The 72,089-nt window shown below is 32.0% G+C and overlaps 4 protein-coding genes, 2 long non-coding RNA genes and 1 pseudogene across 8 annotated transcripts; 6 read left to right on the top strand and 1 right to left on the bottom strand.

Annotated features, from left to right (window-relative positions):
- Positions 1-7,513: 7,513 nt before the first annotated feature.
- LOC120115829 (adenylate isopentenyltransferase-like) lies at positions 7,514-8,595 on the top strand. The gene has a single exon (XM_039136430.1). It carries the CDS (start codon positions 7,514-7,516, stop codon positions 8,537-8,539), a length of 1,026 nt encoding a protein of 341 aa, XP_038992361.1. The 3' UTR covers positions 8,540-8,595.
- A 16,846-nt stretch (positions 8,596-25,441) lies between these two features.
- LOC120115934 lies at positions 25,442-26,951 on the top strand. Of its 2 annotated transcripts, none has more exons than XM_039136546.1 (4): positions 25,442-25,585; positions 25,952-26,185; positions 26,291-26,354; positions 26,645-26,951. In XM_039136546.1, the coding sequence occupies exons 2-4, from the start codon at positions 25,995-25,997 to the stop codon at positions 26,948-26,950; spliced, it is 561 nt and encodes a 186-aa protein (XP_038992477.1). In that variant the 5' UTR covers positions 25,442-25,585; positions 25,952-25,994; the 3' UTR covers position 26,951. The 2 variants fall into 2 exon arrangements, with proteins under 2 accessions (XP_038992477.1, XP_038992478.1); XM_039136547.1 differs by having other exon boundaries at positions 25,444-25,585; positions 26,648-26,951.
- A 7,324-nt stretch (positions 26,952-34,275) lies between these two features.
- Positions 34,276-35,481, bottom strand: LOC120115952. 2 transcript variants are annotated; one of them, XR_005515520.1, is made up of 3 exons: positions 34,999-35,481; positions 34,800-34,893; positions 34,276-34,726 (listed from the first exon to the last, which is right to left on the bottom strand). It is a non-coding gene; the product is annotated as an uncharacterized LOC120115952 (long non-coding RNA). The 2 variants fall into 2 exon arrangements; XR_005515521.1 differs by having other exon boundaries at positions 35,380-35,481.
- Positions 35,482-37,044: 1,563 nt separating this feature from the next.
- LOC120115943 (chaperone protein dnaJ 16-like) lies at positions 37,045-41,828 on the top strand. Its single transcript, XM_039136555.1, has 6 exons — positions 37,045-37,456; positions 40,933-41,056; positions 41,134-41,216; positions 41,312-41,423; positions 41,505-41,609; positions 41,705-41,828. The coding sequence occupies exons 1-6, from the start codon at positions 37,317-37,319 to the stop codon at positions 41,786-41,788; spliced, it is 648 nt and encodes a 215-aa protein (XP_038992486.1). The 5' UTR covers positions 37,045-37,316; the 3' UTR covers positions 41,789-41,828.
- Positions 41,829-42,467: 639 nt separating this feature from the next.
- On the top strand, positions 42,468-43,154 carry LOC120115945. Its single transcript, XR_005515519.1, has 3 exons — positions 42,468-42,505; positions 42,597-42,820; positions 42,920-43,154. It is a non-coding gene; the product is annotated as an uncharacterized LOC120115945 (long non-coding RNA).
- A 3,454-nt stretch (positions 43,155-46,608) lies between these two features.
- LOC120115947 lies at positions 46,609-48,952 on the top strand (annotated as a pseudogene).
- A 12,177-nt stretch (positions 48,953-61,129) lies between these two features.
- On the top strand, positions 61,130-62,263 carry LOC120115942 (two-component response regulator ARR6-like). The gene is made up of 4 exons (XM_039136554.1): positions 61,130-61,407; positions 61,490-61,566; positions 61,664-61,741; positions 61,822-62,263. Exons 1-4 carry the CDS (start codon positions 61,245-61,247, stop codon positions 62,197-62,199), a joined length of 696 nt encoding a protein of 231 aa, XP_038992485.1. The 5' UTR covers positions 61,130-61,244; the 3' UTR covers positions 62,200-62,263.
- The last annotated feature ends 9,826 nt before the right edge of the window (positions 62,264-72,089 follow it).

Genomic DNA, 72,089 nt, shown 5'->3' with positions numbered 1-72,089 from the left:
TCAAGTAGGATGATGGTGTGTTTGGATCAAACATCTATATTAGACCTGTGAATGGGGTGGATCAGGTCATGTTCGGGTCATATTTGTTTCGAGTATGGTTTAATTCGGATTGAGTTGATTTCAAGTTCAAGTCTATTTTAGTTGGGTTAGGTCAATTCAATTTTTTTATCGGTTATTTGATTGTTCTTTTAGTTTAATTTTTTCATGATAGATTTGATGTCGTCCCGATTGATCAGGTGACGCTTATTTTTTATCCTATTGATTTTTCATGCTTTGGACCCTCAGATTGGTTTAGATATGCAGCTTACATTTGGAAATGGTTTTCTCACGATGGTCGACTCAGATTGGTTTACGTTCGGATTGTAATTTTTAATAAAATTAACTACTTTTATTTAAACAAAATAATAATAATAAATCTAATCACAATAATACATTAGAAAAGAAAATTTTCCACGTATTGATGCTTCATTAAATATAAATACATATATTTTAATATGTTGATGAAATTAGATTGAATAATATTCAAATTACATGAGTCAAATTTAATACGTCATTTTAATCAAAGTCAAATTTAACCTGCTTTGGTATTTTTCGCTTTCGCTATCTAAGTACTTCAAATGTTTTTTTTATCAAAATAAATACATAAAGTTATTTTTTATTAAAATAGGTACATAAATTATTTAAATTTTTTCATCTAAGTTTTAAAAAATTTGACGTATTAATTAAAGAATACTTTAGATACTTAGATAAAAAAAAATTGAATATTTCAAGAACATATTTTGACCAAAAAATGCTTTAGGTGCTTATTTTAAAAAACAACTTTTGATATTTATTTTGATCAAAATATACTTTAGGTACTTAAATGGAAACGATGATATACTTTATATACTTTTTGTTATATAAACCAAAAAATTTATTTGTATATTTTAATAATATAATTTTAATATATTTATATATTTTTGTATATAGTTTTAAAACAATATGTACGTTCATGCAAAAAAGAAGATTTATTTGTATTATAGTTGTTTTTTAGTAATAATTTTTTTATTATAATAATTATAAAGTATAAACATTTTAAACTTACGACCCATTATGTAGCTTTAAACAAAATAAAAGTAAAAGTAAATTTGTTTATTTAATTATTCTAATAATTTAGATAATTTTTATAAGAATAATATTCTTTTAATAATTAATTATGAAAATACTATAAAATATTTAGAGAAATAACATATATTTTAATTACGTTGGGTAAATGTATATTTAACTAAAAGTGTTTTATTAAAGATACTCTTAATTGGAAGCGTTTTTGTCCTACGTGGCATAACGTGTCAAATAAGACAAAAACTTCTTCAACTAAGGGGCTGTTTGTTTACTTCAGAATGATTAAACGCTGAATGATTCAAATGCTAAATGATTCAGAGGCTCTGTATAAATTAACTCTGAATGTGACATGTTGTTTAATAATGGTTCTGAATCATTCAGAATGTACTTCTATGCTGAATCATTCAGCATTGTTTTGCTGAATCAGTCAGCACTGAATCATTCGGAGGTACGAAACAAACGCGCTGAATGTTGAACGGTTCAACATTCAGCGTTGAATGGTTCTATTAAGAGACAAACAAACAGCCCCTAAGAGTGTGTTTAATAAAACGTTATTAATTAAATATTTCTTTCCTTTAAATAATTAAAATATATATTATTTCTTTAAATAATTTTTTTAAGTACTACTCTTATGGTTAATTACTAAAAAGATATTATTTCATAACATTACCAATAACTATAATTTAAAATACATTTACAATTCCATACTCGTTATCTAATTTTCAAAAAAAAAAAAAGTTAATTACATCATTCCTCATTGAACTTTACTTTCTATCCTATTTTACTCATTGTACTTTTAATTTTTCTAATTTATTAACTGAACTTTCGAATTGCTCATCTTTTGGTCAATCTAAGTTATTTTATTATTCTTTTGATATGATATGATATTTTTATTATTGATTAATATAAAATAATTTAAAATATAAAAATTAAAACAGTTGGTACTCGTCCATTGTTCGTCGTTATTGAATGCCACCGTCGACAGCCGTAGATGGTGGTCATTTGATCCCAAATTTCATCGGGCGATTCGTCTCGACCCTTTAAGTTTTAATCCGATCCTCATTTTGTTGGATTATGCTCCAGATCTGATCAAAAGTGAGAAAGTCAAAATGTTGATCGTCGTAGATGGGGATGTTCAATTTCAAATTTCATGGGTCGCTTAGCCTTAACACGTTGAGTTTGAATACGACCTCCATTTTATCGGAATATGCTCCAAATTCTTTGAATAGGAGATCGAATGTGAAATAGGATGATTACAGAAGAGGACTCTCTCTCTCTCTCTCTCTTCTCTAGGATGATTGTTCATGATATTCTTTAGATTCGTATATTTTCTTTTTCTTTTTTACACAACAATTATATTGTATTGAGGGGAGTCTAAATTCTCCCCAATGGTTTGTGGACAGAAATGTATATGTGAAGCATGCGCGGGGTGTGATTGAGATTTGACAAAATCCTACCATTATTTTCTCACTTAACCATAACAAAATTGATTTGACAAAAAGCTTTAGAACAAACCCAGGTTGAGCCCTACCGGCCATAAGTTCTTCCATTGTACAACATCATTCAAAGATGAGACCCCACAATTGCTTTTTCGGGTTTAATCGTATTATACACCCGAGGTTATCCATTATTATCATTTTACCCCTTAATGAATTTTGAATTTCTCAAAGTAAAGTGTGGAATTTTAATTAAATTCACGTGAAATATTTTGATTGAACAATTCATTTTTAATGGATTTAGACATTGAATTAACTACGTTAAAAATTTGAAACTACATGAACGAAATTCATAAAACAATTATTTAAGGGATAAAATGATAAAAATGGACAACTACAAGGGTATAACGTGGGTTTAACCATTTTTTAATGACTATGATAACTTTCTTTCCCTTAAATTGCTTTTCCTAAATTTCTAAATTTGATCGGGTCAGATAAGTTGCTGTCACCAATCTGATCCATCAATCACATCTATAAGCACAAATAAGGTAGTTTTATTATACGACAATTTTAATATACAGTTAATTAAAAGTTAATATTTTTTTAATATTTTCAGTAAAATGGTATTTAAAATATTATTTTTTTATTGAAAATGTTAATTTCATTAAATAATTTCCTGTATAATCCAATATTAATATTTTCGGAAGAAAAAATATAATGTTTTAGGTAACTTTTTATCGGGAATGTTAAATATTTTAGATAACGCCCAATATTAACATTTTCAGTAACGTATTTCTTTAGCCGTATATTAAGACTGTTGTACTGACATCCACATTTCTCTCTATTTTTACTCCTTATTTCTCCTTAAAAATATTACTTTTAATATTTAAAAATGGGGTAAATTCTATCATAAGTCTCTTAATTATTAGTAAGATTATAAATGGACCATCACATTTGAAAAGCTATAAATGGGTCACTCTATTTATCGATTGTAACAAAAAGGTCACTCCCTCGTTAAATTGTTGAAAAATAATACTTCATTGAACTAATTAATTCAAAAATACAACTACTTATATACAAGTGTACTGAACTAACTGCCTTCTAACTAAACTGCAACTTGCCTAACAGAATAACTATTCTTCTAATTTTTACATAAATGTATAACATACATGTACTTTTTAGTTAGAATCGAGCGACCTAATTGTTATAATTGACAAGTAAACTGATTTGATTGTTATAATTGATAAATAGAATAACCTAAATATAACAAAAAAATCATGCTCGTTACACATTTAACTGTAGAGTGACATGTTTGTTATAATCGATAAATGTGACCCACTTGTATTTTTTAAAAATTTAGTGACTCATTTATAATTTTACTAATAAGTGGGTAGCATATGTAATTTACCCATAATATAGGGTAAACTACACAATTAGTTGTTAACCTTTAGGGGTTATCTCGTTTTGGCCACTGAACTATAAAAAGTCTTAATTTCGCCACTAAATTTTTTGAATTGTTTTTTTCACTAGATAGTTAAAACATTAATGATGTAATGACATGACCATTATCTTTGTTGAACCATGTTTTATAATATTTTGATATAACAAATTAAGGCAAAACGTTTTTGGACTTGATTAAATTTGTTCAAAGTTTTCAAAAAAAATTCAAAGTCCATTAAACTAGAATTTGAGCACAAAACAGTTTTCTGAGCACTTAGTACCGATATTGTTTATATAGTATCGATATTATATGAACAATACCGATATTGTTCATGTGGTACCGATATCAAAGGTAAGAGAAGTATCAATACTCTCTAGGTAGTATCGATACTACCAGTTGTTTTCCAAATTGCTCAAATTCCAAAATGCAAAATAGGTACCGATACTCAATGGGGTACCGATACTACTTTACAAAGTGGTATCGATACCATGAAGCATAGTATCGATACTAGTCAAGCCCAACAATCTTCAATGGCTAGTTTATTTAAATATTACAAAGGTGGTATCGATACTCATTAAAGGAGTGTCGATACTCCCTGTTATGGGCAGTTTTATTTTGTAGAAAATTAATCCCCAATGGCTCAAAATCATCGCCAACGACTAGAAACAACCACAAACACAAACACATTCCAACATATAAAAACAAGTTGAGGACACTTGAAGGAGGGTTAGAACACCTATCTAAGAAATCAAACACAAGAGAAGAACTTTTTATTCCTATTTTCCTTTCTCTTGTAAATATTAGTGCTTAGTGAGCCTAATCTTTGTAAACACATACCTTAGAGAGATTTTCTTGTTTTCATCCTTTTCCTTTTTGTAAAAGGGGTTTTGGTTCTATCTCCGCCATTTGAAAAGATAGGGAGTTGTAAATGTTACTCTTGATCCTTGAAAAAGAAAGAACAAATTAGTGAATTTTTGTTGGAAAATCCTAAGTGGGGAGCTTAGGTAGTGGATGTAGACTTGGTTGATCAGTTGAACCATTATAAATCATTGTGCAAATTTATTTATCTTTATACTCCTTACTCCCTAAACTTTAAATTGTCAATTCATCCCCTCTTGACACATTTTCGGTTGTTCAATCTAACTTCATCAATCCTAACAATCTTCCTAATTTTTTTCTTAAAATTTTCAACTCATCTGATTATCATCACTAGTCAATCATCGTCTATCATCAATTATCGTTCCTAACAAGATTAATTATCAATCAAGTTGTAAATTTACACTTTCTCAAATTTATATTTTTAAATATTCAATGATGATATTTAGATTAATTGAGTATTAGTTTAATGATATTACCATTCATGAAACAATTTAAAGTTGATGAATTCAAACGTATTGGACGCATATCACCCATCACATTACATATCACGTATTGGACGCATATCACCCATCACATTTCCTTAACCGTATATTAAGGCTGCAACACGGTAAAAGTTCCCAATTTGCACAAATTAAGCAATGGCCGGAAAGAGGGGGAAGTTTGTGTTCCTCATAGAATTCTCAAAGTTAATTATATGCTTTCATGGAGATGAAAGAAAGCTCATTATTAGAGTGCTCATTTTTTTTTACACTTTCTTCTTCCATTTCAACTTTAATTCTCTTTCAGAGTGTACGATGAAAGAAAGCTTCAAATGCAAGCAAATAAACCACTCCCATTTTCCTTTTTTGTTTGCTATATTTTTATAGCTTATATTAATTGTTATGTGTTCATAAATGAAAATATATTCAAAATTTAAATATATTAACAAACGAGTGATCGTTTTAAGGTCCAATGGTGCTGCCCCCCACGCCGTCCCTGCACCTCAATTAGTTGCATGAAAGCATTGCAAATATCATTATAGTTACCTATGCGATAATATTTTGTGGCCTAAATAATATAATATGACTGGTTTTATTTTTAGGATAAATTATAAATTTCATTGCTCAACTTTCTTATCATCTCTATCTTAGTTATTAAAATTTTAAAAAATTTAATTTACTCGTTGTTTCGATTTGCTCGAATTTTGATCACTTCATCGTTGAATATTTAACGGCAAAAAACTTTCTTCATTTTTCTGCGAAAAACTATAGTTTTGAATCCTCTTTTATTTCTCATTGATGAAACATTTTTTTCCAAATCTCAACGGTGGAGAGGTGGAGAAGACGAAGAAAACTATATATATTCATTTTATGATGAACGGATGATGGATATTACGGTTAATAATGGTTTAGAGTTTCATGAGTTTTGGTTTTATGGTTGTGTTCTATGAATTTTAAAGTGATTTAGATTAAATATAACTTGATAGAGTGGTAAGAGATAATGAGAGGAAGATTCTAATACATTGAGTGGTCGAAGAAGATAACAAAGAATGATAATTGCAACACCAACGTGACACAAAGGTGAAACCATAAAACTTTCATATTTGGAGGAGAAGATAAAATTAAAAAAAGAAGGGAAAATGATGTAAATGATACATGAATGCATGCTAATAATAATCATTCCACATCAGTGCATGTAGCTACCATGTCATTTTCCATTTAGACTTAACACTCAAGTGACCAAAATAGGATCAAATCAAAAAAATTAAGTGAATAAATTGAAAACTTTTAGTTTTAGTGACTAAAATAGAAGTGTGAAGAAAGTTAAATGGTGAAATTTGCAATTGACCTTTAATTTTATTAGATGCGTATAAATTAATACACAATTATTATTAGTATTAGTATTATTAAAATCGAAAGACAAAATATGTTTGTTCCCACCTGAAAGCGAAGCATTAGCACATTAAAAATCCTCACTTTCCTCCATAATGGCAAAGCATAATACTATATTTTGCAGCTCCTGGGCTTAATTTACTTTATAAACCATTTTATTTGATTACGATTGAGATTTGATTTGCTCTTAGCTTAATCACATTCTTAACTAACCAAAAAGGTTCATTTTGACATATTCTCTTACATTAATTCTATTTTCTTACGAGGAACTATTATAAATAGAGAGATAGATTTGGGTATCTCAACCACAACCACCTCAAACTTATACAGTAATTTGAAAACGGCCATTGATTAAGCACTTGAACAACTCAAATCTCTCTCTTTTTTATATATATACAAACACCTGATATATATATATATATATATATATTATACTTCTCTTGTGGTGTTTTCACATTGTTTTCTTCTTCTTGTTCTGGTTTTTGTTTGCTGTTGGATTGTGAAAAGTTGATGATTTGATCAACTGAAGGTGCAGTAATGTAGGAATAGTGAAGACGATGAAACCCAGAACGCATAAGCAGTGATGATTTGTATGTAGGCCAAAAAATATCATCGCTGTGTGTGTGTGTGTGTGTGTTTTTTTCCTCTTTCTGTTTCTGTTTCAGTTTCTCTGTTTTTTGTGTTATTTGCGGTACACGCATAAGGGTTTTTTTTCTTCTTCCGTATTATATGTCCTTCCACAGCTCATAAAAATTCATAACCAGCCTGTCTCCTTGTTCGTCCTCATGAAACCTATTTTCTCTTCTTTTCATTCTCTCCATTCTCCGCTCTTTCACCCTCTTCTTCCCCCGAACTGCCGTCCACGGTGGGCTCGCATGGAGTCCTCGCCACCCCACGACAGCCGCTCCAATCAGAACAAGACGAAACTTATCGTTATTATGGGCGCCACCGGCACCGGGAAGAGTCGTCTCTCCATCGACTTATCCACCCATTTCCCTCACTCTGAAATCATAAACTCCGACAAAATGCAACGCTACAAAGGCCTGGACATAACCACCAACAAAATCCCTCTCCACGAAAGGAAGGGCGTCCCCCACCATCTGCTCGGAGACGTCGAATCCATCGACGCCGACGTTTCTCCGTCGCAGTTCCGTTCGGAGGCGGGTTTAACCATTGCCAACATTGCTTCGACTGGAAACTTGCCGCTCCTCGTCGGTGGGTCCAACTCTTTCATCCATGCTCTCCTCGTGGAAACCTTAGACCCTCGAGGGGACGACGTATTCGCTGCGCCGCACTCAGTGAGTCATTTGTTGAGGTACGACTGTTGTTTCCTTTGGGTCGACGTGGCCTGGTCGGTACTCTCCGACTACTTATGTGAACGCGTCGACGACATGCTCGACTCGGGCATGCTGGAAGAGCTGGCTCAGTTCTACGACCCAACAAAAGATGATAGCCGGGTCGGGTTAAGAAAAGCAATCGGAGTACCCGAATTCGACAAATATTTTAAAAAGTACCCACCGTGGGAGAGCAAAGAAAACGGCACCGTACCACCACCAAAGGAGGGGTGTAATAATCAGGCGCGGAGGGCCGCATACGAGGAAGCCGTGAGGGAGATCAAATACAACACGTGTCGATTAGCGAAGCGGCAGATATGGAAGATCAAGCAGCTCAGACAATCCGGGTGGGAGCTAAACAGATTGGACGGAACGGCGTCGTTTGAAGAGATAATGAAGAAGAAAGAGTGGAGGAGTATTTGGGAAAAGGAAGTATTGGAGCCAAGCGTGAAGGCCGTGAACCGGTTTTTGGAGTAGGTTGTTGTTCCAGCCTTATTCCAGCTAATTTATTCTTTCTTCCTTCTTAAAACAAAACCTCTCTCTCTCTCTCTCTCTCTCTCTCTCTCTCTCTCGCTTTGATGCACACATAAAATGTAATAATGTTTTTGGTAGATGAGGCGACCAAATTTTGTAGGAAAGACAAGTTTTTGTTGTGTTTTCTGTTTCCGTACTATAATTACAGAATCATGTTTTTTTAAGGTTTTAAATGGAATGACAGGTGGGGATTCAAAAGTCCAATTTGGTCCTTGGAACTATATTACAAGTCAATTAGGTCCTTCATACCTTTTAGTTTAGGCCGCTTTACCCTATAACGTAAAGAACAGGGCTAGTTGGGAAAGAAAAACAAAAGCTAGACCTAGGTTGCCCTGGATTCTTGGAACAGCCGGGCAAAGGTCCTAATGCTCTGTTATCTATTTTTAGAATGAGAATTCCTTAGTCTTACTTGTTTCTCTCGTCATCATGAGCTAAGCTTTCATTAACTGCACCCATAAACTTTTGGAATGTCAATTCCGATTATTAAATGGATTATAAGGTATTACATGTTTAGATTTTTTAATGTATTAATAACGTATAAACATTTTACGGATATATTCGTTTAACTTCGTATATTTTATAAAAAACAATGTTTATTTTTACTATTAAGATCATTTGATGAGTCTACAGAACTTCGTTTTTGTTTTCATGCGCCTAGAAATGAGAAATAAATAAATAAATTATGCATCAGCTTGGATTAGGATAATCGTTGCTATCATCAACTCATAATTGCCTTGATTGTATTTTATCCCCTCCAATGCCTGACCACCAAATGTTCCATCAAGCTATTATCCGTAAGCATGGTCCGCACGTAGAAAGCTACACCTGAAAAAAAAATACACTCGGTTGCTGTCTGTAATTTTGGTTCAACCATTTGCAGTCATTACCCTAAAACTAAACTATAAAACTTCCTGCATATCGATCCGATCCTAATCACGGGCCGAAGTTAGAATCTGGGGGAAGAAGATGGAGATGAAGTCGGAACGCGGTGTGGCGAGTAGTTGAGATCACCCACCGGCCACCGCATGAAGCTTTGTGAGAAGTGCTCACTGTTTGATGAAATGGATATTTGTTTACATCAACAAATGAATCACAAAAAAGATTAAACTATTAGAAGACTACCGAGAATAGTAAATCCAATTAGATGTTTGAACTTATTTTTTTTAAAAATAATGAGGCCGGAGCCAGTTTATGCATTTAAGCGCACATAAAGAGGACCGTTAAGATCAAGAAATAGAAGCATCGAAAGAACTGGAGGAGGCTGTTCAAAGACTTGCAGAGACTCGATAGGCATAGGCTTCATCTTGGCCGTGTAATCAACCACCGTATTTGCTTCGCAATGTACCCAGGTGAATTCAACATACCAAGCTCTCTTACAAAGACCATCAATGTCACGTACAAGAGAGAAGGGTTATCAGATAGTGGTGCGGATAACAGTTCGTAATCGTCCGTGTTGTCAGTTTGGACAATGACGTATTCGTAGCCTTGACTCCAAGCCAATAAGAAACCTTCATATATGGCCAAGAACTCTGCATGGAGTATTGAAGAGCTCCAATGCTTTCATAATAGGACAAAAGGAAGTACAATGGTGGTCTCAGAATGTTCCTCCAATCGAGTAACAATTAGTTGATAACGAGACAGTTGCATCGGAGTTGAGACAAATTCAGCCAACTTGAGGGGGCTGCCATTTTAACAAAGCAGCCGACTGGTTAGCTGACGCTGCATGGTTTGGTAGAGGGTAGCAGTCAATTTAGCCCAAGAAATCGATATGTGGAGGATAGTCTGAGAAGATAAGTGTGAGCCTTGGAACACAGTCAAGTTCCGATTTTTCCATAATTGCCAAATAATTGATGCAAAAAAAAAAAAGTTCCAGGGAACATCAACTGGATTGAAGCAGGAGGAATATACTAAATTATGCAGCAACCAATCGTCGAAGGCTATCGAAAAAATGAGCTGCAATTTGATCTTGCAATTCAGCTTGGGCAGGTGTCAAGTAATTTGTATTTCTCGCGAAGAACTCGGATCCAGAACTTGTTAGGTGAACGAACCAAAGCATGACAGATTTTCATTAAGAGAGCTGTGTGTGTAAATGAGAGTTGTGGATGCTCAATCCTCCACAAGCGAGAGGTTGGCAGAGGGTGTCTCAATTAATTAAAGCAGGCTTGGTAGAGGAAGAAGAAGCTCCCTATAGAAATCTACATGTCATGGCTTCGAGCTTGTTATAGAAACTTTTCGGTAACCGACCTGATTGCATAACATTGGTCGGAATACCGAGTAAGGAAGACTTGAGGAGGGTAAGACGCCCAGCGAATGATAAATAGCGAGCAGACCATCCCTCAAATTTCTTTTGAACTTTGTCAAGAATAAATTAAGGATTCTCTTTTCTCCATGGCTCCTCTTAAAGCACCAGGAGTAGATGGCATGCACACCCATTTTTACTAAAAATGTTGGAATACAGTCAGTTTTTCAGTATGTGCTGTCATTACATCGGTTTTCTTTGGTGCCCCTCTTAATCCTATCTTTAATAGAACGGTGCTTGCTCTCATTCCTAAAGATTTTCGGTCAATATCTCTCTGTTCAGTTCTCTATAGCTCTCCATGCTTATTGTTTGACGTCTCCAGTCGGCTCTTGCAATTCTTATTGGCCCTCACCAAACAAGCTTTTTAAAGGGTCGTAACATCACGGAGAACGTCATCTTAAATCAAGAAATCATCCACACGATGCACTCAAAAAAAGAACAAATTGGGTGGATAGCCATTAAGGTGGACCTTCAAAAGGTGTTCGATCGTCTTCGATGGGATTTTATCGAAGCTTCCTTAAAAGAAGCAGGTATCCCCATGAAGTTAATCAACTTAATCATGCATTATATTTCAACTATGATAATGCGAGTTCTTCTTAACGGTGAACTTAGCTTTTTGCCTTTTCGCCTGAGATGGGGATTCGACAAGGCGACCTTCTATCACCATACCTTTTCAATATCACTACGGAGTGATCGAGCCATTTGATATCGGCCTCTGTCGAAAACGGTGATTGAGCACCTTGCAAACTTTCTCGTGGAGGAACTCCCATTTCACACCTTTTCTCGCAGACAACCTAATACTCTATGCTAAAGATGTTTGAACTTATTTAATTGGTTCAAATAAATACATGAACTTAGATTTTTAGTACCTCGTTCAAAATTTAATGTTAAATTTTGAAAAAAATTAAAAGTTCAGGTACTAAAACGGCGTTAAGTTTTTAACCATGGGTACTAAAATAAAATTAAAATTAAAATTTAGGTATGGTTTTAAAAAAATTAAAAACTTAAGTATTAAAACAAACCAAAATTAGTAGTTTGGATGCTAAATGCATAGTTTACCCATTTTTATAATGCTTAATAAAACTCTCGGGGTTCTTCCATTTTTTTACAAGCACGATGAGCAACAATTGGTTTCTACCATTTGCATGCCTCATTAAACTTTATTTAATTACTTGATGCTAGTTACCACCTACAGCACGTGTAATGGACATTTTTTCCCTTTATTAAATGCATACCCACTAATTATTGGTGCTCAAATTAGGGTTTTAGATTGTCGATGCCACCTAATGGTACCATACTTGTATCATTTTTAATTTTTGATTTAAATATTAATCGATTTTTTATTATTGAGACAAGTTAGGATGATTTTCTTAGTCATTGACAACACGTATATATTTTACGAACGTATTTAAGTTGATCTAACGTGCATATGGGAAGAAAGAAATAGAAGATTATACCGAGGAAACAAAAGAAGTGTCGAAGAAATTCTGAATTCAATTAAAGAGATTGTAGTTATTCAATTAAGATGAAGGAATATAGATAGAATAGATAGTATCAATATTTACCTTTGTAATTGTTGGGGTGTTGACCACCCATCTCTGTTGTAAGTAGACTGTCCTTATCCTATTAATGAGATTTTGTTGTAATAGAACACTCCATTCTTGGATAATAAAAATAAAATTATCAAAAAAAAAATAACGTGCACGTCCAGCAGACGCAACTGATCAAATTAAAACTTCTAGAAATAAAACACTCTCTTCCACCAATAATAACACTCAATGAATCGATCTAATTCAGAAAAATAAATTGAGGAAATTATTTTATTTTTAATTTCGCATTAATATTTTATTTATTTTAAGATGGGTTGGTCCAATCCATAAAGTTTTAACACATTGGGCTAAAAGAAGCCCCTATATGCCTAAGGGTCCAATGTCTAAATTAAAGCCCAATATTAATGATCCAATAAATTCAAAGGCCGAATAATAGTGATGAAACGGTAAATTATACTTTTAGTACTTAAACTATTAGTTTTTATTTGGTTTAGTATCTAAACTTTTAATTATTTTAAAACTATACTTAACATTTAGTTTTTGTTTCATTTTAGTACATAGTTGTTAAATTTAACGGCACTGTATTTTTTATGGGTAACCATCCATCACTCAACTATATTCTGAATCCTGTTTTGGTCACTAAAGTTTAAAAAATTTCAATTTAACTACTAAACTTTCAAATTACTCCTATTTTAGTCACTCTATTTTATTTTATTAATAATTTTTGTGACATGACATTTTTATTATTGTTTTATTAATATATAATTAAAAATAAAAAAAATTGAAAGTCGGAGTGATTAAATTAGGAGTAAGTTGAGAGTTATGTCATTAAATTTTAAAAAATTAAATGTTAGTGACCAAAATAGGAATGAGAATATAGTTGAGTGATTAAAAATGCAATTTCTCTATAGAAAAAGTGTCACGTGTAAATCACCCTTTAAATTTTTAACGGCGAGGTAGTAAAAAGAAATAATAACTAAATGCTAGGTTAGTTTTGAAAATTTAAGTATTAAATGGATAAAAATGATAATTTTGATATTAAATTAGTAATTTACCTTAAAAATTATTGGTTTAATACTTAATATCATTGGATTTTTCTTGATTTAAAAAAATCTATGATTATGTAAACACATGCAACGAATAATAATTTTCAGAAAAATATATAAAAATAGTTTTTTTCTTTTATTATACACAAAATTATCATATAAAAAGGAGAAGGGGCAGAGACCGGCGAATGACGTTTGATTTATTTGAGGAGGAGACTATTCATTTCATACAGGGATGGCAACTCAACCCGAATCCGACGGGTTTCGACCCGACTCGACTCGATCGGGTCGGATTTTTTTAAAAAAATTTCGGGTTCGGGTCGGGTCGAGTTTTTTTTAAATGTACTGTTCGGGTCGGGCCGGGTCGGGTTTAGGGTAAAAAAATCCTACCCGACCCGACCCGAAAAATATATATAATTTTATCCTATATATTTAGGGATAATTACAATAATGTCCCTCCATATATAATTTTTTTCAATTAAGTCACTGTTTTCATTGAATAAAATTTTTTTTATTATTATTTCGGGTCGAGTCGGGTCGGGTCGGGTTTCTAAGTCATATATTCGGGTCGGATCGGATGAAACCTTAATTTCGTCGGGTCGGGTCGGGTCACGGGTGAAAAACCCTTTCTTCTCGGGTCGGGTCGGTGGCCCAAAAACCCGACCCGACCCGACCTATTGCCATCCCTATACATCCAATCCAAACCCAAAAGGAAAAGGCATGACGGGGGCATAAATGAATCAATAATGCTCCAATAATTTCTCCTGAGCAGATGCACCACAACACTAGTGGCCAAACTTTCCCCACTCATCACAGAAACAGAACATACCTAACGAATTTATCCATTGTTTCATCAAATATAAGCAGTAGTGCATTTAAAAATATTTTTGAAAGCCGATATATATTAAATATTAAAATTTTAATATAAAATAAATATAAAAAATGGATGTCTATAATAAAAATAGATAATTAATATAAAAAAATTAAATTTTAAAATGGACACATACGCATTCTAAATGTATTTTATGAGAGACTTTGCGACCCGTAAAACTCGATAATCTTTCAAATTGAAATTAATAACAAATAAATATAATAAATAAGTATAATAAATAATTAATAATATTAAGTATTAAATATAATAAATAATTAAAATATAATAATAAATAAATATAGTAATTAAAATAAATATTTTATAAACAATAATTATAATATATTTTGTAAAATTTGAAATAATGAAAAATTATATGTATAATATATTAACTAAAATAAATAATTAATAATATTATGATTATAATATTATGCCTTGCAAACCGCGAGGTAATAACGAAAAAAATATATATTTTGAATTTTTTAAAAATTTTAATTATAAACACGTAGTGTTGTAATTTATCTTTAAGGTGATTATAATATCATCATATGTGAAACATTTTAAGCCGGGTAAAAATGACGTTAAAATGATTAAAAATCATGGTTTTGTGAAGGAATAACAAAAAAATAGTTAGATAGACGTATTGAATTGTTATTTCTAGCTTATAAATAAGAGTAATTTCATAATTTATATGCTTAGAAGAATAATATTGTAACTTATATTTATATTGATGCTAATTTGGCCACATATGAGATATTTTAATGGGGGTAAAAATTATGTTGGAAAATGTTATAATACATGATTTGGTACATGAAGAAATCAAAAGAAATTTAAAACTAAGTAATATTTGTTGTTAATTAAAAAATAATGGTACAAAAAGGCCATTTAATGATACGTGGGTCTGAACGATTGAGACATTTGTTTTTCGTGTGTTTGGGATTCTTACATGTAGAACATAATTTCGGTTGTTCGATTCTTTCTTGATGTTCGACCAAATCCTCATCACAAAAAATTTGGGTTGATCGAGGACAACCGGGTTTTTTCGTCGTAATGCATAATATGGTCGTATTGTAGGTTCATCATCAGCTTCATCTAGATCTCATTCATTTACAATGGGAGGGAGCTCATATTCATAAACATTTAATATAGTTTCAAGTAAGTAAACTCAATCAACGAATCTCATGTAGGGTACCGAACAGAAGAAGCAACAGCAATGATGTGCGCACACATATATTTGAAAGTTTAGAAGAATTCACACTCGTATGTTTTTATCATAAATTAACCACAAATGTGTTGTGTGTATACCTTCCAATGGCCTCGCAAATTCTGATACAAATAATAATGACATTTCGCGAGAGAATTATATAGCACTCATCGCGTTAGAATGAAGCTGGAATGTTTACAATTTTCTGAGGAGATCTAGGTAGATTTGGTAGCCACCTACCATCCAGTCAACTGCTTGCCTTCCCAAGTTGTGAAACGGGTTGCCAATCGATAATATGTTGCTTTGACAACGGATGTGATAGGAAAATGACGCACTCCCTTTAGTGATGAATTTATTGCCTCAACCAAATTTGTTGTCATGTGACCATACAGTATACCCTTATCAAATGATCGAAGTCATTTCTCCTTTAGGATTATAGCAAGGTACTTGTAGCCATCATAATTCATGTGTCTCAGTTCATGTAGCATGTTATCAAACTCACATACAGACTGTGTATGACTTTTCAATAAAAAATGAAACAATTAATTGGAAATAATTTTTGTAATATATGGTAAACCAAAAATAGTGAAAGATGTACCCATTCAAAGCACCATTAGGCGCTCATCTTCACTCTTGAACTTCTTCAAATCGTTTGCGGTAATATATTGTAAACAATACATGTGATAAATATTGGGGGGTTACCAAGAAGGGCTCATACACTTGAGTGAATATTTGATACCAGTACCTCTATCATAAATAAGACAAATTCCATCATCTCTATCATGCATCACATGTGATAGAACATATGTTTGTAAGTTCGTAAGGAATAATTCCAAGAGTCGATATATTCTTTTTCGACAATTGCAAAGGGGATGAGAATAGTTTTTCTGTTGTCGTCTTCTATAACCGCCAATAACATTATTTGAGTGTATCAACCATATAACTAAATGTCGTCAATTTGAACCATCAGCTTGCACTGTCATAATGCATTAATACATTACAGAAAAGTCCAAAATAGTTGGTATAATTAACATATACCTTGTGCGACATGATCATTTTCATACGTCGGGACTGTTTCCAATTTCACAACTGTTCCAGGAATGTGTTTCTTTATCAGTTTAAGCCATGACCCCAATTCATTATATGTATCATCCTATTGGTCGAACAATTTTGGATGGGCCAGATGCTTTGCATACCATGCTTTGTGGTAGTCAACTGTGTACCTGTATAATGAAGTAACTGAAGCAATATAGGTCACAACCGTAACACATGGATTTGCTTTGAGCAGCTGAATGAAGGCTTCAGAAAGCACATTCACATCCAAGTTACGATGATCTTGATTTAGAATGTTGGCGGTGCATGTATGTGGTTGGATGTATTTTTTGAGTTTCCAATAGTTGTTCACCGTCTTCAACCATGATATACGAACCCTCCAATTACATCTCTTCTTCTTGTTGAGACATTCAGCGGTGTACTTATCTACATCAGCTTTTTCACAGTTGACGTGACAGAGCGACATATGTTATAGTTCTTGATTACAGCCACAACTTGTTCTTTTGTCTTAAAACTCATTCATAAAAAGAGTAAATCAAATTGCAAACTTACCAATAAACAAATCAAAAAAATAATAAAAAATTAAAACATTATATTAACCTGAAAAATCATTCCAACATAAAGATTATCATCATTACATTGATTGTATTGCTCAATGTGAATGAATTGGAAAATTCTGGAGTGTTGATTGCTTCCATATCAATTGTTGTAAAGCGTGATAGTGGCTGGTAATAAGAAATAGGTGTGGCAGCATGTGGAACTGTTGTAGTTATGCCATATTCTTCGTTGTCTTATGCTTCTAGTGGAATGTCAAGGTCTTCTGGTTCTTCACCTAACTCATCACCATCAGTGTCGGGCTCCCTTACCGATTATTCGTCAGAATGATCCCCCTCAAAGTATAATAGTTCAGTATCGTTTAAATCAAAGTTTGTTGTTGTTATTTTTCTTCGATCACGAGACCACTCATGAATCGGTTCCCCAAGATCAAAGTAACATACACCATTAAAAGAATGTATCCCCATATATGTTGAGACGTTATCCGCATAAAAGATATACATTGGATATCGTCTAAATGAGAAATCATCGAACGGGTTAAATATTTCATGGTATGACCACCAATTGGTATGTTAAAAAAATGACACAGTCTCATCCGTACTGTATAGATTGTACGTGGATTGTTGCGTTGGTGCCATGTTCAAGCCAAACTCGAATATAGAAATGCAAAAATACCTTGGCATCGAAGATGATGATGCACCCAAATCGTTTTATGTACCGTGTGTGCTTAATAAATTAAAGTTATTTCTTAAATTTATTGTCAGATTGTGAACAGTTGGATTAAAGTCGAACTCTGCTTGTCTCTAACTTGGCACACTGGTACCATAATTAGCATAAAAAAATAATGCATACAACTCCATCGACCCTCCAAATAAATATTGCAAGTGAGTGTCGACCATCAACTGCACATCACCATTGTCCTCAACGATGTACATTGTGTACGTTAATGATTCTAATGATGTCGTAGTCGATACTTTAAGGGTAACAATTTTGTGCTGTGAGCATGTGGGACATTTTTCTTCATTTCATTTATCAACTTGTTATACGTTAACTTTCTTGGTGGCATTATTGTCACAATATGTATGGATTGAAACACGACCCTGAGAGATGCATCACTGATAATTTCATCATCGTAATATTCCAAAGCAGTAAGGCTTTATCTGCTCGATATTTTTTGAGTTGTTGCCATTAACTTCTTTTGCATTTCTTTTATTGGGAGAAACCTCGTGGTTTATAAAGCGCGATGTTTTACTGACGTGACTGCTGATATCGTGGGTTACAAGGAGCGAGTTCCATCATGGTATAATGTAATCCATAAACCTATTTTTATTAATTTATTAGAAAAATAACCCCAAATTTCACTTATATATAACCAAAATGATTCGATTAATGAAAAAGAGTTCTTATAACTTAAAATGGTTCAATTAAAGTAAAAATTGTCAATAAACTGCATAATCAATTAACAAAAAATATTTTAATTAACTAAAAATAAAATAGTTCAGTATAAATATTTCAGTTTTGAAGAAATAAATAAGAGCTAATAATGTCTATGTCCACCAATTCCGCATCGTGGTGGACAACAAGTCCAACGCGAACGTAAGTGTAGCTTCTTTTCCTCTTCAGTATTATCATGATCAAGTTCGACGATTGTATATGGAATCGATCCACCAATTGTATTGGAACCGAGACTGATGTAGAATATACTCTGCGGTTGCTCAACAATACCAGATCCAAAGTTAGCCGCCAATTGTGTCAGTGGTGAATTCAACTGGTCAAATATGCCAGCAAGGAAACCTTCGACAACTGCCACATTTGCTAAAATGATGATTTAGCCGAGTGGGTGAAGACATGGTCAGGGTGTGTTAGTAGCATCTGAGAATGTCCCTGTGTTGTTGTCGATGAGAATGATGCACCTTTGTGTCTTTTTCTTCTCTGGCTTGACTGTCCCCCACCTTGCCTCCCCGTCCGTAGGCGAATCTGTGGAGGAACATATAATTCTCGCACTCGTTCCTCATCGGTCAATATATATGGCATCCATATTCTTGGAACCACTACATATAGTCGTATGTCACGCTGTGGTCGAAGATTGGTTAAGTCATGAGCATCTTCTCGAATCTTCAGGCCCACTCGTTCAGATACATCGTATGATGGTCTGCCTAATTAATATGTCTTCCCTTGTCGCGTTAAGCAATGCAACTCATCCAAGCATGGTGGATGTGGCAGAACCAATTGGACACAATTAAATTGTCGAAGGAAGCGCTCGGTAGGATGACATATGACTATCTCATACAAGATTAAAGGGAATGACACGACGTACACGGGAGCATTAGTCACTCAAATCTCATGCGGTATACAGTCGACAATAGTAATGTCGCAGTAAAACGTCAACATGAACTATAAAATTAAATTTACACAACTTTGTTAGATAAAAACCTTAAATAAATTAAATTAAGGTGAAGGAAAATATTTTATTACCTAATGTCCAAGCTTATCGATTAAAAGTCTGAAGTCTCGTCAATGTGTTGGTTAGTGGGCGTGAGAGATTTCATTAATCCACCTATCATTAATATAATAAAATATTATTATTTGTTAGCAATATTATTAAAATAGATAAAAATTAATTTTTTGACCTCTTAAGTAACGGAAATTCATATGGAACATGTGTTTTAACAATCGAGCATAAAAATGACATTCAGATCTATGCCCCGACTGCAACAACAATAAACATCATCTAATGACATTTTTCATTGGATTTACATCTTTACAAAACTCCCAGAACAAAAATGCCAAAATTGTCGACCCCCAAGTTATATTTCTTAAATCACTTAAATTTTGCAAATGATTCAACCATATTAGATGCACCTTATTTTGAGATTTGTCTGGCATTAAAATTCTCACAGTAACTTGTAGTATATGCGCATGAGAAAATTGTTGGAAAAATTAATAGAATAATATAATTACTCAATTTCCAAAATAATAAATAAATAAATTACAATAATAGTAAATTTTCATAAATAAAAACATTTATATTTACCTCATTCACTGCATGCTCTGCATCGTGGGGTAGGTGTGAAAAATTATTATCCAAAAATTTAATTTTTTATTTTTCCACCATCGCTTGCATTATCAGGCGAAACAATTCCAAACAATGCCTCACATACATTTCTAGATGTGCCGAGAACACCAGTAATAGCTACTCCATCAATAGGTAGTCCCAGATGAAATATAACATCTTGTAGTGTAATAGTTGTCTCCCCAGACGGTAAATGAAATGTGTGCGTATCCGGCCTCCATCTTTCCATCAACGCATTTATAAGTGGAGAATGCAACTTCACACTGTCAATAGTTATACTACTGATATATCTGAAACCCGCTTATGTAATAGTCAATAATATCCGCATCGGGCATTATCACACGATTTATATGATACTCTAATACACGTTCATATTCTTACAAAATAAATATTAAAAAATTATTTGAATATCAAAACAAATAAACTATACAAACAAATAAATAAATACTAAAAATAAAAAATAATATTAATTAATTTACCTCGTCATTTCACTTCTAATAATCGAATATGTGACTTCAATCATGTTTTAATAAACTCGTTACCATAATATAAAATCTTTGAATATATTAAAAAAATATATGATACTTTAGATGATAAGAAATCGATGAGTTAGATGATAATTAATAATGGAGGCCATATTTATAGGCCTTCTTGCACCTAGAGAAACATGATTTTAAATATCTCGTGTCCTGCAAGATGTGATTTACGTTGGAAATATGTGAAATTTTTTCTATTTCCAGTACCTTGCGGTTTGCAAGGCGCAAGATTATTATTTTCAAAATTTAATACTAGTTTTTATCATATAAAATTTAAAATATATTATAATTATAATATTATTTATTATATTTACTATATTATGTGTATAGTTTTGATTATTTCAAAATTTACAAAATAGATTATAATTATTATTTATAAAATATATATTTTAATTACTATTTATTTATTATGATATTTTAATTATTTAATATATTTAATAATTAATATTATTAATTATTATTATATTTATTATATTATTTGTTATTAATTTCAATTTGAAAGATCCTCGCGCGTTGTAGGCCGCGAGGTCTCTCATAAATCTCGCGATATTTTGATTCTCAAGTTACCTCGCGCTTTGCAATGTGTGGGGTCATTTTATCTAATTCTTTTATTGGTTTACTTAGAAAGTATGCCCACGTTGAACGTATCTTGCGTGTTGAAAGATGCGAGAATTTAACATGTTGTTTGCAAGCCACGAGGTTATTCTATATAAACGATTTAGGGGTTATTCTTTTAAATAATTTTAGAGAGTCCTATTTCTTTAAATAATTATTTATTTTAGGTTTTTAATATAAAAATTACCACATAAATAATGGTGATAGTGGGGCATGCATCATTCATTTGATGGATTCTATTTTCTTTTTCTAAATCAAATCCAGCTTTTCATGGATACGTGCAATCACACATTTAAATCCAAAATTACATTCTCAATATCTAATATTTTGCTAATCAACTAATTGATTGGTCACCTTCCATCATTTCAAAAGTTTGAGTTTTTGAGATTATTCGATGGAATCGAGCCATTAAATTTTAAGTTATTTAAATTGATGAATCGTATTTTATTTAATTTTTTCAAGTTAAATTGTTTTAATTTAATTTTAAATAGTTATAATATTATGATACTAATTGATTTTAACTTAAATGACCTTTTTATAATCATATGCTATATATATGTATATTTCTTGAGTTAATAAAATATATGGATAAATCCTAATTTAGTGCTCCCAATTTTAGTTTGTTTTGGTTTTGTCCCCTCATTTTTTATGATTAATTATACTTTAGCTCCTTGAGTTAGAATAAGACTTTGTCCCTGCGTGCAGAGTCGAGTCTCGACTCAAACTTAAAACATCAATCCACTAATTATTAAAAAAAAATTGAGTTATGCAAATCATAATTTATAACTCAAAATTTATTTGAATTTGTTTCAAAACAAGTTTATGGAATTACAAGAATAAGTTAAATTAAATTGAGTTTTCTTTAACGTTGAATCGAATTAAAAAACTCTTTTTTTTAAATCGAGTCAAATTTCGTTGATTCCTAATTTTGATTATCCATGGGAGTTCATGCAAGGGCCTCTGAGAAGTAGAGTTGGGTGGAATTGATTAATGGTGATAGTGAGATGGTGGTTTGCTTGGGCGGATTGGCTACTCAACTGGGAATGCAAAATTGTTGAGAACGACACCACCACTGCTTTGCTTGTTGGGTTCTGGATTTGGTGGTTCCAAACTTTCCCTAAATAAATTCAATTTAGGGCTTAAGGTTGCGTTAGGTCAAGCAAAAGGATGTGTCTCTTTAAGGTCTTACGTAAACTGAAAAATACATATATATTTATGTTCCTAATTAATAAAGTACACTCTATTCGAATCCAACAAGTGATGGTAGATGTTACATGGAGTATTATTATTTCTAGAGATTTTGGATTTGAGTAATTAGATACAGACGCGTTTATAAGATTTTAGTGGCTTGGGATAAATATATAAATTAGACCCCTAATAATAAGTATAAAAAAAATAAATCATAATAAAAATAAAAAATATTGTAAATTATTTATTATTATATTTAATAAATTATATAATAAATACATCAAATTTTAAATATAAAATATTAAAAAAGTTATCCAACTATTCACACAAAATAAACATTATCCTCTCTTAAGAGGGCACATAGTAGATTTCAACCTTCTTTATGTTAAAATAAAAAATTAAAAGAATAATTAATTGAGAAGTAAAAAAATAATTTAAAAATATAACGTCAATATCATTATTAATTTTTAATAGTACGAGATACTTTAAGCAGTTGCCCCTCCTGCCCTAGGTAGATACCCCTTTGTCCAAACTCAAGGAGTAGTCTAGTATCATCTGTAAAACGTATATATATTATTAATGATTAATTTTTTTTTAAAATACATATATTATCTTTTAATTATTCAAGATTATTAAAGATAATGTGTTATTTTATTCGTTTTAAATATTTTATATTGATCGGTTTTAAAAATAAATGGATGGTTGTGATAGAACAAGATGACATGTTATTTCACTGATGTAATAATTTGGCATAGGGATGATCATTTGATATGGATTTAATAGATTTTGATTCAATCTAATGATGCTGAATGTTTTTTTATTGGATTGGTCGACTTTTTAAAAAATGAAGAATTCGAATTTAGGATGAAAAAATAATACAATTATCTTTTGTATATTCTATGATAGTTGTAATAATATTTCTTTTTATATTTTTTAATTAAAGTTTTATTTTATTTATTGAAAATAATTTTTATATATAAATATATATGTCAAATCAAATTGATTATAAATTTTTATCCTGAAAATTGATGGAATTTCAAATCAGACATAAATTCTTTAAATTTGACGTAAATATAATTTTAAATGGGTCAAAAACTTGACTCGAGCTTATCCGACCAATGATCCCCTTTAATTTGGATTAGGTATATGTATGGGGAACAAAAATTCAAGTTAGGGTTGATTATAATTCATTTTAGATAGTGAAATTAATATTTTCGACAGAAAGAATAACATTTTAAAATGCGCTCTACCGAAAATATTAAAAATATATTTATATTTTCGGTAGCGTCTTTCATTAGTCTTATATTAGACTGTCGTACAATATAACTATTAAACTGGTCGACATTTATATAAATAATTTACTTCATAAAATTTCAATGTTGGGAACTGAGCTTTAATGTCAAACTATAATTTGAGATTTAAGTTATTTATTTTATATTATCTGAAACTCGTCGTATAAAAATGACGAGTTTCATAAAATATAATAAATAATTAAAATTTATCGCGTTAATTTGATGAGTTATATATAATTTTCATCTAATCCGAACGATGAATTTTAAATTTTTTAATATATTTTATAAAATTTATCGTATCGATATAATAAATTTCATAAAAACTGTAACAAGTAAACTAAATAAAAAATTATATTTTTAGTACTTGTGTTTTTTTGTTAAAAAATTCACCAACTATATTCTTAAATTTTATTAACTAAATACACTACTTTTAACATTATATATAAAAATATAATTCTTTCAAAATTATTTATGTAAATAATAATTATTTTTACAATATGCACGCTAAAGTTTAAAAGATGCACAAGTTATTCATAAATTAAATTGAATATTCAATATCAATAAAAATTAAAATGATATAAATTTGATTGATATATCTTCTAAATCTTCTCATAACTAAACAATATTAATGGAAAAATAATTTTTAATATATGATATAATTTTCTACCAGTGTTAATTTTAATTTAATCATCAATATATTAAATAATAATTATTAATAAAAAAATTAAATACAAATTTTAACATATGAGAATCAATTTAATTTTTTTTAAATCATAAAAAATCAAAATAAGAATTAAAATTGAAATGGAAGCCTTCCCTATTCAAAGTGCAATATACTCGGGCTCTTCTTTTCCTTTTTATTGTAATATTTTATTTTTCTATTCTTAGCTGTGATGTTGCCACGTTACCCTGTGATTTCTGCTATTTTTATTAATTTATTTCATTTCAGTAGTAAGGGTGTATATTTTTTGGTTTTAATCGAATTAATTGATCAAATCGAATTAGTTCGGTCATCGAATTAGTTCGATCGAAAAACAGTTAATAATTTTTTTAGAATTCAGTTAACGATTAATTCGGTTCGAAATTGATTAATTAAACAAAATTACATTTTAAATATATTATATATAACATATAGACTCAGTTTAAACTATTTAAAACTCAATTAATAATTTAAGATTTAATAATTTTAAACCTAAATCAATATTAATTAATTAAAAAAATCTAGATATTATTTAAATTAATTGTAAATTATTTTTTTGAATTTAAAAAATATTCAATTGTTATATAAATTTAAAAAAATTAATTTTTTTGATTAATTAAAAAATTAACCGAAATTTATTCAATTTAATTAATAATTTTTAAATAAATTTCGATTCGATTAACGGTTAAAGAAAAAATTAATTAATTCTATGATAGTTAATTCGATTTAGTCGAGGACCAAATTAACCGTTTAAACATTTATGTTCACTAGCAATTTTCGTGATTCTCTTGTCTCCTTCCCCCTTCTCTCTTTCCTTCTATAAATAACACGCGACCTTTCCATCATTGCCCTTGTTTGTTCTCTCGCCTTTCTTCTTTGCTCCATTGTTTCCTCTCTCTTGTTTCTCCGTACTTTTTTTAGATTTTTTTTCAATTTTTTATATCGTTCTCTGTTCATGTTTAGTACCTACTCCAACAGTTCATCAACGCACTGTACAGTTAAAATCAAAGGTAGTGCTGTTTTCTTCCATGTTTTCAGCTTCCAAACAGCGCCTTTTCAAGGATTTCCTCTGTTTCTTCCTTGATTTGAATCATTTCCTCACGAAAACCTAATTTTATAATTTTAAGCTGATATTTTTTCTTTATGAATTACTTCTCTAAGCTTCGTTAGATATTTAAATTTTTTTACGGCTCAATTTTGCAGTTAGATTTATTTATTCATTTATTGTTTGGCTTGTGTAGATCTAGCGATCTTTAACTGATTTTCAGTAATTGTGGAAATTTGATCCTAGAAATTGAACTGCAACAATTCTACGGTTAATTTTTCGGTTTCTGTAGAAGATGATGTTTGATTGACCTTATTTTTATATTAAATAGGGATATCGAATTTCAATAGTTAAAAAAAACGTCAAAGGAACAAATGATGCAGCAGTTTGCGATCCAGCGAACCGCTACTGGAAGTAACCGTGAGGATTTGCAGAGCTCTTTTTCGGTTTCGGTTATGGTTACGGATCGGAGAGAGGCCGTTGTTTGCCCGAAACCACGTCGTTTGGGTCTCCTAAACACCTCTTTCAACGACCACCCTGTTAGATCCCTCAGATGGCAAATTAGGTAATTTCCTCTTATTTACATGGCCTCCTCTAATTTTTAACCTCTTTTTTTATTAAATAAGCTAGGAGTAGGGAAATAGTAACAGATTTGTTTGATGATTTTCAGCCATCAAACCGAGCTTGGTGATTCAAAAGCAGGGAGTGATATTTTGGATATGATTCTTACAAAGGTACGCTTCTTTCTCTTGATTAAATTAACGGACTAAGCAAAGTTGATTTAATGGACTTTGTTTTGAGGAAACACTAAAATAATCATTAATTATAAAATAATTAAATTAATCTTTAGCTTTGGAACAATGGCGACGTCTCGATGCAAGTCTTTTGTTTGTGGGGGACCATTTAAAATACAACCGTTAGTTTAACGTGCCAACTAAAGAATTTCTAGAAGAATATTGTATTGGTTTTCCAAATTTCATCTACGAGGAGAACCGGTCATCTGATTATTGGTTTTGGAATTTAGCAGGGTGGTTGTAGAGCGGAACAAGTAGTGTCGTCGCCCCCATTTTTTTGTGGGTCGCCGCCGAGTAGAGTAGCTAACCCGTTAATTCAAGATGCTCGATTTGTGGACGACAACGTCCTCACCCCTCTGTCACAACCGTCTACGAACCTGCCTATGTCCGGCTTGCCGTCATCGTCTCCGGCATCCTCTTCAAGGAAAGGAGGCTGCATCCGAGCAAATTTTGTTAACAATCCAGCAGTGAGAGTAGAGGGGTTCGATTGCCTCGACAAAGATCGCCGGAGTTGCAGCATCCCGGCGCTGGCCTAGAGTACATAGACTTGAAGAAGAGAGAATTTTGAAGTCTTTTAAGTGAGACCAAAAAGAGGAGAGAGAAAAGCCAAAGAGCCCTTTCTTTTAGTGTAAATATATGGTTAGAGGGAAAGGGTTCATTGTGTGCAAGCAAAACGATGTCGTATTGTAAGTATCTGAGTTCCTTAAACGAATAAGGGAGTAGCTTAGCTTGGGAGGTTGCTGGGTTGGGGTCCATTTTTTTTCTTCTGTTTTGGTTTCTTTTTGCTAAGAGTCTCGAGTCGAAAAGGAAATTTGTACAAAAAAAAAATCGAGTTGTTAATTGAGTCAAACTAAATACTTGATGGTGTATATAAAGACCAAAAAATTGTTCACATCTTTTGATTGTTTAAATCTAAGTTAAATGGATATTCTGTGCTTTTGATGGAATCCCATAAGGCTTGTTTGCTTAAGAATCACGCCAGTGCCTGGGGGAAGTCCCTGATACTGAAACGCCGACTGAATGTTGATCAAACAAGCCTTTATGGGATTCCATCAAAAGCACAGAATATCAATTTAACTTGATTTAAACAAGTTTTATGATGCTGTTGTCAACTGTGAATAAAGAGGAAGTAATCTCGGAAATCGAGCGAGTAGGAAAATGTTAAAGATCTTATTATTAATTCCAGGTCCTTCACTCAAACGCCTCTCAACAGTCCACTCATGTGATCTGCTCTTTTCTTCTTTTCACCAAACGACCATCATGGCACATGCTGCTCTCTCTCTCTCGCGTAGCATATCATTGTGTTGGTGCTCTACCCCGTTTGTTTCTCTCTCTCTCTCTCTCTCTCTCTCTTCTTCTGATTCTTTAGCATTGAACGTTCAAAATGAAATTTGTTTTCTTTTTTTTAATATAATGATTACAACTTGAAAACAACGTAAACTCGATATTTCTAAGTCAAATTGTAACACCTTAAATTTTGTTAAAGGATTAAATTATTAAATGTTAAAGTTAGTATTAAAATTTAAAAAAATAGTGGAAAATTAAGGACCAAGTTGAATGTAGGGAAGAGATTGAAGTCTAAAAGGTGAATTTTGTAAAAATCAGTAGTTTTGGATGTAATTTATCCTTTTTTTTAATTGAAAGGCATAAATAAGCAAAACAAAGAGTTTTTAAAAAGGATGCGGATGTTCGAACCGATAACCTCATGCAAGCACCATTTTTACTATTTGTGGTAAGATATTACTATGATAAACTAAAGTAATAGAATTACTAGGCCTGATTATCCCAGCCATCGGTATTGATCTGAAGATTTTGTAAGAGTTTTCAGAGAATTCATCATTTTTTTTCTACCAAAGTTTAAATCGCTTCCCATCATTGATCTCAAGCATCGTCGGATGCTGATGTTGCCGGATTGTTTCTCATTTACTCTGCAGGTGTTATTTTGTAGTTGATATACACCTACAATAGAAGATGTTTGTTAGAACTTTTCACGTTGTTTTCTCCTTCTACGTAGAATATATGAACTAGACTTATGGATGTTATGAGAAAATGTATATATGTGACTTTTAAAATTTATTTTATTGAAATAAATTGTTGTTGTTTTAATTTATTTTTACACTTCTTTGCGCTGATGGGTCACACTAGATTTTCAAATTTAATATCTTGAATCTTTCTCTTTAAATGTTTCCTTTGGATTGTAGATTCCCGATTATTACTTGAAGAATTAATAAATGAAATTCCAACACCTCACTGGAATTTGTGTATGTCTGGATCACTAAAAAAAATTTATGTTTTACCATATATCTGCTTGGCATTTAGCATCATTTAATAGTTCTGTGTTGCTGACTTTCCCAAAGCTCATTCTATTACTTATCATTTTAGGTTAAAGAAAATGACTTTGTGCAATTATCGACATTAATAATGAGAATTCCTTTTGTTGGAAGCGTAGGTGGGCACTCAATAATTTTACAACTCAAAATTACTATTCATACAAAACAAAATACGTTACAACGACACTACCTCAATATTATAATATTATAACACTACAATACTATTTGCAACTAGTTTACAAACACAACATTGTTATTCTAAGCTTTGCTAAGCTTCACCTTTTCTCTCATAGCTTTTCAATGCTATTTCTCGTCCTTGCTTTGCTAGGCTTTTTTATTCTCTAATAGCTTTTCTAAGCTATTTCTCATACTGGCTTTTCTAAGCCTTTTCTCATATTCCTTCTCATACATTAACTAAAACTATCAAAGCCTTTTTATAGGCAATTTAACCGCCTCATAAAGCTTCAAGATTGCTTTCATTCTACAGCCTTATAATTCCTTAATAATTAAGTATTATAGTTGCTGCCTTTTCAATCCTTCACATGGACATGTTTATATCAAAGCAAACTTTGCTTGTCTTGCCAAAACTCTTCCTTAATTGTCAAGCTTGCCAACTCATCCATAGAATATTCTGCCGCCTTGAACTTTGTTTAATAATTAAGCAGATTATAACTTCATCATTGCTGTAATTTTATAATATTTGTGTGGGATCACCTTAATAAATTTTCAATATTTAGAAATCAAGTTTGATTTCTAACACTTTTAACGTTGCTTGCGGAGTATTACATTTGTGTAATTAGGTATGTAGGACAAATATTATTTCTATATTAGAGTTTGAAACTCGTTTTATAATTTGACTTGTGAATTATGTTTTAATTATGAATGCTTTCTGAATTTATATTTTATTTTGATTTTCAAATTGTTTCATGGTCTTTTGAACGGTTTGATAAATTTTATATTTTACGGATTTTATCGCGGGTCACTACAGTAATGTTAATGTGACACCTTAAATTAGATCGAATTATCCGGATCCACAGTTTTATACCAAATACGAATCAATGCGTTAAATTATAACAATCAGTATTGATTGCATCTTCCTAACGTGGAGGGTACATATCTTATGAGCTGCTTGAGAAAAACATCCAAGATGATGTTAGTTTAATTTCTCAAACACACTGAGGAATGGATCGAAAGAATGGGTGACGATAATCGTTTCTTAAAAACTTAAAATATCATATATTTTAGAAATTCATTCTTTTCTAAAATTTTAAAATTTTATATTTAATATAAAATTTTGTGTTTGTTCTCGAATGTATCGACGTTTTTCCTTCCCCGGATGAAATTTTATCTCCACTTCAGCCTTTTCCCTGTAACAACACATCTATTTTTTTTCCATACAATATCTACATTATGTATATCCTTCTAAACATCGTAGGCTCGTAGCAATTATGCTGTAAAGAAATTCCAACCCACTGTTCCTGCAACAGTATATTCAGTTAAATTCGATTGAATTTTTTATAAAAATCAAATCAAATCGTAATATGTTATTTTTTTAAAAAAATGAATTTGAAAACAATACAAAAAGTATAAATTTTAATTTAGTTTAGTTTATATTGGTTTTGTTATTTTTAACTATTTATTATTTTTCAAATTCAACATCTACGAATAACTTCAAGCTTAAATCGAGTACATACATACAAATTTATACTCACAAAAAAATAATATTATAAATTTTAAGACTATATTTATTTAAACTTATCTTATAATAATTTTAAATGTTTAGATTATCATTTATTTTTCTTTTTAAATTAGTATAAACAAAAAATTGAAACTAAATCAATTTATAAATATAAATATTTAAATCGAACTGCAAAATAAAATAAAAATAGATGGATTTTTTTTAATTTTATTGATTTCTTAACTCAACTCTAATTCCCAGAAATGAAGGGGAACAGTTCTACGACCAACATTATCCAAATTAAAAGCTGACAAAATCATAAATGACTGCATAAATCAGCATTGGTAGTCTAAGCAGCTCTTACGTATAGATAAGCTCTTACACATGCATGTCTCAAAGTTAGGGTTCGTAGGGGTAATAATTACATACATTTAATAAATTAAAAAATATCTAAAGTTATAAAATTTATTTATCATATTATCTATAAATAAGAGATTTTTTTAAAACAAATTATTAATCTGATTGGAAGAATTTTTTTATAAAAAGATCAAATGATATAAAGTAAGACTAAACTATAGAAAAAAATAAATTTATAAGTAATAATGAAAAGTAAAGTTACATAAAATTAAATTAAATTTAAGAATAAATCAATCTTTTCAGAACCAAATCAAATTTTACGTCGGCGACGGTAGATTTTGTCGGTATACGCGTTCCACCTTCAACGCCAAAAGACAAAGTGAGTTGCATGTGATGATGATATTTTTACGAGACCAAGTCACCCACAAAAGCTGCCGCTCCGCTCTACTCCTATTCCCAAAACACTCGCTACTCTTCTCGATCATCCTTTTCACCTATAAATATATATCTTTCTGATTATTCATTTCAGAGAAAACCAAATATCAACAACGAACCATATGAAGAGGCAACGAAGTAGTACTATAGAGGGTGCCGCCGCCGCCTTGGTGAAGGAGAAAGATGAAGGGATTAAGAAGGTCGAGAGAGCTGTGGAAGAAGCGAAGGAAAATGATGGGAAGAGTTGTGATGATGGTAATGGAGGAGAGGTGGCGGTGGAGAATTGGTGTGGTGGATGGGAGGAATGGGGGTGGTTATGCGGTGGTGATGGTGGTGGGGGTGCGGTGGATGAGCTGATGCCGTGGGGGTGTTTCTGGTCGCCGTTCTGGGATGTTGATTATGTTGACGGTGAGTTGTTCGGCGATGTTGTATGGGATGATGATATTTGGAACCTGAAGACCATCGTGGAGGTACCCAAGACATGAGAGCAAGCAGGAAGATCATAGAGAGAAGCTGACTGAGTTATATTTTGTTTTATGATTCCAAATATGAGTTTAAATGTGTTGGAATCTATCTTCTCTAAACAGTTACAATATCAATCCTACTAATCAACTTAGGAAATTTAACTGTGAACATCACACTTCTAAATATGAGTTTAGATATTATAAGTTTCAATTATAAACAAGTCATAGTATAAATAAATTTTGTAACATTAAAACAAATATTTTAATCGTAAAACAAAATATATTTGCTCCGCACCTATAATATTGCAATCGTAATTTAATACTATAATATAACATTGTAATCTTAATTTAATATTATAAATACAAAAGTTCTTAAAGATTATTTTGATACCCTAAGTTGTATATGTAACATTAAAAATATAATTGTTTTTTTAAATAAGTTGTTTTTTTAAAAAAAATCATGTTTTGCAACTGTAATATCGAAATCGTAATTTAATATTATAAAACAAGTTCAGCTGCTCAAGTCCAGTGCAAGATTATGGTAGATGAGCCTACGGAGTTGATGCAGAAAAACGCCTTGGCAGGTAAGGTTTGGTTTTGAGTAACAAGGATAACCATGAAGCCGCATGGCTAGCGTAAAACCACATTTTTAATAAGTTAAGGGATTATAGAGGATTATATCTTTTAATTATATGATAATGAACGTTCAATCATCTTTGATTACAATATTGAACTCGCAATCTTTAAAAGTTCAATCATCTTTGATTACAATATTGAACTCGCAATCTTTAAAAGTAATAATAATTTTTTTAATCATTGGAGTAATTTGGTTAATTGAAACTACGTGTATTAAGAAAATTAAAACTACCCTTGACTCCGTATATTCATATGGTTAAATTTAATTTAATTCACCAATTAGACGATAACATGTGTCACCATTAGATTAAATGTTTTTTATATAATTTAAATTTATTTAATTTATTAAATTTATGATCAAAGTGATAGAATGAATAAATATTGAAGATCAAATGTATAATTATACCAATTACTTTTGTAACCCCTAAACTCGACCTAGAAGAAATTAAATCGAATCTAGAGAGTCATTAACTAAATCTCCAAAATTTATCTAAACGTGATTTAAAATACTTTTAAATAACACTCGTTTTTATTGATTTCAAATACTATAAATAACCGAAGTAATTTAACAATAATTAAAACATAGAGAATGTCAATCAAATTCATGTTTCAAATCCCAAATTCCAAATAAAATTTATGTATAATGTCCCCAAAAATATTTTAACGAAACAACTATTATTCAAATAAAATATTACTAAATTATGAAAAAAATAAATCCGAATAAATGTCATACTTTAAAATTTATGAAAACAAAATAACGTTGATCTCCAAGTATGGATTCACCTAGCTTGGTAATTTGAAAGAAGAAACTAAGGGGGTTAAATGATTAAGCTTTGGTCCATTTGTCAGATTTCGGAAAATAAATTACATTTCATGGAAAATAATTTATGGAAATCATTTTATGGTATTAGGATGATGTTGTATATTTCATTTTTCAATTGTTGATAAATTATTTTTAAAATTCTTAACTATAAACATCAAATATAATAAGTAATACTATTTATTAACACAAAATAATAATATTTTTAAAATATTAATATAATTCATTCAATATTATTATTAAAATATTATATCTATAATTTTATAAATAAAAATATTATAATTAATTTATTTTTTCTTAAAATAAAATTATTATAAATTATATTGATTATTTATTAAAAAAGAATAATATATTATAAATTATATTAATTATTTATTAAATAAAATATTATTAAAATATCAAAAATTATAATATTAAAATAAAAATATTATATTATATTATATTTCAAGGAATATATATATTAAATATTCAACAATTCAATAGTATTATTTTTATAAAATTAATAGATAATATTAATTTTATTAATAATTTATTATATATTATTAAAAGAAATTTATAATATTATATATTATAATTATATAATTATAACAATAAAATATTATATTATATTATTAAAAATATTAATAAATATAATTTAATAATTAATACTTTTATTAAAATGATATTAAAATAATATATTAAATTAAATATATAAAATAATAATATTTTGAGTGTTTCTGCTTTGTATTGAAAAGTTCGTAAAATGATTTATGAAAAATTAAATGGTAAGTCATTTTTCAGAAAATGCAAAGGAAATTCAGTTGATCAGGAAAATGAATTACATTGACCATGGAAAATGAGGAAAACATTTTCCTCAGAACCAATTACAGGGAAACAAACAGACCCTTAGTGTGTCTCTAAAGTGCAATTAAACACAAGTCACAACACAATCCAAAACAAACAGTAATAATCATATTTCGAATCAATCAACGATAATCAAATATTTAAATGTATGCAAATACTCATGCACTCACTGTACTTCAAACACTCCATCATTGAGTGGGTTCCCCAGAACCACTCAAACTACAATCACTCCATAACCGAGAGCGAAGTCCGCCACAAAGGAAGAGGCCACAATCCAAAAGTGATATTCACACCCGTCGAGTGAATGCACTTAACTTCCCTTATCAAAATTCGTCTCAATATGACATACAAATGACACATATCCGATATTTGATCAGATTCAAATAAGATATATCTAAATAACACATACTCGAATATCATATATTTGAATTCTGATATGATCCGAATAGCAATATTTAATAACAAATATTCCGAAACACTTATATTCCGATTCCGATATCACAACACAATCTCATATTATAAATACACAGCAATATTCTGATTCCAATAATTTAACAAATAACCCATGACATTTATAGCACAAACAGTCCCACAGACGAACATGTTTTCATTCAATTTCAACTAACAAACAAATAAACAACCAAATAAAATAATGCAGCACCGAAAATAAACACACCTCGACAAATAGTTAACCACGACAATTGCGCTTCCCATGATCGGCCCAACCATGGATCAAACTGAATCGGCTCCTACATAAAATTTGACTAATAATTACTATTCTAATTTTAATAACAAATCTGAACCTAAATCTAAGGTATTAACTGATACTCATTGTCGATTCTTGTAACCCGATTTGGTTCAAAGTTAACCGGTAACGGTGGAGGAGGCGATAGATTTGATTCCGATTCGATATCACCTGCAAAAATTACGACTTCCAATTTAATATCTCGATTCAACGAATTTCAGATAAATGAAGCAATTTAACGACGATTAAAAATAATTATCGGTTAGAATTAGGAACCGGGCAGTGGGATTTGATTCGAACTAAAGGGACTGCCGAACAAATATGGCAGCAACTACTGCTGCCCCACGACTGTCGGTGACAAGCACCATGGCAGCAGCCATGGCTTGGTGGAACGACAACCTTGGCTGCCCAAAGGAAGCCCAAAACGATCGAAAGGTACTCGATAGTGGCCACCCATGGCCGAAGAAGGTAAGACACACCGTTACCAGACCGGTGCAACCTTCTTCACGAGCGGTCCAACCACTCGACGACCACGGAAAACCGCGACACCACGATCGGTGGCGAGAGAGGTCTCGGTTTAAAGTCTTGAACAGCGACGCACAACGAACTAAGAAAGAAGAGCGGAGGGTCGAGGTCGGACGTTCAACGGTGACTCACCTTTGCACGGAATCGACGAGAATGACAACAAAATGGATGGTCGGCAGCGGGGACAGAGTGAGATGGGAGTAGCTGCGCAGTGAAAGAAAACAAAAAGATGAAAAGAAGTTGGGGGCGCTGTTCGTGAAAAAGGGCCGAGAAAGAATTGAAATCTACTTAAAATTGATTTAATTACAAAATTAGTCATCTAATTCTCTAGGGTTTACGAAATAAGATACAACTTTTAAAATATTTACAATGTTTGAGTATCACAATTCGATTGAAGATGAAACCTGTTTAATTGATTGAGTGATTTTAATAGTAAAATATATCATTATTTTTTTAGAGATTCTGGGCTCAAGTAATCAATAAAATATGTGTAAATTACCAATAATAAAAAAATTAAATATATAATATACACGTGCTTCGTGTAAAATGGGGATGAGATTTGTTTCCTATAAGATCATGAAGTACATGCATCAAAATAATTTTGGTACGTTAATACTTTATTTTATAAAATTTTAAAGTTCGTGTCTAATCGTATGACATAATATTATTAAGTTTTTATTCAAAACATTTTGATAATAATATTTATATTAATTTGTATCAACTTTTTATAGGAGTGAGCATTCACGTGCGCCTCGATAAATTGACACGTGCCAACTGCACAGTGGCAACTGGCGATGGCGCTATTCAGATAGAATGCAACCGGACACCCATAGAATATTTTAGGGTGAATTATATTCTAAATCATTAAATTATTAATATAACTGTAAATATATTACTAAATTTTAGAAAGTTACAAATGAGTCATTTTATTTACCGATAGTTACAAACATATCATTCTATCATTAAGTGTGTAATATATTTTAGATTTTTAGTTATAATCAAACTATTTTATTCATCGATTATAATAATCAAATCGCTCTATTTATTAATAACAAAAATCATGCCATTCAATTTTAACTAAAAAAGTTAAAGTCTATTATAAATATGGACGATAATGAGTCAGGTTAGATTGGATTTTTGGTTAACTTAACCTGACTTGAAAAGCATATCCCTTCACTTGAACTCAACTCGAATTTATGGATATCCTATTTGATATGAGAATTGGTTCAAAATGTGAAGTAAAAATCTACATTTAACTTGATCTAACCGACAAAAATATATAAAAAAATCTTATTTTTATTCGAAAAATAGGAAACTAATAAAAAATATAGTGAGAGTTATTACTAGAATTATTCATAGACATAAAAAATTATATTATTATCTCGGATGAGATCGAACTAAAAAATTTCCACTCTCAACTTGAACCTGATCCGATCATTCTCAACCTTTACAAAACTTTATCTGACTTGATTCAAACCTGATACAAACATCAACCTTATCAAGTCAGAACTCATTGATTTTAGATCAAATTATCATTCCTAATTATACACTTAACGATAGAATGATCTATTTATTACATTCGATAAATAAAATAGCATATTCATAAATTTTTGGAAATTTAATAGTTCATATATAATTTTACTAATAATTTAGTGACTTTGAAATGTAATTTACCATTTTCAAAAACATAAGATGAAAACAAAATTAAAATATTAGCAGTACTACCTAATTCATTTCCCCCTCCAATTTTTCCGATCTCTGTGCTTGTCTCTTTCTTCTCTCGCTGCTCCTCTCCAAAGCTCCAGCTTTTAGGTCCCATGGAGTTGTTCTATTTTCCTCTCTACTCCTTTCAATGCACCTGAAAAATTTCTCCTTTTTCTGCTTTTTAAACCCAAAAAAGTTTCCTACCTTGATGAATTGGAAAGATAAGGAATTGATTTTCATTCCGTTTTTGGAATTTAGTTGAAGGTTTTGAATTCTGGGTTTCTTCTTCTCACTGGAAAAAAACGTAAAAGAAGAAGGAAAACTTAGTTTATTTTTTCTTTTTTGTTTGGTGGTTCTTGTAGAAAATGCCGCCACATCGATCCAAGACGGAGAAGAACGACGGCCTGGCCAAGCATCTTCGTCGAGATCCGTATGAGGTGCTTGGTGTCTCCAGAAACTCAACGGATCAGGAAATTAAGAGCGCATACCGGAAAATGGCTCTAAAGTATGTTTATTTTTTTTATAAGTTGAAAGGTTTTGAAATGCTCCATTTCTTGGTATTTTTGTTCAAGGTTTTGGGGATGATTTTAGAATACATCAGGATTGACTGATTTAACCTTAGTCATAATTATGGTTAATACAAGGTGAAAGGTTTTGAAATGCTCCATTTCTTGGTATTTTTCTTCATGTTTTTGGGATTACTTTAGAATACATCAGGATTTAAGCTTAGTCATAATTATGGTTAATACAAGGTTGTAAACACTTATTTTTGTCCGGGTCTATAAAAATATTATTATTATTAATTAATTATTTTACATTTTGTGTAGGTCAAATTTGGAGTCCACCAGCTATCCTACAGGAAGTACTCAACCCAACAACAAACACCCAAATTAAACCCAACTGTAACCTGAAACCCGGAGTCCGGATCCGACCCGGTCCAGCAGCTCAGCAACCCAGATACAAGCTGACCCGAACAGGCCCAATAACCCAGGACTCGACTCGACCCGACCCAACCTAACTCACCTAGGATTTCATCATAATCCTAAGTAGCTTCTGCCGTCGCCACCTGCTGTTGCTGCCACCTCTGACCGTTTCTGACGTCGTCACCTACACCCAAGTCAACCAATCCATCAAACAGTGGCATAAATCACTAATCAAGCCAAAGAAATCCCATAAAAAATAAGAAGCAAATCACAACCAAGATCCCGAAGGGATTTATTGGGATGATATCAACGCATGCAAGGGGATAAAAAGGGGGGAAAAGGAAAAAAAGGATTGAAAGGGGGGTTTGAGAGAGAAAAATCAGAGGAGAAGAAGAGGGAGAACCATTCGGGGAAACCAATAAAGAAAAAACAATGAGTTTTCAAGGGGAAAATTGAAAGAAAAAAAGGAAAAACAAAAGAGAAAAAGAAATAAAAACCGAGACTTACCTTAGGTGTTGTCGTTGTGGTATCACCGAAGCTGGAAGAGCCCGCAATCGAAAGTAAAACCTTCCCCTTTCTTAGATCTAAGGTTTTTGAGTGCGGGTCTCGTTTTTTAGGTATTAGGAGGGACGACTCTGTTTCGAAGGATAAGAGAGAGGGAATGCTAAAGGGTATTTTCAGGGTGGTTTCTCATGCCATCGCTGTCGGCTGCGGTGGCCGTGAGCTCTCAAAAGTCTCCTCACAATGGAGGAACAAATAGAGAAATGAGAGAGTTTTGGTTTCTATCTCTCTATTTCGGGTTTTCAGGGGGAAAATAAGGGGAATGGGGAAGTTTAGCTTGGGTTTGAGGTTTTTATTACACACTGGAAACGACGTAGTTTCATGTTCTCCCTTTCTCCGTGTTTTTGAGGTTTTGGGGGAAATGACGTGATTGGTCCCCTTGTTTTGTAATTTCACCTGTTTGTTTTTAATCATCGGGGGGTATATTGCAGTTTAGGTCCCCACATTTGTAATGTCTTATTATTAGTCAATTAATGAAGTTCTATTTTATTTCATTTTGAGCACTTATTTTTCAGTACTTATGTTTTAGCCCTATTATTGTATGTTATGTTATTATTGTTAATATTTGACTTTGGTCACCATATTTGTAATTATTTCATTTTAGTCGTTGATTTAGTGTGTTGTGTATTTTGGTTGATGTTCGAATTTGACCCTATGTTGTTTGTATCTTTCATTTTAGTCACTGTTTTACATTTGGTTTAATTATGATTTGACTTTCATGTTTCCGATTTACTACATTTTAGTCCTAAATATTATTTTTGGGTTATTTTCATTTCCAGTATCTGTATTTGTTCAAAATGTAGATTAGGGCTTTGATTTGTTCATAATGGTTTATTAGGTCCTTCAAATTTCTATTTTTTCTATTTTGGATCTTTATATTTCTATCTTTGCTATTTTGGTCCTTCAAGTTTCTATTAATATCAAATTGGCCCTTAAATTTTCAAATATATTTATTTGGTTATTTATATTTTGATTTGTAAATTTTTATTGTTCTGTTTTAGTCCCTTAAATGTTTAGTTTTAGGTATTTTATTTTGATTTGCAATGTTCATTTATTTTATTTTAGTTCTTTTTTTATATGTATATATTTTACATATTATGTAGCTATTTGTAAATAAATATTATTAGTTATGTTTACTATAAATGTTTTATTTCACATGATTCCAATCGCATTTTATTTATAACTCTAAGGTATTGTTCACTTATTAAGGAATTAATAGTATATCTCTCGCAATCATGCTCCGGGGTGACTACTGGTAATTCCCGAAATAAGTCGACATCATTTTCAAAACTGCATCAAGATTTTCTAAAAATGAGGCAATATTTGGTTATTAGACACAATAGTTGATCTCCCGCATTTACGCTTGGGAGCTAATGTTATTGGTCTCAATAAATGAATACCCTTTTCAACTTTTTGCATCTGTAATGACTTTCAAATTAAGCAAAGATCAAACTCAAAATTTTTGATTTTAAATATAGGGTAATAAACTAGGTACCAATTTTTGGGCGCTTGTGGGGGTGCTAATCATTCCTTACGCGTAACTGACTCCTGAACCTGATTTCTAGATTTTCGCAAACCTTAAACTTGGTGTTTTGATAAAAATGAAATGTTTTATTAAAATCACCCGATTTTTATGGTGTCACAATCGCACCTTAAATGATTGGTGGCGACTCCTCACATTTCGAAACACTTTTCAAAGAGAAAATCCCCGAGTCGGTATCGGTCTTTCTCCGCCCAAGCGAAAAATGGTGTCGACAAAGGTAAACTCACATGCGTACATGCAGTATAGTGGGAGAATAAGTATTGAGGATTGATTATATCAATCCAACTAGCTGTTATGGTGGCTTAGCTAATAGGGGCGAGGATTCGATCGAGTCGAGTCTAGTAAAAACATTTCATGTTAGTTAAGTTGATTATTCCTATTTTAGGATTCGAACTGTAATATAATTTTTTTCGAGTCAATATTTTGAGTTTATGTTCAAATTTAATTGTAAATATTTATAATGTTATGGTGTAGATTGGTCCAATTTAACAACTTAATCTAATCATATAATATATACATATATAGTTCTTCACAACAATGTTATTTAATAAACCAAATGCCTTTGGGAAAAAGTAATGATCAAAGTGTAAAGAAATTAAGGAATTGATGAGCCAAAAGAATTTGTAAAATAAACTGTAGTAAAAAATAAATTGAATAAAATGCAAAGTTGAGGGACTAAATTGCAAAAATAGTAAATTTGTTGGTAAAAGTAAGAATTGAAGTTACATAGATATTCTATAGTGTTAAAATGACATGGAATTAGGGGTGAGTTTTCTAGTTAGTCATGTTGAATCGAGTTAAAGAACATTGAGTTAGTTGAATTGACGAGTCATATTTTATCATTCAGACTTTATTGGAATTTTTTTTTAGTTGAGTCGAGTTGGTTTTTCGAATTGAATCGAGTTTTGCTCAGTCATATTAGCTATTATAAATGCTACTCTTATGCTGTTTCAGGTACCATCCTGATAAGAATGGAAATGATCCTGTTGCAGCTGATATGTTCAAGGAGGTCACGTTTTCTTATAATATCTTGTCCGATCCAGATAAAAGACACCAGTATGACGCCGCTGGTTTTGAGGTAACCTATACATGGATCTAATTGGCCAAATTAGATCTTTCAAGAATTGATCATGCTGTTTTTTCCCCTTTGAATAGGCTGTTGAAGCTGATAACCAAGAATTGGAGCTAGATCTTTCAAGTTTGGGGGCAGTGAACACCATGTTTGCTGCACTTTTTGGGTAACTCCCTGTCCTTATGATACTAGTTAACGTGTTCCGTTGTTCATGTTGAGGATTGAGACGACTGTATTATTGTAACTGATATGTATGAATAGTAAACTTGGTGTGCCGATTAAGACGACTGTATCTGCAACCGTTTTAGAGGAGGCACTTAATGGTGCAGTCACCATTCGCCCACTTCTGCTGGGGCAACCTATTTCTAGGAAGGTGAGATAATTATATTCATGTTCTTTTCTAGTACTTTTATTGATTATTTATGCAATCACCGAATTCGTATGCATTTAACTGGTTGAAAAACAATGTGCTCACTTCTACTCTGTCGCAATAGCAGAAGAAGAAGCAAGAGATGGGCTCGTTTTCCGAGTACGATCATCTGACAAAAGCAAGTTCAAGGTGGATAGACTATCACTTAGAACTTATGGATTCAATATCATCTGCGTATTGAAAGTTCTTATGTCGTGTAGTTTTACTGTTTATATTTATTGCAGTTATTGTATTTTGATCTAGAAGAGACTGGTGGATTAAGCCTTGCACTGAAGGTAACGAACTCCCTTCCGCTTTTCTCTTTTTAGAATTCGCAAATTATCCGTTGTCTATGTTGCATAACGAGTTAAAGCTACATTTGTTTCTTTTCGGTGAATGTATTTCCTTAGCTTCCCAGTCTATTGCTTGGATCAAACAGTAAACTCGGTGAGTTATCATTAACGGATATGTCATGGTTGTGCTTCACAATGAAACTGAAGTTAGATTTTGTCGCTGTTCTTCTGGTTTTGGATATGCTTCGCTATAGGTATCTGCCGCGAAGGATTCGGATGCGGCTTTCTTCAAAAAGCTGGATGGATTTCAACCATGTGAAATAACTGAACTAAAACCAGGCACACATGTATTTGCTGTTTACGGTTAGTGCTCTTTAATTTATACGCCTCGCTGAGGCCTTGTGCCTGTTGGTTTATATGCATCTATGAAGCTCACTACCATTTTAATAATTCTGGCACATAACTTCTAGGTGACAACTTTTTCAAAAGTGAAGTTACACAATATAAGCTATTTGTGCTGCACCTTTCATAGAGGAGAAGGAGAATCTTAGAGCTGTGGAAGCGGAGATTCTGTCCAAACGAGCGGAGCTGTCGAAGTTTGAAACCGAATACAGAGAAGTATTTACTTTTGCACATAAAATGTTCATGTCTGTATTCAACCATGTTTTTATCGTCGATATTCATGTAATGTGTTGGCAGGTCCAGGCACAGTTCACTGAGATGACAAGCAGATACACAAAGGAAATGCAAGAGGTTAGATTAACATGTGGGAATTATGTGCCTAAGCTGACTTACGACTAAATGGATAAATTTCTCGATCACATCCTATATGACGGTTTTGCAGATCTACGAGCTTCTCAAACAAAGGAATGAGATTCATGCCTTGTACACAAATATTCCGCTAATTAAGCGAAGTTCGAGTAGGAACAAGAGTAAGGCTGCCTCCAAAGAGGCCAAAGAAGACGGTGAAGAGACGGGAAACATTCTACGAGGGACAGAACGAAGAAGAAGAAATGGTATGATATACACTTAAAAGTAGACAAGAGAAAGCCATGCTGAACAGGTGAAGTATGGTATTTTGTTTTCTAGGAAGCTTCCCTCCAATTCGAATGAACAAACAACGATTAACGATCGCTTTAAATCTGGTCGATCATTGTATCAGCTTAGAAAGAAGTCAGCAACTTTCGGGGTCCGAAAACTCTCCTCGTGCACCTAATTTTTTTCTGTGGCGCAACATACATGCAGCCAAGTAAGGCAGTGCACCATAATATGTTGATCGTGAAGTGAAGAAGATGGTTTACCCATTTCTCCAGCATATCAAGGACGATAACAACTCATTGTTATTGTATGATTCTTTCTTTTCTGTTTTTTCCCCGGTCATATCCTTCTTCTTTCTTGCCTTCGGTAATCGCAACTAGAATACTTGTAAATTGACGTGAAATTAATAGGTAGCCTGGAACCCTGGACAGTCATGCTTGATAAAACTCCATTATGGATGGTGCCTGTACTTGTGAAATCGCTCCTGGTACACTCTTTTTGCAGGCGTTATATTTTTGGGTTAGAGAAAAGAAAGTCTCTTTATGTTTATTCTTTTATATATTTAATATATGAGTTAATTATATGATTGATCACTTATATTTGTGTTTTGTCCACTTTTCCTGATTGCTTTCAAAAAACATAATATATGGTCAGTTTCATTTTTATTTAATTAAGATGTGGTCACCACGAGTTAACTCTCGTTAGACCATTAACGATTTGTAGAGTTGGCATAGTAGATAACTAAAATAGAAATACATCATTTTCACGTTGATTGAGTTAACTACATGATTGATCACTTATTTTTGTGTTTTTTCTACTTTTTCTCACTGATCTAAAAAATCATAATATATATGGTCATTTTCGTTTCTATTTAATTAATATATGGTCACTACGGGGTAATTGATGTTAAACCAAAAAGATTTGCCGAGTTAACAAGGTAATTAAATAAAATAGAAATTACATCATTTCCACGTGGATTATACATGGATTAAGTCTATAAATATTGATATAAGCGTGAAATAAAAAGGTGTCATCAATTATCCGTTTTCTTTAAATTTCTAATTCAAAGTCCCCTTTGAAATATTTGTATTCAAATCCCTAAAACACCCTTTTGATAACTCTAGCAGCCTTAAAATTCTAAGAAGAAAAAGAAGAAAAAGACACTAATGAACAAGAACATTACGGAATCAAGTAGTGACGATTTCAACTCGTCCTCTACGATGAAAAATGGGAGAGCGAGTTGTATTCGTCGCTGCTTGATTCTATAATATTTTTCTTCGTCGGCATATTTTACTCTTCTTCTTCTTAGGATTTTAAAAGCTACTAGATATATCAAATTGGTATTGTTTTAGGGATTTAAAGAAAATCATTTCGAAAGGTACTTCGTTTTAAAGTTTTGAAGAAAATAGGGAGTTGATGACACTTTTTTATTTCACGTTTATATCAATTTTTTTAAACTTAACCCACGTATAATCCATGTGAAAACGATATATTTTATTTAATTACCATGTTAGCTTAGTAAATTGTTAATGATCTAACGACAGTTAATCTGAGGTGATTACATCTTAATAAAATAAAAATGAAAGTGACCACATATACTATGTTTTTTGAATCAATGAGGAAAAGTGGACAAAACACAAACATAAGTGATCAATCATGTAGTTAACCCAATCCTCATGGAAAAGATATATTTTCTATTTTATTTAATTATAGTGCCAACTCAGCAAATCGTCAATAATCCAACGATAGTTAACCTGTCGTGGCCATAACTTAATTAACTAAAAACAAAAATGGTCATATAATGTGTTTTTTAAAAAACAGTGAGAAAAAGTGAGCAGGACACAAATATAAATGATCAATCATGTAGTTAACTCTTAATATATTTAAGATTTTAATAATTTTTATTTTTATATTTTAAAATATATTCTTTAATTATTAAAAAATATAAAATACATTATTTTATCCGTTTAAAATATAACAAATAATTATAAATATATTGTTTCAATTATTTTAAAATATTAATATATTTGAGTTGGATCATGTTGAAATTACAATCTAAAAATCGAGACAGAATCGAGACATGAAAAAATTAAATCATCAAGGCAGGACGTAACGAAATTATATATAAAAAATATATATTTTCATGTCTAAGTTGAGTAGCTAAAATCTACCCGCCTCGTGCCCATCCCTAAAGGTGAGTTATGTTTCAGCACAAGAATAAGGGAAGGCGTTTTCATAAATATAGACCGAATTACAGATATCATGAGATAAAATATAATTAATAAAAAATAAAATAAATTGAATTTATATATGAACACTGCTAGTGTTAGTTGTCTAATTAACTGTACTAAACATAAATGTTTATAAAAAAAACTATGCTAAATTAGTAGTTTAAGTTGAATTTTAAAATATTTTATGTACTTTGTTTAAATTTTAATTATTTCTCTTCCAAAACCACCAATGTGAATTTCATTGGTAACAGGAGAGGAGATGGGGAATCTACCACCAATCGAGGAATTTGTGTGAATAGAAAACGTGAAAAATGAGAAATATACTAATGGATATAAAAGACAAGGGTAAATCTCGTATTTAAGTATATAAACTATCAATTTTAGTCTTGTTTTAGTGCTTAAACTTTTATTTTTTTCAAAACCACACTTAGTTTTATTTCATTTTAATACTAGTCGTTAAAAACTTAACCGACATGCTGACGGCACATAGTTTCAGTGGACGGATGACCAATCTGAATGGTGGACCACGAGAGGATGACGAGATGATCAACATGGTCCAGTTTCAGGCCCGCCGGACGGTTAACAACGGAGATCGGAGGGTGAATAAATAGAAGGGTTCATCATTGATTGGGCTTCATCGGTCGGCGGATGCGACGATCTACTACTGTAGACATGGCGACTGGCGAGTTAGTCTGTTAAGTTTTCAATGACAGAGTACTAAAATGAAACAAAAACTAAACGTTATATATGATTTTAAAAAAATTAAAAATTTAGGTACTAAAACAAACTTAAACTGATAGTTTAGGTATTAAATGATAGTTTACCTACTAAATGATAGTTTACCCTAAAAGATATTGATCAATATGTGATATTTGCCCACTTCATCAAATAAATAAGGTTAAAACATATTCCAAATCACTATACTCTTTGTTCATTTAGATTTTGGTCCTCATATATTTACTTTTAAAAGTATAATCCTATATTTTTAAAATTTTAAAATTCAAATTTAATCGAAAAGATCGATGATTTTTTTTATTAAATCCAAAAAGTACATGGACTGAATTTTTTAAAATAAAAGTGGAGGGACTAAGTTTCCAATATACAAAGAGTAAAAAGGATTTGGGACATATTTTAACCAATAAATAATAAAATTTATTATAATAAATAAAATGTAGATTTACAAGGAAAAATCTAATGATCTGCTTGCCTGAAAAAAGTTTAAGATAAATTACCTCTTTAGTCATCCACTTATTACTTTATTTATGTTTTAGTCACCCAACTATTAATTTTCTCAAAATTATACTCAGTGTTAAGTTTTTTATATGTTTTGATCATCCGCCTTTAAAATGTTAACATTAATGTTGAGAATGATATGTCAGTATTAAAAAATAATTAAAAAATTATCACATCGTTATCACATTTAATTTTTCAATGACAGGTGATCAAAATAGAATCAAAACATAATATTAAGTATAATTTGAAAAGAACAAAAGTTATGTGATCAAAACAGAAATTAAATAATAGATGGATGACTAAATAAGTTAATTTACCCAAAAGGTTACTACAAATGTTAACCACCCACTGGCTCGAATCCAAGCTAATTTAGACTCGGCCATGGCCATGAAGGCCTTGAGTGGAACTCTTCAACAATTCTTCTTAATCTCCGTAACCCTACCTTCCCTCTGCTTCTCTTACAACGAAGATGATTGTTGGTTCCGTTCTTTCACCCCGACAACAGCAACACCTTGTCCGAACGAATCCATCAAAGACCGGATACTCAGCCTCGCAAATGATCGAGAAACGGTGGATTGGATGAAGCGAATAAGGAGGAGAATACACGAACACCCTGAACTTGCTAATGAAGAAGTTGAGACCAGTAAGCTCATTAGACACGAACTCGATCGCTCGGCGTTTCTTATCGCTGGCCGGTGGCTAAAACCGGCGTCGTCGCTGAAATTGGCTCCGGTTCTCCACCCTTGGCTGCTCTCAGAGCTGATATGGATGCTTTACCTATTCAGGTCTGGTTCCTTTATTCTTTCTTTTAAGATTCAGTTTCCCATATAGAGAGGAAAAAAAAGAAGAAATAGAAACAGATTTCTACCCTGTGATTTTCAGCTTTAATAGATCAAATAGCAAATAGAAATTAATTCGAGTAACATGCAGGAATTGGTGGAATGGGAGCATAAAAGCAAAGTAGATAACAAAATGCATGCTTGTGCACACGATGCCCATGTTGCCATGCTGCTCGGAGCAGCCAAGATACTGCAAAAACTCCGATGCCGGTTGCAGGTCAAGAAGCATGCATAAATTATGCCCCCAACACCAATATGAACTAAAGTTTGAGTTTTTATTGATATAGGGAACTGTAGTCCTTATATTTCAACCAGCAGAAGAACGAGGTGAAGGAGCCAAAGACAAGATAAAAGAGGGTGTTCTTGAAAACGTGGAAGCCATTTTCGGGTTGCATTTGGTGCATGCATATTCCACTGGTGTGGTCGCCACACGTGCTAAAGAATTCCTAGCAGGCTGTGGGAGCTTTAAAGCCACGATTAGTGGTAAAGGAGGTCATGCTGCGATTCCCCAACACGCCATTGATCCCATTTTGGCACCTTCGACGGCGATAATAAGTTTACAAAACATTGTTTCAAGGGAAATTGATCCTTTAGATTCTCAGGTTTACTTGTTTCTACTTTCTACGTACTTTCAGTCATTGGGTTTTAATGTAATAAAAATGCATCGGTTATCAAGAGTCAGTCTATTGCATGCTGCAGGTGGTCTCGGTATCCATGATTCATGGTGGAACTGCAGTCAATGTAATCCCAGATTCAACAACAATAGCAGGAACCTTCAGAGCTTTCAGTACCAAGAGATTCAACGCACTTAGGGACAGAATACAACAGGTGATCTTAAAATGCATTACTCACAAATGGAATTTGAATTATCAATTTATTTATTGTCAATGAGAACAAGTGTTTCTCGTCGGCCGTTACCGATTAATCTCTTTTAATTTGGACAGAGACCTTAGTCTTTGAGAGAATGATGGTTGTTCGATGTTTATAAAATGAAAAGAGTTGATCATAGAGGATGAAGAAAACGATATAGAGATTATGTCTCTAACCCCTTTTCTAGTTTTGATTTGAGGTATTTATAATGATTTTTAGTGCATCTATTAGTCATAGTCATATTTCTAGACTAACGGGCTACATAAATTTAATTATCAAACCTTAGGGTTACATTTCGATAAGTCACGTAGACTTGTCAGAGCTCTTATTTGTGTATTGTAGTAGATAAAAAAAGTCTGAACTCGGATAATGTGGGCTTATCGAAGACTCTAGTGGACAGAAAAGTATGTATGAAGACTTTGATTGGTGGAGAGCAGATAGTTTCAACCAGTCTAGTCTAATAGAGACTTGGACGTTTTTGAAGACCATTTTCAAAAGTAAAACACATCTTCGATGAGGACAAGAACATGAGAAAACATAGCAGAATAATGTATTACTATGATTTTTCATGTACGAATTCATACATGTATATATAGCCAACTTTTTGTTACCAGGTGATCAAAGCTCAGGCAGCTGTTCATCGGTGCTCCGCCGTTATCGACTTCTCGGGAAAGGACAATCCGACAATTCCTCCAACCGTCAACGACGAAAACGTATACGAACACGTAGTGCGAGTGTCGAGGGAGATAGTAGGCGGAGAAAACACAAAAGTTGCTCCTCCATTTATGGGGAGCGAAGACTTCGCTTTCTACCTAGACAAGGTCCCAGGATCATTCCTCTTCTTAGGCATCCACAATGAGAAAATCGGGGCCGTACATCCTCCACACAGTCCCTATTTCACCATCGATGAGGATGTGTTCCCTGTAGGAGCTGCAATTCATGCTGCATTTGCACTTTCATTTCTCTCAAATCTTACAACTTCAGTTTGAGTAGTACAAGACAAGTACATAGCCAGCTACAGTATAAATGTATAATAAATGGTTGTCCCTTGTTCCCATATGTAATGGGGTAAGGGGAGGTAAGATAGTAGGCTGCTCCTAACACTGGGTTGAGAGCAACTTCCGTATGAGACCTCCGAATTATGAAATGCCCTCCATGAGACTCGATCCCACGACCTCTCTACAGTATAATGATAACTTTATTTATACCAATTATGTATGTACGTATTTTGATTGAAACATGATTAGTTTTTAGTGTTTTGTTGTTTGTTTAGTATAAAGATATTTTTTTATCAAATGGATTAGTGGTAAATAGTTTGATATCATTTAAGCAGGTTTCGAGTTCGAGTCCTTGTGTATACAAAAGATCTCTGTCGAAAGATTCACCTACCAAAATTGTATGTGTGACCCATATCGATTTGGACTAATAATACATTCAAATTATTCGTTGGAAATATAAAGGGTTTTTTTGGGTAGGAGGTGTTATTCAAATTATTCGTTGGATACAAATTTGTACGTAGAAAGTAGTACTGATGGCTAACAGACAAGGTATTTGCTTGTGGTGGTCACATTGGCACCTGACAGTAAGGGGCCATTACGAAGTTGAAGGGTAAGTGCCCTTAAAATGGAAAGCCTGCCTACCTCAATACAAGCTTACACTTAAAATTGCTTGGAAAGCATGCCTACCTTATCATCTGGTGTGACAGAAATACAAGACAGTTTGGTAAGCCTCGTCTATCAATAGATGATAACCTAAGGAAGTATGTAAATAGACGAGAGTATAAAATATAATCAATTAATATAAAGTCAAAATAATGTTGCAATTACTTATAATTGAAAATTTTATAAATGTATAATCTTTTTGAATAATTTTGATAATATTTTAGGCTGAAACCGAAAATATTATATATATTTTTATAATAAATCATGTAAATTGTATAACTATTATGGTTGAAACTTAAATATTTATTGTCAAGAAACTCATGTAACTTTATCGATTGTACCGAAATTATTATTAATTGTGTAACTTTTTAGAGTAGACATGATAACATTTAAAATTAAAACCAGTCGTAGTGTAACATTCTCGATTAAAATCGAAATTATTATCAATTAATTTCTTTTGACTCTAAGGATCATGAACCAACTTAAAATTTTATATTTAAAAAATTTTGAAAGATAAAAACGAAATTATTAATAAAAATATTTAAATTTTTTAGTGAAACAAAGTTACCAACCACCCTGGCCTCGGTCTGTCACTGCCAAGGACGAGACCATGTTATGTAATACCCCAAACATAGGGTCAGTGACTGAAATGTAAGGATTCAAAGTTTAGTGGTTAAATTTGATAAATTGAAAAGTTCAGAGGACTAAAGCTAGGAAGGGACATCATACGGTTGAAGAAGATCAGATCTGAACAATTTAGACTGTAGGTTTCTTGTAATTTTGTAAATTGTTGGCATGCATTACAAGTTTTAAATTTTAATGCTCTGATTTGTTTTTGTAATCATACAAATTTACATTTATGTAAATTATCAAATGTTTATTTTCATTATGAATTTCAATAGAAAATTTGTTATAAGGGCTTCACCACTTAAATATAAGTAAGAGTTTAACTTTTCTACAAATTTTTAAATAATAAAAGTTTTAAAAATGTAATGTGACACCTCAGATTCGTATCCGGATCAAGTACGGGTTGAGGTGTTACATGCTAGATGTATGTGCTCGTGTTTCTCGTGGGCGGCTGTAATCTTATTGTTCAATAAAATTATAGATAACAATATAAATAAAAAATAGAAAAATATATGTAAAACTGAAATTAATCATTTTAATATTTTAATTTTCAACGAAAAAGTTTGATTAAGCTAAGGTGATTATGAAGTAGTATATGTTTTAAATATTCTCAATCATTTGACAATAAACATTCAACCACTCTGTAGTTATTAGTACTCGAACCAATAATCTCTAGGAACAATAACGTTCCTTTCATTATTGAATTTGTTCGTGCTAAATCTTTAATTACACGTGCAAAAATATAGTAAAAATAATATATTTTGCAGTATAATTAAATTTGTTCATTATTCTACAACACCGCTATTAAATAATAATTAGATTCATTTAAAAGAATGATTATTACTCACCAACTTACCAAATAAATAAACACTATGTCTTGATTACCAACCAACTAAGAATACCAAACTATAACAAATTATGAATGATAATTGGGACCGTCGAATTAATAACTAAATTAACTATAGTGAGCAATTGCTACTTCAACGGTTCAACTTGCTATATATATATAGTAGTGGTCAAGATCAGCTACATTTAATGAGATTCAATAATTTTATAAGATGTATTTATTCTTAATATACTAAATAAAATAATATTTGTTTCTAGGGTTGTTCATTCGGTGACCGAACCGACCGAACTACCATTAACCGAATTAATCGAACTTTTTTTTCTTTAACCGTTAACCGAACCGAACTTTTTTTGAAAATATTAACCGAACCGAATAAATTTCGGTTAATTAGGTTAATTTTCGAATTAACCGAAAATTTTTAAAATTTTCTAATTTATATAAAAATTAAATATTTTATAATTAAAAAAACAGTTTATAATTAATTTAAATAATATATAATTATAAAATAAAAAAATTATATAAAATTTTTAATTAATTAATATTGATTTAGGTTTAAAAGTTATTGGATCTTAAATTATTAATTTGGTTTTAAATGGTTTGGGTTGAGCCCATATGTTATATATAATATATTTAATATTTTTTAATTCAGAAAAACAGTTTACAATTAATTTAAATAATATATAATTATAAAATAAAATTTATATAAATTTTTAATTTTTTAATATTGATTTATGTTTAAAAGTTATTGGATCTTAAATTATTAATTGGGTTTTAAATAGTTTGGGCTGAGCCCATATATTATATATAATATATTTAATATTTAAAATTTTATTTCGGTTAATTAACCGATTTCGAACCGAATTAACCGTTAACCGAATATTCAAAAAAACCTTAACCGTTCCCCGACCGAACTAATTCAGTGGCCGACTGAATTAACCGAATTAATTCAGTTCGATCAATTAATTCAATTAAAACCGAATTTTGAACACCCCTATTTATTTCAAATTATTTTTTAGATTTATATCTTTTTATGTTACGTAAAATAAAGGTGTGTTACGTGAAAAATATTTTTCATAAGATACTGTTTTGTAGGAACCACCTTATGCTATTGTGAAAGAAGTCAGTTATAACTTTAAAGGTTGAGTTAAAATGAAAGAAAAGTAAAAGCAGAGGTAAAAAAATATGAAAAATTACATGAATTTTATCAAAAAATAATAAACATGTGCCGTGTGTGTCGAAGACACATATTTACACGACCACAAGCATGATAAATATTAAAATTTTTGGACAAAAAGCGTGAAAAAATATATCTTTTTAAATATACATTTATTGAGTGATTGAAGATATGTTAGTTTGGCACGAACTAAGTGACTTAGGGTTTGAGCACTATAGATGTCAGAGGTGTGAGCGTTCAATATCGATAGGTTGAGAGTTATCTTTGAACAAATATTGCTTTATACTTACGCCATATTAATTAAAAAATAATATGTTAATTTGGTGTATTTGTGGATTGTTATCTTTTTGGCTTTGAAATTGCTTCACACACTCTTTTGATAATTTTGTTAGTTAATTTATGTTTATATTAAGCTCTATATAATATTAGTTGATTTTATCCATAGTTCAAAAACAAGGTAAAAATTCTAGTGAGCTTAACGAATAACGAGTCGAGTAACGAGCAACAGGTTTAACAAGCAACGAGTTGAGTAACAAGTTTTTTTTAACGAGCACAAGTCGTGCAAAATTTTAACTAGCTTAATAAGTAACGAGTTGAGTTGAGTAACAAAATTTTTTAATGAGCACGAGTCAAACAATGCACAACTCACGACCGACTCACTCGATAAACACCCTAGAATAAGACTTAGCTTTACTTTTATTACATAATTTGTGGATATTTTTCATTTGGGTCTAACATGTGGTATACTAACGGGCTTAGAAATTAGTTGTCTTAAAATTTTAAGGGTTTAGGCTTAAAAACATATGTAATATACATTTAATTAATTATTTTAAAACCGAATTAATTGATAATAAAATTTTAAAAAAAACAATTATTTTTTGATCGAACAAACTTTGATAAATAATATTTAACACTTTAATCAAACAATGAACACCCTTAGACCAACAACTAGTTAGTCTATTGGGATAAGACACTTGATCTCTTAAGTAATGTCAGGGATTCGAATCATGATGATTATGAATGGAGTAAACTGGGTTGGGCAAGTCGCCCTCGCCTCTGCAATACTCAATCTGGATTAATCGATCAATAGATCGTAAACCGGTGGTTATTCTAAGAAAACCCCTAGATAATGGGAATCCCTATTGTAGACAAAATGTATAATTGCTCATAGTTGAGTAACCAAAATATAGCTAAAAGTTAATGATCATTACATATTTAATATTAAAGTGATATGGTTGTTACAATCAATAAATAAAATAATTTTGTATAACTTTTTAAAATATAATAACAAAGTATAAACTTACTCATAATACAATGATCCATGATTTATTTTACCCAAAATTATTTCCTTCAAAGTTATGGATAAATGCTTATTAAGATTGAAACTTGGACCAGAAGTGCTGCTATTACATTACTCCAACACGAATAGAGACTTCCAAGGCCTACTTCAGGACACCGAACAGATAAATATTTTAGGATAAACTACCTATATGGTCACCCATTTATTACTTAGTTTTTGTTTTGATTACTCAATTATTACCTTTTAAAATCATACCTAATGTTATGCTTTGATTTTGTTTTAATTACATACCGTTTAAAAATTAATTGTGATCATGATGTGGCATTTTTCAATTATTTTACAATGCTAATATTACACTACCTTATGGTGACACGTTAGCATCACCATTAATTTTTTAACGTCAGACAGCTAAAACATAACATTAAGCACAATTTTGGGGAAAAAAATTGAGTGATCAAAACAGAAACTAAATAATAAGCGGGTGACAAATATGTAGTTTACCCAATATTTTATCCTTCATTGGGGATGAGCCATCAAGGAGAAGATCAAATCTTCTCCATGTTTCCTTGGATCATAACATGGAGGTTTGATAGGAAGAAACAAATAGAGATGCAAAGATTCATTTCCACCCCCACCACTTCCTAAGAATCAAATCAACCCAAACTTAACCTCAATATATTTGGTGATTACAATAATAAATATTAAATTATTATTTAGTGTATTGATGGTAAAATAAAATAATACAAGTAAAAAAATATTACGTATATACTTTAATCATATTAAAAACATATAGTAACATCAAAATTTATTCATAGAATTCTTTTATTTTGTTATCAGTATTTAAAATAATCATCCATGGAGAATAAATAATTAACATTAAATGCTTAAAAATATGAAGAATTCCACCGCCTATCTAGGGTTTACTTTATAGAAAAAATCAAAGTAATTATTTTATGTACAATCCAAAGGCATCTTTGATTGACATCAGTAATCTTTTAATATTATTATACCATATCCTTAAATTGATTTAGGTGCTAGTGCTTGAAAAGTTGGGAAAGATGTGTTGATTAGTTGTTTGGTAAAAGAGGAGAAAAGATCTCTCACCTCCTGATGAAGAAAGAAAATACCCCAAATCACATAAAATTTTGAAAAAGAAGATGCCAAATCTTCAAAGAATAGGGGAAGCTTGGCCTTGATCCTCTCTACCAACGACTAGATCACACCCCAACCTTGGCCTTGATCCTCTCTACCAAGCAAACACAATCCTTAATAGACAACTTTTTGGTAACAATAGGAATACCTAAATACCTTACTGGTAGAGACCCCACCTTAAAACCAATTACCTCACTCACAAGGGTCAGAGTATCGCCAAGCATTCCAGAAACAAAAATCTCAGTTTTAGCAGCATTCAACCTAAGCCTTGAAAGCTCATAGAAATGTTCCAACACACTCATAACCCCAAAATAGACTCCACGGTCCCCTTATAAAAGATAAGTAAGTCATCTGCAAAACATATACAAGTGAAACCAACCTTCTTGGACTCGGGATGGAAATTAAATATCCTTTTGCCCACTGTAGCACCTAACAAACATGATAGAGCATTCATAGCAACCAAAATATAGGGGATAAGGGATCCCTTGCCTAACACATTTCCCTCTGAAATACCCCACCAAGGTGCCATTAAAAGTTATAGAAAACCTAGCACCAGTCACACAAAATTCAATCCATTTGATGAGCTTATTAGGCAATCTCAAACCCCTCAGAACATTCAGAATAAAACCCCAATTGAGTGAATCAAAAACTTTCTGAAGATCAGCCTTAATTGCACACCTAGGGGATAGAGTACTCCTTTCGTATCCCCTAACCAGCTCATGATCTAAGAGTGTTTTAACTACAATGTTTCTGCCCTTCACAAAAGCAAACTGATTTGGAGAGACCAACCCAGGAAAATAAGGAGTAAGCCTTAATCTTAGTTATGGCTTTATAAATCACAGAGCGACATGCTATAGGCCTAAAATCCTTAATCTTACAAGGGTTGGGAATTTAGGAACAAGAGTGATGGCAGTAGCATTGAAAACATGAAGACGCTCAGCAATAAAATCCCTCTTTATCAGACTTATCTAATAGACTTTTATATTAAAATTTATTTTCTTAATAATATTATTTTTTAAAATTTATGTTTAAATTCTTTTCTTAAAAGTATAATATAATTTTTCATTACACTTATTATTTATCGATGTTAATGATAATAAGGAGAGAGATCCCTCTTCATCAGATCTATCTGATATACTTTTATATTAATCCTTTGGTGACTGTTGTCAGATTTAGAACTATCATGTTTGTTAATAAACTGATAGATTATATATATATATATCATTGTTAGATTTAATTCTGTTAAAGATTATATCAATATTCTACAAAGTAATCTTGATGAAAAAAGATTTCAAAGATGATTAGTATCATCGAAAAGCTTCTGAAAGTTTTTATTATAAAGATTTGATGTTTTTTTTTTGAAGATATAACATTCGATAATCAATATTCCATCGTATCTTTATATTATATTAAAGTTTATGTTGCTTTTAAAACCTTTCACATATTGATTCATAAGGGATCCAGTTTGAGCAAAGTTCATTTGGTCGGCCATGACCTAACAACACCAATCTCTCATGTATGGCCTATGACCTATGTAATCCCTTTATAAAACTCACAAAAGGGGAGAACATAATAGGAGTTTCTTTTTGTTACACCAATCAAACTCATGTTTGAAATATAACTAGTAAATTAGGCATTACATACGAAAAAAATATAGTTATACAATATGGTATAATACAAAAAAGGAATGTAAAAATGGTAGAAATAAATCAAAATCAAAATTTTAATTATATGAATTTGATCTATTGATCAATTGATTCTGATAATACACCGTAAAAAATTACTATAGGAACGATTTTTCTCGTTCAGATTGTTCTATTCACACTATGAGGATTTGTTTTTTGAAAGTAGGACTATGATATATTCATTTGTCGAAAGCATCATCAACGTCGTCTTGTCAGATACATACTGAATAAATACATTCAAGACTATCATAAGTAAAATATAACAATGATTTCCTCGTGACATGAAATTATTGTTTTACCCTTATACGAGGGAATACAAATTTGTAGGACCCGAAAATGACCCAGTTTTAGATTCAGTTTGACTAAAACGCATTAACCCTAATTAATTAGATTTCCTCGTGATTACTTTAGTCTTTGTGTCGCTGCTTTTATTATCATCATTATTAGAGAAGTCAACCTCTTCTTTGGAAATTGAAATAGATCGCTTTCGGTTATGCGATTAAACAAAGACTAATTGACTATTTAGAAAGTGATTAGAGGCTAAGAGTTTAGATTGATTTGTACGTGACGTTCATATCAAACGGATGAGCATCGTCTGGTGTAGTATATGAAAATATTTTGTTAGTAATTTTTTATATTGCAAATAAAATTAATTTTAAATTAAATAAGATTAAAAGTATATTATAAAATAAAATAATAAAGCATAGTTCACACCTTTAAAGATATCGAATGAGATATCTTAAAAGATTATAATTTATTATTTCAATTTTTTTTAAAATGAATATATTTTGTTCGTTTCTACTTTTGCATACGAGCTTAGACCAGTCGCGGGTCCTCCACAATGAGGGCTTTCTCGCGTGGGCTTGTAGGTCACGTCGGAAAGTGACGAATTTAGAAGAATTATTTAGGGTATGTTTGTTTCACTAAAAACGTTTTTCAAAAAATATTGAATTACAATTTTTGAAAAATATTTTACGATGTTTGGAATATGTTTTTAAACTCTTTTTCCACTAGTTGATGAATTTTTTAAAAATTATTTATTACAAATATTAAATACAATAAATAATATTATTTATCATAAAATTTAATATTATTATTTTTAAAATATTAAAATAATATATTTATTATTAAAATATTTTTTTTATAATTTTATTAATAAAAATATTAATATTGGTATATTTATTGAAATAAAATATTATAAATTATATTAATTATTTATTAAAGAAATAGTGTTATATTATATTTTAAAAATATTAATTAGTATATTTTAAATATCTTTATTAAAATATTTTTATATTAATCTTAAATATATATATATATATATAATATTATTCATTATTAATTATATAATATTATTATTTCTATGAAATTAATAATAATATAAATTTATTAATAATTTATTATATACTATTAAAATAAAAATATAATATCTTATATTATTATAATATAATTGATTATTTTATTATAATATTAAAAATATAATATAATATTATTAATAAATATTAATAAATATATTTTAAATATTTTAATAATTAATATTTTGATTAAAATGATATTAAAATATTTTATTAATATTAAATTCATAAAATAAAATTATTTTGAGTATTTATTCTTTGAAGTTAAAAGTTCAGAAAATGACTTAAGGAAAATTAGACCGTAAGTCATTTTCCATAAAACACAAAAGAAATTCTGTTGACCAGGAAAATATTTTACGTTGACCAACTAGTTTTCCTCCAACCAAACACCGGAAAATGAGGAAAATATTTTCCGAAAAACGTTTTACGTGAAACAAACGAACCCTTAATATATGAATTGATAGTTTTTTGTATAAAAGAGACACTAATGAAATTTTAGGGTGGATATCACTGATAAATGAACAACAAAAATAAAAAAATCGAATTTCAAGGTGGGCTGCCCGCCTTAGAGTATACATGCATTTGTCACTGATGGGAGGTGTCTTGAAGGCTTTAAAATAATATTAGAACTAAAAATAAACCGAACATTCAGCAAAATATTTGTAAATAGTATGATGAAGAATTCATTTATTTATACTTTTTAAAAGATTTTGGCTTTATTTTAAAGAAATTTATATTTTATGTTCGTTTGTTTTTATTTATCATTTTTAATGAACTAATATAAACGAATACGAATAAAAAATTCTATTTATTTAGTTTTTCATGTTTTCTCGTTTATTTAACTAAAGTTAAATGAACATATATGAATATATCTTCGTTAATGTTTGTTCGATTCATCTAAACATGTTAATATTTAATTTTGTTTTAAATATTATTCAAATTAAATTATGATTATGTTAATAGTTTGTTTTGTTTTTTTCAATGTAAACTGCTCTCTCATTTTTATTTTAAAATTCAATATATATTTACATTTTAACATTTTATTTTGAATTATGTATAATATTTATTTATTTTCGGAAAGAAGAAAAAAAGTCATTGGCTTTATTTCTTCACGTCACGTCAACTTCTGGACATGTTGGCTTCATGTTTTTTTTATCTTTTAACTTTTTAAAAAATTGAAATTAGCATAAATTTGAAGAAAAAATTGAGGTGAATTATTTAAATTATTAATTTTGGTCTATTTTTATACCTAAATTTTTATTTTCTCAAAACTATATATAATGTTTAGTTTTTGTTTCATTTTAGTATTCCTTTTCAAAATTTAAAGTTAATTTTTGAAAAAAATAAAATAAAAGTTTAGGTGTTAAAATGAGTCAAAACTATTAGTTTAGGTATTAAACACGTTAAGTTTTTTAACGATAGGTATTAAAATGAAACAAAAATTAAACGTTAGATATGATTTTAAAAATTAAAAGTTAAGGTACTAAAATGGATCAAAACTAATAGTTTAGGTACTAAATGCGTAATTTACCCAAAAATTTATTAGTGTGATTCCAATCCTTCAAAAATCAAATAATATTTATCAACAAATACTAATTATATTGGATGAAGTAATTAATTAGAAATTAATTGAAAGGTAGGAAGGAAGTACTGGGCACATATGGAACATGGTCGAGCTTTTGGAACATTAAAATTGAAGTTTTTATCTCTATTTATAAATACAGAGATTCATGAGATAAAATAATAAGAAAAAAAACTAAAGGATCAAATCGAATCGCATCAAATTTCAGGTAAAAGTTAAGGCAAATGTGTGGAGAAGCTTTGTTGGTCCCAAGATTTGCTTTGCCACTCCTGCAGATCTCTCTTTGTCGTTTTGGTCACCTTTTCCTTCCACCTTCTGCGTTTTATATCTTCCCTTCCATGTCATTATCCCCTCCAAATCTTTATTTATTTTCCTTCTTTTACCTCTTTTATAAATAACAAAATAATTCCATAAAAAAAAATAAAACCATAACAATTTTAATAACTCATAAACTAGTAAACAACAACAACAAAACACTATTTCCATATGTAATGGGGTAAGGGGGAGGTAGGGTAGTAGGCTGGTCCTAAACGCAAGGTTGAGAGCAGTTTCCGTGGAAGACCTCCGACTAGGGATGTAAATGAGACGAGACAGATCATGAGCTACTCGAGATTGACTCGATCAAGGCTCGATAAACACTCGGATCGAATGGACTCGACTCGAGCTCGAGTTCTTAACGAGCCGAAACGAACTACTCGATATTCGACTCGAAAAGCTCGTGAGCAGCTCGAAAATATAATATATTAAAATTTTATTTTTTAGAAATAAATTATTAATAATATTAATATTTATGTATTGCTTTTTTTATAAAAAAAAATACAGTAAGATTTCTTGTATTTAATGTTCATGTTCAAGTTTGAGTTTGAGGCTTCAATCGAGTTAAGTTTAAATTTTTTTTTTCATTTCGAGCCTTTTCGAGCTACTCACGAGCTTCAGTTTAGGATTTCGAGTTCGAGTTCGAGTCGAACTTGAAAATTTTAAGCTCGCGAGTTTTTGAGTCGAGTCGAGCTTTATTTCAAAGTTTTCGAGTCGAGCTCAGCAATACTCGAGCTCGACTCGGCTCGTTTACACCCCTACCTCCGGCAGTCAGAAAAATTAAAAATAAAGATAAAATGCAATACATGTATAAGTAAATAAATAAATACATAGTTGAACATTCTACATATGCGCGTCTGTAATGGGGAGTAATCCCTACAAATAAATCTCTGCGTACAAATCTCTGCATATAGACAGAAACGTAGAACCTGACTAAATTTAAAAAGAATAAACTTAAAAAGAATACTACACAAAAGTCAACGATAGCAACTCATAAACTAGTAAATGAGATGGAAATTTTATATCTATAATTGTATAGAATAAATTTATATACTATACATACATTTGATCGAAGTCTTATAATTTTTATACTCTCGTGATTTAATGTTAAAATGTAAATAAATATTGGAAAATTCATTACAAAGAAGAGATTTTTAAGATGTTTTTATATTATGTCGCCGGTTTGGGAGCCGTGTCGGATTTGACGGCGCGTTCCCACACTGACCTCCGGTCACCTTCGCCGGAACCGACAACTTCAACGTTTCTCGAGATTTTAGATCACGAGAAAATGATTCCCTAGACGAGATAATCAAAGAGGCACAAAAAAGTGGATTTTCGAATCCCAGCAACTATTGAGCCGTCCCTTCCTTTGTAATAAAAAAAAAAGATTTTGTGGATTTTTTAGAGAGAGAAAGATTTGATTTGAGAGAGAAAACGAAAATTAAATTAAAAAAAAAAACTAAAGAAAATGAAACATCGCTGCATATAAAAAGCCAGGCATATAGCAATGGGTAACTCTGTTTATTAAAGTTAAAATCTTTTTCTTCTTTTCAAAAGAATTCTGTGTTTGTGTTCTCCTTGGGATGGCGGTGAACGGCGCCGTTACTTGGCTGAGGAGGACGGAGGAGATCGACGGCTACGATCTTTCAGCTTCTGATTCAGAGGAAGTCCATGTCCTCGCCGTCGATGATAGCCTCGTTGATCGGAAAGTAATTGAAAGGTTGCTGAAAATTACTTCTTGTAAAGGTTGGTCATCGAGATTCCCATTTTCTTTTCACTTTAATCATTCTTTTGAATTTGAATTGAATGGGATTCCGGATTGTTGCAGTGACGGCGGTGGATAGTGGCCGGAGAGCTTTGCAATTCCTGGGATTGGATGAGGAAAAAGAAGCCAATGGTTTTGATGTGAGTTCTGCTTTGAATTTGAATTTCATCAACGTCGTTGGTGTTCTAATTCTATGGTTTTTCAGCTCAATCTTTAGCATTTGTTCATGAATTTCAGGGTTTGAAGGTTGATCTGATCATCACAGACTACTGCATGCCTGGAATGACCGGCTACGAATTGATGAAGAAGGTTAAGGTTAGAAAGAAAACCCAAATTCTGGGAATTCGTTTTACTTTGCAATGTTCATCCGAATGAATGTTGTTTAACATGAACAGGAATCATCTGCTTTTCGAGAAATTCCGGTGGTGATCATGTCATCGGAGAACGTCGTAGCTCGAATCGACAGATGTTTAGAGGAAGGGGCTGAGGATTTCATAGTGAAACCGGTGAAGTTATCAGATGTGAAACGCATAATAGATTACATGGCAACATACTTCAGGGAGGGAGAAGAAAGAAGAGGAGGAATCAACAAGAGAAAGATAAGAGACGAGGGCGATGATCGATCTTCTTCATCGCCGCTGTCCACTTTGTGGTCGTCGTCGTCTTCTTCCTCATTGCCGACGGCACCGTGTTCTCCGTCGACACTGGATTCTCCGACCAGAAGTCTGAAAATGACATGCTTTGAAGAACATATTTTTACTGATAAAAATTGAAACTTTTTGGATGAGACCAAATTGATAAGAAATGATATGGGAGTCGTAGTGTTGTGCTGTATTGTTCCCAGAAGAGGGGAACTACCTCTATGGTTACCGTCTCATGGCAGATAAAGCTTTTTCTTCCATCAGAATTGGTTGGGTATAATACATTTATATTGTTATATATTCTTTTTATATTTATATATTTTTTAAAAATTTAAAAATTCACATTCCATGAAATCTTACCTCCATTCATCTTATTGCTAACCACTGTTGGGCACAACTGCCGATACTAGATTTGATACACTTCCTGTATGTTGTAAAAACGGGATAATTAACTCGGGAAATCCACACGCAGTAAAGCAAATAAAAAACGTAAGAATTAACAAGGTTCAAAAATATGCCTACATTCTCGAGAGTGATGAGCGATTGTTCTCTTTATTATTCGTAATAAATCAAAAATTAGGTTACAATTACAATATATAAGAGTAATCCCAATACATTTACAAAAATTTCCTGTACAATTATAAAAATACCCCTTAGGAGATGAAATAGAAAAAAAAAACTTGATAGTTTATCAAACATCCAAGTGGGTTGGGATACCATACTTTTCTAGCCACTGTAAGCATTCAACAAATCCAAGCAATGCATGAACTTGTTAGTAGTAACTGACTTGGTCAACATATCAGCTGCATTCTCACTAGTATGAACCTTCTGTAACAATATCTCTCTAGATGCAATCGGCTCTCTAATCTTGTGAAACCTCATATCAATATACTTAGTTCTAGCATGATACACTTGATTCTTAGCCAAATGAATAGCAATTTGGCTATCACAATGCAATTGAACTCCACCTTGTTGAACACGCAATTCCTTTACTAGCTCAGTAAGTCATAAAGCTTCTTTTGCAGCTTCATCTACTGCCATGTATTATGCTTCAGTTGTAGATAATGTCACAATAGACTGAACAATTGACTTCCAACATATAGGCCCTTCACCAAGAGTGAAAACATACTCAGTTGTAGATCTTCTATCATTCAAGTTACATGCATAGTCTGAATCCACATATCATACAACCAAAGGATTATAATGTTGACTACCAAAAATAATTACATTCTCTACAGTGCCCTTTAAATACCTGAAAATCCACTTGACTGCTTCCCAATGTCGCCTATCTGGTTTAGATATGTATTTACAAACTTGACTAACAACATAAGCTAAATCAGGGCGAGTACATACCATTGCATACATCAAGCAGTCAATAGCACTGGCATTTGAAACCTTTGCCATGTGAACAATTTCCTTATCTGTCTTAGGGCATTGTTCTGGAAAAAAAAAAAACTTAAAATGACTTGCCAATGGAGTGCTTACCGGCTTTGCATTGCTTTTCTCAAACATGTCTAACACTTTCTCAACATAGCCCTACTGAGATAACCACAGTTTCCTTGAGCCTCTATTCTTGTGAATCTTCTTTCCAAGAATTTTCTTTACAGCACTTGTAGCAATGAATTTTCTTTTTGCCCCTAGACTTTGATATGGAATTTCTTTTTCCAGACCTCTCATTCTCTGCTTTTCTTCCACGGTCTTGATTACCCTTAATATATAAACTATCAGCATGAGAGCTTTCCCATTCATTCTGCTTTTGCTGGCTGTGAGCCAACAAGGCTGCAGTAATCTTTTCAACATTGATTGTTTCTTTCCCATATATAAGAGTAGCATCATGTGTTCGTAAGAGGAATGCAATGGACACAATAAAATCATTGCTCTGTCTTTATCCTCAATCTTCACATCAAGTTGAACTAAATCTGTAATTATTTGATTGAGAGCATTCATGTGCTCCGCCAAATCATGACCTTCTTGCATCTTCATCCCATACAGCCTCTGCTTTAGATATAATTTATTTGTTAGGGGTTTGGACATAAGCTCACTTTCCAATTTCGTCCATATTTCTCTTGGAGACGGCAGACTCATTACGTGATACATAACCTCGTCTGCCAAATATAAATGTATGGTTCCTGCTGTTCGCTGCTGCAGTTCTTCCCAATCATCGTCATGCATCGATTCTAGCTTTTGAGGTCGTAGAGCCTTCAAAATCCCTTGCTGCGCCAACAAATATTTTACCCTCGTTTGCCATAATCCGAAGTTACCGTGACCATTAAACTACACCACTTCAAATTTCACACCTAACATAGTCATCTCAAACTTTGCTCTTGATACCAATTGTTGTGAAGATGGGCTAATTAACTCAATAAATCAACAAGCAGTAAAGCAAATAAAGAACACAAGATTTAATGAGGTTCGACATTGTGCCTACGTCCTCGGGAGCAATGAACAGATGTTCTCTTTATTATTCGAAATAAATAAAAAAATCAGGTTACAATTACAGTATAAAAGGGTAACCCTGGTACAATTACAAAAATACCCCATATTGTACAGTAGGGCTTCGCCCTCGCACTCCTAACCCACTTAATCCTAGTTCACAAACAGTAACGAAACTTCCCTAATGGACAGATACTGGAGCGGAGTGAACGAAGCGAACGTAGCTTTAACATCTGTCCTCCAACTGCTATATGAGCCATACCTAGCATTGTCCTCCAACTGCTATATGAGCCATACCTAGCATTGTCAGACTTTGATCCTTTATTATCCTGCAACCAACTTTACCATCACAAGTATCCACTGCTCTACAATTTTAATTTTAACTATTGATATCTCATTTATTATTAAATTAATTTAAATAAAATATTATAAATATATATTTATAAAAATAATCCTTTTAATTTAATTTAACTTGTTCTATTATTAACATCAAAGGGATATGTGTATGTCAATGCCAGGACCGGCATGTTCATATTACAGACTCTCAAAGGGCCCAAAACAAGACAACAGCTCCACCCTGCCAGCTAGCCAGCCCGCCGGCATTGCACATGCCTCGTCTTCTTCTTTCATTTTAGTTGCTAGCTGGCTCGAATTGTCTAGTTTTATTCCTTACCCTTTCTCTTTCTGTTCTGTTTTTTTTCCAAGATTATATCTTAAACTCTCAATTAACAAATCACCCGAATCGACTTGAACCTGTAACACTGCAATAATTTCACTCGTCACACACTTGTTCATGGTTTCATCAACATGCTCATATTTCGAGCCCCCCTCCTTCCCAACCAAAAAAAAATGTGTAAAATGTAGGAAAAATATGAACCAATGACTAAAACACAATAGAAGGATCGGGTCACTTACAATTAACAGCAGACTTTTTAAAATTTTAAATCGCTTTCATTACTGTCGTTTCCATAGGTTACTATTAAGAAAAACTAACATGTCATGTTAACGTCTATTTTGGCACTACTCATCTTCTTCGTCACGATATCCTCCATTTCCAGTTCCCATCAACACCATTCATCTTCATCATCACCAAACAGTGCTTGTATCAACAGTTATATCATTGTTCGACTTCTTTCCAATTGTAAAGGATCATTGATTCCCCCTAATTAGCTGGTGAAGAGTCAGGTTCTGACGATTATCCCTCTGTGGAGATCTCAAAATCCATGCCCTAAGATAAAAGTGATGAAAGATTTAAAGAAAACTGGTGATGTTGCATGTATTGAACATGTATCATGCAATAATATCTAAAAGTAAACTTGTGAATTCATTCACAATTTCTATGAATAATTTCATAAAATTTTAGTAGATACTCGTACATATTTAAGATTAACAGGAATTAGATTATAACTAATTACAATATTTATTATAAATTGTTCTATAGAAATATTGAAGATCTTAGATGATCATTCACTGTTGATTTAAAGAGTGTTGTTAGCCCCTTGAAGCGGAGCTACGAGACATTTATGAAAGTTTACGAGTTGCGTGGGATATGAACAATTGAACGGGAAGGATATTGTCGTTGAGACGGACATCAAGGAGCCACTTGTGGTGATTGGTAAGAACCGACAATCCATGGTGTTTCCTCGTTGGTTCCACATATACATGAACTGGTGGATAGGGAATGGAATTTGTCCTTCAGATTGTACCTAAATCGGCTTGGAGCTTACCCTTCGGTTTCAGTTGCTACAGACTCGTCCCTGGATAGTGATTGAATTTCTAAATGGTAATAGTCCTCTGCAACAGGCTCAGAATGATGATAACTAGACTTTTCGTAGCTTTTTCAGTTTATGCATCACTCTCCTTTTATTCTAAAAAATTAGAAATATTATTTTAATAAAATTTAATTAGACGTAAGAGATATCCATATCATTAAACCTAAATGCATGGAACATGTTTCCGCGGGGTTCATATCTATGGAAAGCTACCTGGAAGAAGTTGTTGTCTGCCTTTGAGAACCGAAAAAGTTTGCGGGGCGATGGTTCTAAATACACTTTGACAAGCTTTACTTGGGCCTTTAAGGTAAGAATTTTTATATTATAATGTTTCCAAAATTATAATTAATTATTTAACAATTACTAATGTTTGTGTATTATATTGTTTGTATATTTAGATATTTGAGGCTTTCCCCAGCATGCGGACATATGCGATAAAAAGATCAAATGATATTCCTAGGGCTATTACCTGGAAGAGGATCCGCATGTTGGATTGGGAAGAGTTATTCACATATACGACGATGAATGATGTAAGTTAACACACAAATAATACCATATAAACAAGTTATTACTAGTACAAGTTTAACTTTGTTTGAGCTTTTATATTGTTAGGTGGCCAACTATCCATTACAGAGGCTGACACCCACAGAGGCTGAGCTTGCCACTGATTGGTGGCAAGCAATTAAGCAGTTTTTTGATGGGACGGATGATGAGCACCCCCCACCTCGAGAGTCATCACCTGATCGAGCCGATTCTACAGCTCGACACCCGGAGCCATCACCTGATCGAGCCTCTTCTCCACCTCCACCATCACCTATTTCATCACACCATCGAGCTTCTTCTCCACCATCACCTCATGATAGGCGACCGGCAAAGAGGCCACGACATTTATCTCCATGTTCTCCATCTCCACGGGATGAGTTAGGGAAATTACGTGATGAGGTCGGTGCTTTGCGTCATGAGGTCGGTACTTTACGTGAAGATAATGGTACATGGCGTGATGAGGTTCGATCTTTACGTGGTGAGGTGGATTTTTTACGCGATGGCAATGGTGCGCTACGCGGTGAGGTATCTACCATACGTGATGAGGTTATCGCTCTATGTGAGATTGTTTCATTGTTGCAGAATGAGGTTAATACTCTACGCAATGAGGTAAATTTGTTTAATACTATACTAAAAATGCAAATAACTTTTTTCGGCATTATTTATTTATTTATTTACTGATTTATATATTAATTTATTTTCAGCAGCCCGATAAGGTATATGCTTTACGTCGGGTTTTTCTTGCATAACGGGGTTCACGCGTCAGACGTTGTGCACGTGCCATTACATCTCCGTTCACCCCACTAGTGCCAAGACTCCGTAAGAATAAGCTTGATGCACCTATCATCATTCAAGAGGCCCCTCTCATCATCGAAGAAGCTCCTCCTACTGTTCAAGAGGCCCCTGTCATCGTTCAAGTGGTCCCGCCAACCGTTCAAGAGCCCGATTCATTTGGCATCATATGTCGATATATTGATAAATTCCCTCCCGTGCCCGATATGATGGATGCGTATTGGCTTTCGTATGAGTTACCGGCCAGTACCATTCCTCAACAGGAGATGGAAACACTACCGGACACAATTACGGATAATACCCTTTGGGCTAAGACCGCATTTGATTTTTATCTACATGAGCGGAGCAAGGGGTGTTATTCTGACCTATGCCAAATCGACAATGCTATTCATTTGTTTCTTGATTGGTCTTGGTGGGGTATTTTATTAGGGGTTGAAGATAATGGCTACCTCGAAGGGGGTAAGTATTATATTCTTCTTATATTGCATTTTGATTAATTTTTTTTAAATTATTAATAAATTCACTAATATATTAATTTTTTTATAAAACAGCATATTGATGCATATGTGTCACGTTTTCTAATAATAAGGAAATTGAAGAAAAGAGGTACTCGATGGAATATTATGCCGACGTCTTTTCACACCGCTCACTTGAAGGATCAGAGAGATGCTTCATATAAGTTGGCTAATGGAAAAGCTAAACGTTATACTGCGTGGTGGGAGGTCGATAAGGTTAGTATTTATTTTTTTGAATATTTTAAAGGTTTTTATAAATTTTATTTGATGTGCGCAATTATTTATGATTGCAGGTGTTTATCCCTGTTTTGGAACATCGTCATTGGCTTCTCGTCGAGCTTCAGCTCCCATCCCTGAAGACAATGGTATATGACTGCATGTTGAATTACATACCATTGTCTGATTTGAGAGATATTATTATAAAGAGATGGAGCAATCATTTGGCTAAATACTTGAATGCGATTGATTATTGGACAAATTCTGGAAACAATAAGCCAAAAAAGTTCAAAATTACAATGATCAGAGACGAGACTGCGCCACAATAAACGCAGGGAGCCAGAGGGGATTGTGGTCCTCTCGTATACTTGTGCTTGGAATGTTTGACGATAGGAAGTATACAATATCTACCTCCCACAGATAAAGATAGAGCTGTAGTAGGCTTGTGGTTTCGGCATTATATGGCCATATCGATATATACGAGACGCTGCCTACCTGCATCCGCGTGCTGAAAGTTGTACATAAACAATTGGTAAGTTTAAGTTTGAGCAAGTGTTGTTAACATATATACTCTTTAATTGGTTTGAAAATATTTGGTTAAGTACCTAGAATTTAGTAATTTGTTGTTTGTTAGTTTTAGATGTGTAGAAAGTGTTGTTTGAGCAAATGTTTGGTTTCTGCATGTTAATCCTGAAGTGAGATGCGTGAAATGTATTTGTGCATAAACAACAGTCTGGGGTACACTTTTTTTTCTTTGTTTAATTGAATTTTACATTAAAAGTTGATTTGTTTAATTGATGAGGAAATAAGATTTATTTTTTTATTAATTGATTTGTAAAAGTTGATTTGTTGTTTCTAAAAAATTCAATATGCATTATGTTTGAAGGCAAGAAAGACCTGTTGAAGGTACAAATTCGCAACGCGAAATAAGCGTTGCGATAGTTAAATTCGCAACGCGATTTTCGGTTTGCGAATTTGACTTTCGCAACACAAACACATTCCAAGCTATAAATACAAGCTAAGGACACTTGAAGAAGCAAGAGAATAAATATCCAAAAAAATCAAACACAAGAGAAAATCCCAACCTGATAACAACTGAACAGATCATATCAATGTTCAAACTCAAGTTGTAGATTTTGATTTCCTTTTGCTTGGCACCATATGAGATTTGGATTTTGATTTCCTTTTGTTTGGCACCATATGAGCTTTGGATTTTGATGAGCATCGGAAGCATTTCGGACTTATGATTTGGGTGGTACTCAGAAGCATTTCGGACTTATTATTTTTGTTATTATTACAGGTTGTAGCCCTCAATTATCGGGATTTTTAGTTTCCATTTGTTGCATTTCTCGTATACCACCCAAATCATACGCCCAAAATGTTTCTGACGCTTTAAAGTTGACCAAAAAATACGATGGTCGGGATTTCCCTCGCGTTTAAAGTTAAAAAAATAATGGAAATTATGAATAATCAATGATAACATGCATATTGGCTAGGGCTAATATTTTATAGTGGAGCCGAAATTTATATTGAAATTCAAACTCAAATTGAAATTTAAATTCAAACTCCAATTACATATGAAATGAATTTGAAATGCAGTGTTAAATTGAACATGAAAATTGCATAATTGATTCATACTGTTCAAGTAACATGCTTTATGAACCATCAAGCTAAAAGACAATATTGATTGAGTTCAAAGCTGAGTTGTGAGTTGATGGGTTGTCACACTTGTCACATGGTTGGAATAAAGTACTCACATGGAAGAGATAGATTGTTTTGTTATACACAGCCCATCTCATCTGAATGAAAATATACATACAATATAATCAAACCAAAACATACATACACAACAAATTTATACATAACAATGTTCAAATAATGTACCCACAAAAACAAAATTAATCCGATGAAAAAGGGTTATTTCTAACGAAGTCCAGAATATTATTTTTCCAAATAATATACCCATAACAATGTTCAAATAATGTACCCACAATAATGTTTAATTGATTTGTTGTTTAATTTTCAATTTGCATAATGTTGAAGGTAAAAAAGACCTGTTGAAGGTAAATTCGCAACGCGAAATAAGCGTTGCGATAGTCAAATTCGCAACGCGATAGTCAAATTCGCAACCCTTATTTCGCGTTACGAATTTGACTTTCGCATTGATCGCAACATACAACATCGTATATATAACATCAAACACATTACAAGCTATAAATACAAGCTAAGGACACATGAAGAAGCAAGAGAACAACTATCCAAGCAATCAAACACAAGAGAAAATCCCAAAAATGATAACAACTGAACAGATCATAGTAATGTTCAAACTCAAGTTACTAATGAATGTATAACTGAAAATGTATGCATTCACACATAAAATACACATAATACAACGTTTGCATTTAAAAATCACCTAAGTTAATAAGTCCCAAAAGGTGAAGCCGGTTGTGATTGGGATTTTGATTTTGATTGCGATTTTGATTTCCTTTTGCTTGGCACCATATGAGCTTTGGATTTTGATGAGGATCCATTTTTTGGTAGAGGAAAAGATGATTGTGATGGTACTGGTGATTCACATGTCAACCTTGTATGACCACTTTCCTTGCACCGACTACATGTCGATATCCTCTTCTCTTCAACCTTAGACGATATACGATCGTGATTTTTTGGTCGACCAGGTAGCCTGCTGTCAATAACTGGTGGCAAAATTGTTTGTAAGTCATATGGTATGTCACACTCAGAAGGATGTGGACATGGGTAGACAATCTCGGCATAAGTCTGTCGATATACTTCTGTAGAGTAGCAATCCATAGCGTATGCGCTTGAATCATATTGGTTTAGATGAAGAGCAACTTTTATAACATGGCCACACGGATAACCAGATGTTTGTCATTTCTTACAACTACACGACTTTGCATTTAGATCGACAAGCCCATTTAAATTATTATCCAATACTTCAAACAAAGTGTTTGAACATGGTTCAACTCTCCAGGACGTTGACTTCACAACACGTTTCGTTATCTTTTTTTGAGTCCATGGTGTAACACGACGTTCCAATGTTCCTGTAAATTTAAATAAATAATACTTAGTAAAATATATGGTAAGTTACGAATTTAAAGAAATAATACTTGCATGGTTTCTTTTCTTGTAGTACCACTATTGAATTAAGGCTCGAAAAAACTCCATTAACATAGTAATGGGTAATTTCCGGGAATGAAGACTTAGAGCGTTGATTGATTCTGCACTATTAGACATCATGAAACCATATCTTGCTCCAAGTTGATGTACTCTTGACCATCCTTCAAACCCGACATCTTCTAGTGTTTGAGCACATTGAGGCAAAACACGTCTTAAACAATTTATATGCTTATTAAAATCCACTTCCCGATAAGCTTTTACAGCCTTCCAGCATGTCCATTTGTGATTTTTTATACCAGCATACCTTGATTTTAGATTTCTGTACAAATGAACACCACAAAGTCCATGAAAAGCATCTGGGAAACACTTTTTAACAGCGTTGTCAATTGAGTTTGCCCTATCGAATATGATTGTCAGATTGCTAATAGGACATATGCAATCCCTAAGATACCCCATAAACCATGTCCATGAGTCAGAGGTTTCAGATTTACCAACCCCATAAGCTATTGGCAGTATCCCATTGTTAGCATCCATGGCTATTGCTAATAAGTTTACTCTAAGGTATTGACCTTTCAAATGTGCTCCATCAACTATAATAACTGGGCGCATGCAA

The sequence above is a fragment of the Hibiscus syriacus genome, unplaced genomic scaffold, assembly GCF_006381635.1.
Source record: "Hibiscus syriacus cultivar Baekdansim isolate YM2019G1 unplaced genomic scaffold, ASM638163v2 tig00110279_pilon, whole genome shotgun sequence".
Classification (NCBI taxonomy): domain Eukaryota; kingdom Viridiplantae; phylum Streptophyta; class Magnoliopsida; order Malvales; family Malvaceae; genus Hibiscus; species Hibiscus syriacus.
This window is presented reverse-complemented; position numbering and strand designations above follow the sequence as displayed.

What these genes read in the sequence shown, in the direction of transcription:
- LOC120115829 (XM_039136430.1), top strand. Translation starts at nt 7,514, where the DNA reads ATGAAACCTATTTTCTCTTCTTTTCATTCTCTCCATTCTCCGCTCTTT.
- LOC120115934 (XM_039136546.1), top strand. Translation starts at nt 25,995, where the DNA reads ATGATGCAGCAGTTTGCGATCCAGCGAACCGCTACTGGAAGTAACCGT. An exon ending in TCCCTCAGATGGCAAATTAG is followed by an intron (nt 26,186 to 26,290) that starts GTAATTTCCTCT and finishes GATGATTTTCAG; the next exon opens with CCATCAAACCGAGCTTGGTG. An exon ending in TGGATATGATTCTTACAAAG is followed by an intron (nt 26,355 to 26,644) that starts GTACGCTTCTTT and finishes TTTGGAATTTAG; the next exon opens with CAGGGTGGTTGTAGAGCGGA.
- LOC120115943 (XM_039136555.1), top strand. Translation starts at nt 37,317, where the DNA reads ATGCCGCCACATCGATCCAAGACGGAGAAGAACGACGGCCTGGCCAAG. An exon ending in ATGACGCCGCTGGTTTTGAG is followed by an intron (nt 41,057 to 41,133) that starts GTAACCTATACA and finishes CCCTTTGAATAG; the next exon opens with GCTGTTGAAGCTGATAACCA. An exon ending in CTGACAAAAGCAAGTTCAAG is followed by an intron (nt 41,610 to 41,704) that starts GTGGATAGACTA and finishes TATTTATTGCAG; the next exon opens with TTATTGTATTTTGATCTAGA.
- LOC120115942 (XM_039136554.1), top strand. Translation starts at nt 61,245, where the DNA reads ATGGCGGTGAACGGCGCCGTTACTTGGCTGAGGAGGACGGAGGAGATC. An exon ending in GAAAATTACTTCTTGTAAAG is followed by an intron (nt 61,408 to 61,489) that starts GTTGGTCATCGA and finishes GGATTGTTGCAG; the next exon opens with TGACGGCGGTGGATAGTGGC. An exon ending in AAGAAGCCAATGGTTTTGAT is followed by an intron (nt 61,567 to 61,663) that starts GTGAGTTCTGCT and finishes CATGAATTTCAG; the next exon opens with GGTTTGAAGGTTGATCTGAT.